The following is a 72,089-nucleotide window of genomic DNA, read 5'->3' on the forward strand; positions in this document are numbered from 1 at the left end:
GGCTTCTATTACCATATAGCTTCATAGTCATGATATGGCTGAAATACTACCGATGTGACGTGAATTATAACTCACTCACTCACTCAATTATCTTCTTCGAAAAAAGAATACTCACATTTGTTTTCTTTCAAACTGCTTCCTGCACTGTGCACATTCATGGTCGTTTGGACAAGCCGAAGTAAAGTTTAAATATGTCATCAGTTGCTGTACAGGTCTTGACAAAATGATACCCTTATCTGATGAATAGCCAACCTTGAAAAAACAAATATTATTGTAAACTCAGTCACTGTAGCAAGGTCAGACAAGAATGATACATTAATCTGCCTGGTGTTGCACACCTCAGCATTCCAACAAAATGAAACCAAAGCACAATAATTTCATAAGGAATGTAAGCATGTCCACTCAGTTTGCAAAACATCAACAATGTCATCTGCAGAAATATTACATACATACAACTGCAGTAGTTTTATCCTCGGGACCAGGATAACTTACTATTACTACGCTAAGACGTAACTAAATACTAATTTAGCACAAAGTGATACCCGTGAAGGTAAAGGTTCGAATTGGTCTTCAGCAACCCATGCTTGTCGTCAGAGGCGATTTACGGAATAGGGTGGTCCTGCTAGCTGACTTGAGTACAGCGTTAGAACAACAAACAAACCAACCAAATCACTAAGTGATCGAGAAGGCAGAATTTGTAGGAATGACGATGCTTTGACAGTTTCTCGGTTAAATCATGGCAGGCAAACTTGGTGGCGCTAAGGAAGTGAGCAAAATCAAAGCAGGAAGTAAAACCGGTAGTAGACTTACATCTTTACTTAGAAAAATTATACAAGTTGTATTTGAAAATCTTCGGTGGCAAAGTGAACTGGAGAAACCCCACAGGTGTAAAAGGGACCGAATTCTAACCAGCAAATTTTGGCTGCTAAGACGACAGAGGAACACATGCCCATGTCTCTTGCTCTGAGGATTGACTGACTGAGTTTGTTTTACGCCGCTTTTAGCAATATTCCAGCAACATCACGGCGGGGGACACCAGAAATGGGCTTTACACATTGTACCCATATGGGGATTCGAACCCGGGTCTTCGGCGTGACGAGCCAACGCTTTAACCATTAGGCTACCCCACCGCCCCTTGCTCTGAGGAGACCACGGGATAAGAAGACGATTGTCTGAATAGCTTTGGATACAAACCGATTTTTAAAACAACGTTCACATGACATACCTACCTCTTTATACAAAAGACTTTTGTTCCGGACAATCTGGGAAATAGTGTACCCCACGTTTCCGTCACCATTGCTGTCAAAGACGTTGATGCTGTTACCATCCTGGTAAATATCCAGTTTTACTTCTTTCAGTTTAGCGATCATGGCTGGAGTGGAAATGTCTGTGCAGATTACAAGATCTTTACAGATTGATGTCACAGCATCGTGGAACCCATGGACAAGACTGTACACTGTGTAGATTGCAAATGTTACCCACAAATCAGGCTTGATACTGTCACCAAGCCTTGATGAGGGACATTTTTGTCCATTCTTCTTTTGAAAACTTTTTAGGTACATAGCACTGTTTAATTTCTTCAAAGTACTCTTGCAGCCATGGGTTTTCGTAAGTTTGAATGTGTCTATATTTTTAAAGTATTCAGCAAAAGCGGTAATTTCAGGAAGCTTCTGAGCTATTGTTATAGAACCACGTAAGTTTGTTGTTAAAAGGTCTTCCATTTGAGCCCAGCTTTCTCCACCAATAAAGGCAAATTCTCTACTTTCCATATCTTTATCAAGGTTCTGCATGATCAAACGTGTAAGAAACGGCAATGCAAACACGACGACAACTTTGGCATATCTGTATTGTCTTAGCTTAGACATGTAGCCTGTATGTTTACTTGGATCATCAGTGTTCTCAGCTTCAACGGTCTGTGCCACGCATATCTCCTCTTTCTGTGCAGCATCCAGAAGAGCTTCTTTTCCAGCTATCCCATATTCCACCTTCGAGAAGATAATCTGTATGTATTTCGAGGAAGTCCTTTTAGCTAACTGCATGATAACTTCAGCTTGCTTGGGGTCAGGTGAACTCGCTCTCATAAAATATGGATGATATCCTCTGTTGCTCAAGGTGGAAGCTGTGGCTGAGTAGGAGATCTGCAACGTCTTGGTTTGTGTCAATAATGTTGAAACAGGTACAGTTACGAAGCTGAAAGCAGGGCCAATATAACCAATTATCTTGTCCAAAATCTTTGAACTGTTAGAACTATGGTCAAGACGTAGGCTTCCATCATTCAAACTAATGATCTGCTCTTGTATCTGATATGGATTGGAACATGTATCCAGTACAACCAAGCCAATTGTCTTGTTGCCAAGAGTCCCACCAAATATGCCAGACTTGTTGTTTTAGGTGGATACAGCGAACTGCAATGCTATTGTAAGGTCAACACTTAGAGATATGGCTCGCACGCTTCCACACTTCAGAAAGGTACCACCCTTGTTGTGTATGGGTGCCATACCAATGATATAGAAATCACCTGGTATGTATAAGACCTTTGCATCTTCGTTTGACTTCAAGCACTTTATACAGTCATACGATTTCTGACATTGTGCATGAACGGCGTCTGTTTCTTCTTCGTCCTTATTAAATGCCACGATTGTGTCTGTTATATTTAACCGGTCATCTCTAAACTCCCCCACCTGCAAGGATAAGAACAAACATAGCATTGGTAATCGTTGTGGTGATGTCTATTCTTGTGCATAGAGCTCAAGTTACTATTCAGTTGAAGTTGAGCAACGGTGAGCGGGGAAGACCACTGGATGGGTGAGCGTCTTATGCAGCCACTGGATGGGTGAGCGTCTAATGCAGCTTGATTCCTCGGAGTGCCTAGGACTTCAGTCCTGGTAATACTTGATAACGTTTTGAGCAAGATATTCATCCTGGAATGACGCTTTAAAAGTGGACTATTACTATCATTGTATTTTTTCTCATTCTGTTAACAGTCGGTGGTTTGTTTGACCAATGTATAATCAGTATAATATTCCTGTCAATTATTTATGATATAATACTTTCGTATAGAAGAACAAATGGAGATTTGTAAAAGTGTATTTATTGAAATGTTTCATGTTTGTAACTGCCCAGTTTGCAGTCTCAAAGTTGGCAGTCATATACTTTATGTGAATTGTGCATATATAGTTAGCTGCCTGTTAATAATAGCTTAAAGTAGTTTTTTTTATAAGAATTGATACTCAAATAGATAATGCTCAAAAGGACAACCCGTGTTTGTTTTCCTTGCATGATGCTTTCCAGACAACCTGCCACTGTGAGATCTATTTGAAACCTTCAGGTGGATAACTAATACATATCTTGTTCTTCTATTGATCGAAACAAGTAACGAAAAATAAACACATAAAGTATGGAAGTGATAGACATAAATGGTATACCTTGTAAAATCCAAATGAGCTGCCATTGGATTTGAAGTTGAAGACAGAATAATCAGGTTCTTCTTTCTTTGCATAGCGAATCTCTCCTTTTTCGAAGCTGAAGGTAATGTTTACGTTAGGAAACTCTTGCTTAAAATCCCCTCTCGTACTGACAACGATCTGTTCCATCTTTGATATTGCTTGACTCCTCATCCGAAAACAAACATCAGTATTTGAACCACATTCTGTATATAGTTGCTTAACTGTTTTCGCAAGCGCTGCAGCACCACGAGAGCACAATGGGTATACAAGTTCAGTTTCGTATGCCCACGAATATATTCGCTTGCCCTATTGAGACAGGCGGTAGCATTGACCATGCTGTCCTTAAACTGTAAGTCCATGCATCCAGTAATTTTCTGCAGGTAACCATGAAACCAATCATTATTCCTGATGTGTTTCTTTATCAGTGTCATATTCTTGTGTAGATCAGCCCAGAACTGACTGAACAATTCCACATCGTAATAATCTGGACTCTGAGTCAAGAGACCTTTAGTTCTGGGGATGATTTGCCCATCCTTTGCGTCTTGTACATACATTTTGTCAACGGCTAATGATTCTGAAACAATCATTTGAAAATTTGTGAGTTCCAAGAGTTTATCAAGGTACACAAATATGTCCTTTGCTGTTTCAGCTCGACCAAAGAAGACCAGTCCTAACACAGGACTTTCTTCGTCTTTCCGAAGACGTTGGGTTAGGTTACTGAATATCAACATAAATCAACTACAGACACGAATGTTAAGTCTCTCCTATCATTGTTCGAGGTATATGCATGTATGGTAATGTAGAGTGACAGGAATTAAGATAATCATAATGGGAGATCTAGAGAATCGTTAGCCTAACTGTATACAGCAGATTAACATTCGATCTGCGTTTATTCGGTGGTCAAAGACCATCTGCAAAATAGTGAGTACGTTTAGTTTTACGCCGCACTCAGCAGTATTTAAGCTATATGGCGGCGGTCTGTACATAATCATGTCTTGACCAGACAATCCAGTGACCAACAGCATGAGCACCGATCTACGCAATTGTAATACAATGACATGTGTCAACCAAGTCAGCGAGCCTGACCACCCGATCCCCTTAGTCGTCTCTTACGACAAGCATGGGTTGCTGAAGATCAAATCTAATCCGGATCTTCACGGGTCTCCATCGGTAAAATATGAGTTATTGTTCCAGGTAAACGAGGTCTTCATATCATTATCGCCGATGTTATGAGACTTGCACCAAGATATCAGGATGAATCCCAGTAGTGTCGTGTAACCACCAGTTGTACATCATTACCGGTGTACCATCAGTCCCAAGACACTGATCACGTTCATTATCAAATATGTTTGCTTGCTTTTTCTTTCTTCCAACACATGAAACCTGAGGTACTTTAACTGATATGAACGAAAAACACAGACTAACTACAGTGGGGAAAGATTGTACATATCTCTCAATGTGTCTGTTAACTTAACAGTAAGGTCTTAGAGTAAATTAGATGACTTCACAGGTCCAGACACTTATCTTTTATATGTTCTGAGATGCTGCTGAAGATCATTAATTTGGCATCAGACCGTGGAATATATCGCCTCGTTGAACATAGGTTGAAAGGGCATCGTCAATGAGCCAAGGTAAGTCGTGAATCTGTACTTACTGCTTCGTCAGGCGCCCTTCTGATAGCATTGGTGAAAAGCACGTTACACATATAAACCCCAATTGAAATCCTTTGTTTTCCGCCCCATACCCATGTCTGTGTGATTCTGCTAAGTGGAGAAAGTTTACAACCTCCAAGGTGCCTGTACTACCTGTCAGTTGTCGACGCTAAACCCAACTCACTCGTCAGTATTCTTTCCTAAGGAGCACCTAATATCATTGACAAACGGAAGGGAATGTTTGTGTCACTTTTTTCATTCCAGGTGTGAATCAAAGAGTGTTTTGTCTCTTTTTTAACTCCTCGCCGGATATTTCCAATGAGTTCTTCCTCAGACATCTTGTGATGAAGCCATGCCACCTACACGGAACACATGCCAACGTTTGATGCCTCTATGTTTCTAAACATAGGATCATTAACGGTACTCACTTCGTACATAGACACTGGACATGTGGGAACCTTTAACGAGAGATTGGTATCCTGCTGTGTGTTTACGATTAGGCATCCAAATCTATCTCCTAAAACGACCCCTTGTGAAAGATGTAAACCTGACACCTCACTATATTCCTTGATTGGATTCTCTATCAACGCCTCAATCAATTATTTTATAACTCTGGGACCAATGGAACCGTCGTCCTGCTTCAAGACAGTAAACATAAAACATAACTTCATATCAGGAATTACCTTACATTCCCTGGTCCGTCTCAAATAGTATTCAATGCAGTTTTCAAGATAGGTTTCTCATTCAGATAACGTCCATGGCAGCTCTAACAGGAATATTTAGGATCCCTTAATACCATGTATGGTAAATATATTTAGAAACATACTGTGATGAGCTTTGGAATAACAGATCCGCGTTTGATAGTGCAATACTAAATACAACTTATTTTCCGGAACGTCCAGTTCGGTTCCTTTAGCACACACAGGGAAACACGGCAGGCTGGATGAACGTACAATTCACGTAACTTCAGAGTGGCGTCAACACACTCTTTCCCACTCAAGTATAGAACATTCAATACTGAGGCTGTCCAATCCGCCTCCGTGCTTTTCGTGTATGGAGTGGTTAATGCATGTGTGGGTCAATTACCTCATCAAAAATGATCATGTCTGTGTAATATTATCACGGAGTTGTTCCTGGCCATAGACTCAATCTGAAACCCACCTCCTAGGTGTTATATTTCATTAACCTCACTAGTGTTTCGAGAGTCTTACAAATCCATGACCACAGACAACGAAAACACAACAACTCTCAATGAACACTAATAGCATTACCCATACTTCAGTGTTAAACATTGTATTACAGTACTGAGTAAAGTACTGGTCTGAACTATATAAAAAAAGTAGTTCTGTGGTGCACATTTGCTGAACAGGTAAAAGAAACTGACACTTTGATTACCAAGGTGACTGCAAAGTGTCCAGTCCTACCGACATTGCGCTCACTCACGTCGTGGGGGTACCGATGGGTCCCTGGAGTGTGTCGGGGTTTAAGCATCTTGAAATACATATATGATTTTTCTGGCTTGACGTCTTCATGTGGGGTGTAGACAATGTACTGACATGCATATCACAACTAGGCACATTATTGGATTCTAAATCACATTAATGGATCTTGATGCGTACAAGGTAGCAAATCTGACGGCGAATAAAATTGTCCACCCAGGTGTAGTTTCTTGATGATGCATCTGTGACATACTCTCCTGAAGAACACCTACTACCACGCGTATTCTAGATTATACTAGTCAGGACAGAACATGCTCACATCGAGATCACCTGGCATCACCAGTATACTAGACGACACGGGTGGGGCAAAGCATGCTTACACCCAGATCACCTGGTATCACCGGTATTCCAGTATTCTAGACGATACGGGTAAGAGAGAACATGCTCATATCTAGATCACCTGGTATCACCAGTATTCTAGACGACACGGGTTGGAGAGAACATGCTCATATCTAGATCACCTCGTATCACCAGTATGTTAGACGACACGGGTGGGACAGTGCATTCTAACATCCAGATCACCTGGTATCACCAGTATTTTAGACGACACGGATGGGACAGAACATGCTCACATCTAGATCACCTGCTATCACCAGTATTCTAGACGACACGGGTGGGACAGTGCATTCTCACATCTAGATCACCTGGTATCACCAGTATGTTAGACGACACGGGTGGGACAGAATATGCTCACATCTAGATCACCTGCTATCACCAGTATTCTAGACGACACGGGTGGGACAGAACATGCTCACATCTAGATCACCTGTTATCACCAGTATTCTAGACGACACGGGTGGGACAGTGCATTCTCACATCTAGATCACCTGCTATCACCAGTATGTTAGACGACACGTGTGGGACAGAACATGCTCACATCTAGATCACCTGCTATCACCAGTATTCTAGACGATACGGGTGGGACTGTGCATTCTAACATCTAGATCACCTGGTATCACCAGTATGTTAGACGACACGGGTGGGACAGAACATGCTCTCATCTAGATCACCTGGTATCACCAGTATTCTAGACGATACGGGTTGGAGAGAACATGCTTATATCTAGATCACCTGGTATCACCAGTATTCTAGACGACACGGGTTGGAGAGAACATGCTCATATCTAGATCACCTGGTATCACCAGTATTCTAGACGACACGGGTTGGAGAGAACATGCTCATATCTAGATCACCTCGTATCACCAGTATGTTAGACGACACGGGTGGGACAGTGCATTCTAACATCCAGATCACCTGGTATCACCAGTATTTTAGACGACACGGATGGGACAGAACATGCTCACATCTAGATCACCTGCTATCACCAGTATTCTAGACGACACGGGTGGGACAGTGCATTCTCACATCTAGATCACCTGGTATCACCAGTATTTTAGACCACACGGATGGGACAGAACATGCTCACATCTAGATCACCTACTATCACCAGTATTCTAGACGACACGGGTGGGACAGTGCATTCTCACATCTAGATCACCTGCTATCACCAGTATTTTAGACCACACGGATGGGACAGAACATGCTCATATCTAGATCACCTGCTATCACCAGTATTCTAGACGACACGGGTTGGACAGTGCATTCTCACATCTAGATCACCTGGTATCACCAGTATGTTAGACGACACGGGTGGGACAGAACATGCTCACATCTAGATCACCTGCTATCACCAGTATTCTAGACGACACGGGTGGGACAGAACATGCTCACATCTAGATCACCTGCTATCACCAGTATTCTAGACGACACGGGTGGGACAGTGCATTCTCACATCTAGATCACCTGGTATCACCAGTATGTTAGACGACACGGGTGGGACAGAACATGCTCACATCTAGATCACCTGCTATCACCAGTATTCTAGACGACACGGGTGGGACAGAACATGCTCACATCTAGATCACCTGGTATCACCAGTATTCTAGACGACACGGGTGGGACAGTGCATTCTCACATCTAGATCACCTGGTATCACCAGTATGTTAGACGACACGGGTGGGACAGAATATGCTCACATCTAGATCACCTGCTATCACCAGTATTCTAGACGACACGGGTGGGACAGAACATGCTCACATCTAGATCACCTACTATCACCAGTATTCTAGACGACACGGGTTGGACAGTGCATTCTCACATCCAGATCACCTGGTATCACCAGTATGTTAGACGACACGGGTGGGACAGAACATGCTCACATCTAGATTACCTGCTATCACCAGTATTCTAGACGACACGGGTGGGAGAGAACATGCTCACATCTAGATCACTTACGTACCTGCTATCACCAGTATTCCCAGACGACACGGGTGGGACAGTGCATTCTCACATCTAGATCACCTGGTATCACCAGTATGTTAGACGACACGGGTGGGACAGAACATGCTCACATCTAGATCACCTGGCAGTATCACCTGCTCGCATCTAGATCTGCATGTTCACCAGTATTTTCTAGACCACACGGGTGGGACAGAACATTCTCACATCTAGATCACCTGCTATCACCAGTATGTTAGACGACACGGGTGGGACAGAACATGTTTTCATCTAGATCACCTGATAGCACCAGTATACTAGACCACACGGATGGGACTGAACATGTTCACATCTAGATCACCTGGTATCACCAGTATTCTAGACGACACCGGTGGGACAGAACATGCTCACATCTAGATCACCTGGCATCAAAGGTATTCCAAAAACACATGTGTGACAGAAAACCATCACATCTAGCTCTGACTGGCAAATTTATTCACATTAGAATTTGTTCAGTGGCTCCGTTCATGCCGATGAACCGGGTTCGATTCCTGACAAGGATACAAAGCGTGTGGCGCCCATTTCCGAGGTTCCCCGTCGTAAGTAGCGTGGAACCATAATATGATTACTTAGTGACCCGATACCGTCCAAATCAAAGACTGGCAAAAAGAAACATTAGTGACCAAGTTTCAGATCTACTACCACCCGTTCATCAATAATGCTTGAACGGAGTCGTCAAGGACTCCCAACTATGCAGGACGGAAGAAGGGAAGTAACTCCTGTCGGTTTATCTCAGCCGAAATGTGATTTTACCTTTGTTCGGTGATTTTATTAACTCTTTGACATGATGCTTTTCAGTGACAATACTTTTCACTTGAGAAACTCTTCTCGTTTAAGATTACATTTTCTTTACCTCATGTATTGCGGTGATATGATAGTTCCTTAAATTTTTGGCAAATATGCCCAAGTTCGATATCCATATTACTTCCTTACCAACTTCTGAGGAGAAGGCATACGAAATGAAGTTGTACTTATCACGCAGTAATATAAGCCGAATTACACATGTAATGATGTCACATGTAAGATACACCACGCAGATAACTGTCAGACGAATAACACTGAACATCTCTGTGACATGGACATGTGCACATATCTGTCTCTCAGATAATAATGATAATAAAAAATAAATAATAATAGTAATAATGCCTAATGATATTGGCATTTTTTATGATATTGGCATGACAATTGGGCTCGACAAACGTAATAATATTGATTTGAAACGTGGCAAGGTAGTTAATGATGGCTCAGTCAGGTTACAAGGGGGAGGAGTTATTGAGCATCTTGTGGAAGATCAGACCTACACTTATCTTGGAATGCAAGTTCGAGACAAGCTCCAGAATGCCTAAATTTAAGAAAAACTTCGGGCCGAGTACAAATCTCGATTAAAGAAAATCTGGAGCTCAGAGCTAAGTGTTCGAACCAAGCCAAGGCCACCAATACATTTGCTGTGCCAGTCCTCTCCTATTCCTTTGGAGTAGTTGATTGGACGAAACAAGATATCCAGAGTCTTGACCGTCTGACCAGAAGGATCATGTCTGATAACAGACCCACCACCGTCGTTCCTCTCTCAACCGTGTATATATGCCAATCAACCCTGGAGGACGGGGTTTGATTAATGTGGAGGCTCTTCATGATAGAATTTTATTGTGTACTTTTGCACATATTTATTTATCAGATGATCCTCTGGTGATGCATGTCAAGACTCATGATGAAAGCAAGGAATACCACAGCTATTTTAAGCGTGCCAAGGTTGTTGGACAGAATCGGAAATTTGAGGTTGATTTTGCTGATGGCGATGTACCGTTGGACGGTATAGCGATGGGAGTAAACCAAGTGAAGTCCTTCACCAAATCTGCCCAGAGTCGGTCTTTTGTGGAGAAGCTTTCTGAGAAGCCATTGCATCGTGTGTACATGCAGTGTGTGGAACAGAATAGCAGTCCCACCGACTCCTTCGCCTGGATGAAGTCGGCTGGTCTCAAATGTGAAAATGAGGGCTTCCTTTTTGCTGCTCAGGACCAGTCACTTCCCAATCGTAGTCGCCAAAATGTGATTCTTAAGGAAAATATCAATATGAAATGCCGACTGTGTAATGAATTTACAGTCACTGTCCAACACCTTGTGTGTGGATGCCCTTCCTTGGCACAAACAGCATACCTCAAGAGACATGATGGCATGGCTCGCTGCTTTTACTACCGTCTCCGCCATGCCTGTGGCTTTGACTCCGAGATCCATCCATGGTACGACCCTGAACATGTCCAGGGCGTCATGGAAAATTATGCTTTCAAACTTCTGTGGAATAGGTCCATATACAGCCTCAGAAGAATTCCTGCCAACAAACCTGGTCTTGTGCTTGTTGATAAATCATTGAATTTTCTGTTCCTTTTGACAGCAATGTGATTGGCAAGATTCAGGAAAAGCATGATAAATATGCGGACCTCGCCTTTGAAATGTCTCGCTTGCATCCCAAGTACACTGTCGTCAGGCTCTCCATTGTTCTCGGTGCCCTTGGTTTGGTTCCTCCTGATCTCTTGGCGCAGATCAGGAGAGTGCCCGGGTTCTCCACCGGGAGCACATCCCTTCTGACAATCTGGGTAATGCAGAAGGCTGCAGTTTTGGGGAGCCTTCATATTCTCCGGAAAGTTCTTGGTGGGTTCGTCTAGGCAGTGTTTTCTGGGAGAAGTCCCTTTCGCTGTCTGAGCTGCGTGTAAAGGGGGTGAGGACCCTGAGCTGATGATGAGCCTTACCAGCCTGACTGTGCCAGAATCCCCCGAACCCTCTCTGCTGCATTTTCATCTGTAATCTGTTAAACGTAATAATGGCTATTTATAAGGGACCAGTTTCCCCGCTCTTGTGTATGCTCAAATAACGCATTATTACCAAATAACTCAAGCTGCCTGTGAGGCGCTAGAAGGTAAACAGTCATATGACATACCATCGGGTACCCATTCACTGCTTGGTGAAGAGAGGCAATTCATGAACAAACTCACGTGCCTAAGGTGAGACCACATGTGCCACGTGTGCTTCGTTGTGGGACAGGACTAGAAATTCAAGCTGCCGAACACGGTCAACCATCAAGGACAGTCCTCGACCAACAGTGCTTAACTTCAACTGATGTGTGACCTGTGCTCTATGCACAGGACCACACATCACCACATGGTAGACATGTACACATATCTGCCAGTTACCCAATGCTGGAATGAAAGGTCAAATAACAAACGTTCTATCCTGAAAATACAGAAGATATAATGTAAATCTTTCTTGCAATTTGAGTGGACATTTAAAAACACATTATTGTAATGGCAGTGAGTATTGACAGGCTCAAAATGTTAGTTTCAGAAAAACGTATGCAACACCTATGACCAATACTCGGTCAGTTAGTAGCGTTTGTTGGCGGGCTAATTAGTCGTACACATAAAAGAATGAATTGTCTCCCTTATGCCACCCCACCTTCTTCACGGGCGCTGTATTACAAGTGAGGTGAGGTGAAATTGGGTTTAACATCGTGCTTGAGAATATTTCGCTCATATGACGACATGCATGCGTGTGTATGTGTATGTGCGGCTGCTTGTACTAGCCCAAACTTAAGCTGGTTTTATAGTGCTAGCCCACTGAGATACCACGCTGCAGTGAAGCATGAATACCCCACTCAGTCACATTATACTGACTCCGAGCCGACCAGTCCTTGTTGTACCCATTAATGCCGAACGCCAGGCAGGGACCAAGAAGTACCATATTTTAATGTCTTTTGGTATGATGCGGTCGGGGATCGAACCCGCGACCTTCCTCTCTCCTGGTGGACGCTCTAACCACTACACCACGGAGGCGGTCGTATTACAAGTAAAGGTAAACAACTACCTGTCATGTGGAATGTTGTCAACAAGCATTGTTCCTTTCCGGATATGAACATTGCATCACATCTCATACCTAGTTTTCGGAAACGCTGGAACAGTACATGTCGTAATGCCCTCCTATAAATGGTTATAACATTTACCTTTAAGTGGTCTGTAGTGAAATCGGGGCGGTGGGGTAGTCTAGTGGTTAAAGCGTTCGCTCGTCACGCTGAAGACCCGGGTTCGATTCCCCACTTGGGCACTAAGTGTGAAGCCCATTTCTGGTGTCCCCCGCCGAGATATTGCTGGAATATTGCCAAAAGGGGCGTAAAACCAAACTCACTCACTCACTGAACTGAAATACCGACAGCTAGAGTCTGGACCTCATTCTTTAGAGATTACTTTTTGGAACGTCGATACACATTTATTTCGACATCACCGTTAACACTGACATGCGATTGTACTGGAAGAAGCACCATTAAGATTTGCGTTCACACAGCAAAACGTTACATCATTAGCGATCGTGTATGTGTACATTCCAAATATCTTCAAAAACAACTGTCATTGGCTATAAAGGATGATATATATACATAGTTGTACGGCTATTAGTGTCTACAAAGGATCAGAGAGACATGCAACTATCAGTGGTTATAATGGATCATATGGACACACCTGCTATCAAGGGATGGAAAAGATCATACACACATTCACCTGGCAGTGGTTCTAACGGGTCATGTGTATACACAACTATCAGTGAATATACAAGTTCATAAACACAATACCACATTATCAACTATTTTATCAGTGGTTTTAACGGGTCATGTGTATACACAACTATCGGTGAATATAGAGGTCATAAACACAATACTACATTATCAACTATCAGTGGTTTTAACGGGTCATGTGTATACACAACTATCAGTGAATATAAAGGTCATAAACACAATACTACATTATCAACTATCAGTGGTTTTAACGGGACACATGTGCACACAACTATCAGTGAATATAAAGGTCATAAACACTATACTACATTATCAACTATCAGTGGTTTTAACGAGACATATGTGCACACAACTATCAGTGAATATACAAGTTCATAAACACAATACTACATTATCAACTATCAGTGGTTTTAACGGGTCATGTGTGTACACAACTATCAGTGAATATAAAGGTCATAAACACAATACTACATTATCAACTATCAGTGGTTCTAACGGGGCATGTGTGTACACAACTATCAGTGAATATAAAGTTCATAAACACAACACTACATTATCAACTATCAGTGGTTTTAACGGGTCATGTGTGTACACAACTATCAGTGAGTATAAAGGTCATAAACACAATACTACATTATCAACTATCAGTGGTTCTAACGGGGCATGTGTATACACAACTATCAGTGAATATAAAGGTCATAAACACAATACTACATTATCAACTATCAGTGGTTTTAACGGGTCATGTGTGTACACAACTATCAGTGAATATAAAGGTCATAAACACAATACCACATTATCAACTATCAGTGGTTCTATCGGGGCATGTGTATACACAACTATCAGTGAATATATAGATCATAAACACAATACTACATTATCAACTATCAGTGGTTTTAACGGGTCATGTGTATACACAACTATCAGTGAATATAGAGGTCATAAACACAATACTACATTATCAACTATCAGTGGTTTTAACGGGTCATGTGTATACACAACTATCGGTGAATATAATGGTCATAAACACAATACTACATTATCAACTATCAGTGGTTTTAACGGGTCATGTGTATACACAACTATCAGTGAATATAATGGTCATAAACACAATACTACATTATCAACTATCAGTGGTTCTAACGGGGCATGTGTGTACACAACTATCAGTGAATATAAAGTTCATAAACACAATACTACATTATCAACTATCAGTGGTTTTAACGGGTCATGTGTGTACACAACTATCTGTGAATATAACGGTCATAAACACAATACTACATTATCAACTATCAGTGGTTCTAACGGGGCATGTGTATACACAACTATCAGTGAATATATAGGTCATAAACACAATACTACATTATCAACTATCAGTGGTTTTAACGGGTCATGTGTATACACAACTATCAGTGAATATAGAGGTCATAAACACAATACTACATTATCAACTATCAGTGGTTTTAACGGGTCATGTGTATACACAACTATCAGTGAATATAAAGGTCATAAACACAATACTACATTATCAACGATCAGTGGTTCCCATTTGTGAAGCCCATTTCTGGTGTCACAATACTCCGATCTAAGAATTAGTAAGGATTGGGAAACGTCCTCTTAAGTTTTACAGTCGTCACATCCTGGTGATTCACTTGAGCGAAGTTTAAACAACCATTTCTTACAAGGCACAATATTGTGTATAGTCTTGAATTGTTATTCTTTTAACTTGTTGGATAACGGAAGGGTTGTTAAAAGACCGTACATTTTGCTAGTATGTGATGAATCATTAAATGTATATGGTCAAGTGACTTTGTTATCCACAATCATTGAATAAAAGTGCCTAGACTTAATATTATCATTCATAATATTTCCCTGTAACTTAGGTGGTGTGTTTCACAAAAACTGAATTTTCGGACTATATTTATTGCCTTTTGAACAGCTCTTTGATGTTGTAAAAATATCTACTGTGCATATTCAAATTATATATCTCTTGTAACTCTAGTCTAGTTCTTAACTGTCCATTTTCATCAAGCAAATCTCTAACACATACAATGCCAGCTTTTACCCATTCATCATTATACACAGACTTCTTATTTAAAATGACTAATTTATTATTCCAAATTATTTGATTAAATATATCTTCATCAATGTTAACAGTTTCTATAATTGTAAAAATGTGACTTCAATGATTAATGATTATGTGAAGTTTCTTTCTAAGTATTCACAGCAACAATTTTCTGTAAAATTCCTCTTGTACGGTTCAACAGATCACTTTGACCCAATATTTGAGTTTTTAAATATGCATTTAAAATACTTCATATATAAGTCTCACTATACTGATACCAAAGTTTCTATGAAGCATTTCATCATAGATTTGAAATATGCACTAGAAATATATAAATATTCAAAGGTAAAGTTTATATATTTAGAAGCACTCATGTTAGATTTACAATAAAATTATAATTGGTAAATATTTGAGTTTTTAAATTTGGATTTAAAATACTCTATATAAAAGTCTCACTATACCAATATCAAAGTTTCTATGAAGCTTTTCGTTATAGATTTGCAATATGCTCTGGTATTATATATAGGTAAAGTTTGTGGTAAAAGTTTCAGGCTATAAACCAGTAGTCCCTGACCACGTGGACTTGTATGGTTTATGTCAAACCGTGGTTACCGAGGCTGAATAAAAAAAAAAATATGAAAAAAGAATAGTAAGGAATATTGAGTAATACCTCACACTATGCACATCCCAAAGCACTGCATAGATGTGTATACAATCGTTCTACCAATACCATAAATCACGGGTACATTGTAAAATCTATATCCGTTATAAAAATAATGTATATATAAAAATATGTAAAATGGTCCACATTTTCTAAACGTTTTTAGCACCAAAAACATCTGCATAATCATGTTATGGTCATACTATAAGACATATCATAGGACAATATGGTGGCATTTGTGGGGCCATACTGTAACGGGAGCCAGTTAACACAGTAAATATTCTTTGAGTTCGAATGAAAATATATAGATTGAGAGTAGCATCACTGAGTCTCGCTCCCAGATATCCGTATGGACACACGGTAACACAGTACTTTTGTCCACAGCGATCTCTATGTTGTTGTGCCCGCTTCGTCGATCACCATGCTCTCATTCACTGCACCGGGAGAGTTTTCACCGGCTTCTCCAGCTGGTCTACGAACGGACCGACCTCGAAGCTCAGGCGTTCCTGGGATGGCTGTCAGGTACACATTTGAAACTGCGTGTTCTCCTTGCACTGAAATATAACGTTCGATGTAACCTTATACAACAAGAAAGAGGGCGCAAGAACGCAGAGCAGTTACATGTTACTTGAAACGGTATGCTCAATAGCCGATTTGAATTGTATCATTGAGTTTCTGTTACTCGACCTCATTTCAGAGCTATGACTGTCTTTTGTTGACCATGACTTTGATTACGTTAGTTGTTTGTATTGTTCGCTTGTTTGTTAAGGTTTGGTTTGTTGTTTAACACCGCAGTCAGCAATATTCCAGCTGTATGACGGCAGTCTGTAAATAATCGAGTCCGGACAGGACAATCCAGTGATCAACAGCATTCATGAGCATTAACCTACGCAATTGTAAACGATGACGTGTGTCAACCAAGGTAGTGAGCCTGACCACCCGATCCCGTTAGTCGCCTCTTACGACAAGCATGGATTAGTGAAGACCAATTCTAATCCGGATCTTCGCGGGTTGATTACATTAGTGATAGCACTGGAGTACGTTTGAGGAACAGTACCCAAACTGGCAAAGGAAAATTCCAAATGAGAAAAGCCAGAAATGGATGGCTTTACTTTCGGTTTTGGTTGTCAACTCCAAGCATGCACTGATAGTAGACTACACAGTGTGCTCATATATCTCTCGTATGAAGCCACTGTTAATGATCGGAGCGACGACACGGAATTGGAATGCTCCAGCAATAATTGTTTTGAGGCACAGTGCGGAGAAACGCATTGTACGAGCGCTTTAATATTGTTGGTTATCGCGGACCGCACTTCAAAGTTTACTTTTAATTTCAATTAACGTATTGGAACAGTAATACTTATTCATCTAAATTAAAGAGTGCACAATACATGTGGCTGGATCTCAAACATGTTACACACACTCAATCTGCTTTAAGATAAGACAAGGTGGGTGAAGACATGTTTGATAAGCGTAGTAATGTTAGAAGTCATCGGGATGTGAGATCGTGAAAGTATTTTGGAATCGCCGGCATGTCATGACTCAAGCATGGTTTGGTTTGGTTTGTTGTTTTGCGCCCCACTCAGCTGTATGGCGGCAGTCTGTAAATAAAAGAGTCTGGACCAGGCAATACAGTGATCAACAGCATGAGCATCGATCTACAAAACTGGGATACGGTGGTACGTGTCAACCAAGTCAGTGAGCCTTACCACCTGATCCCACTAGTCGCCTCTTACGACAAGCATGGGTAACTGAAGATCAATTCTAATCCGGGTCTTCCCGGGTCGACTCCAGTATAACGAGTGTCATTACACAAAGGCGCATTTAGAGGAGTAGGGAAAATGTGGGGAAAATGGAACCTGGTATTTCACCGTGCCTATAGTTGGGCTTTGGAGGTCCCTTACACTGGGCTGGTGATCGACTGTGAGCCACAAGATCAAGTTCATGGTAATCATCGCCTTGGCCAGATCCCAATGCTGCAACGTATGATATGAGAAACAAATATAAACCGATGAGGCAAAAACGTTCGACATACTCATAAAACATCATTCAATTCTCATAAGCTTATTTCAAAAAAATGTGCATTTCTACCCGTGGAAGATAGTTACAGTACCTGGGTGATGGCCTTTTAGATAATTCTTGCATATGATAAAAGCTGTTATAGCTGAGTCCATTGCACGACTATGACTATATTTTGATTGATTGATTGATTGGCTGATTGATTGATTGATTTGATGAAGTTTTCGCTTCTAATTAGCAATATTCGAGCAAAGTCACGAAGGGCACACCAGAAATGGGCCATGTGGGGATTGACTATAACTATAAGCACGTGTTCAAGTTTACAACAATGCAATGGTGGCATCAGATGTTCTGTGAAAAGAACAGTGTACCTTATCCCATCACCAACAAATACAGAAGCAAGTTTCACCTTAAAAACATAGAACGTCATGTTTTGTCACTGATGGACATAACCTCTATATTTCTAACTTAACAACTGGCATGGCCACAAACAATCATTCCTATTTTTGAAAAAAATATTTCCGATTCAATGAGTTATTAATATCATCTTTTGGCACAGCCTTCTTGTGATTGTGGAAAGGTTTGCAACATGTTTATATTATTCTGAATGCACCCGTGATACAAAAATAAAAGGAGATGACTGTATGACTTCTAAACACAAATAGAGAGTATTCTTATAAAACAAAAATGTTATATTTGGATTTAAAGATACTTAGATGCTCTACGGAAACTGAAATTAACTTACATTACATCGGCATTATCGACTTTTTATACTTTGCAAACTAAAATGTGTTTATCTACAAACCTATATGGGAAAGTGAAAACCATAAACAAATATCTCACCGTCCGTGGAAGCTGCTCTACGACGCGTCTTGACCAACACAACCACCAGTGCTATGACCACGATCACCAACACAGCCACGAACCCGCCAAGAATGATAGCTGGCACATTGTCACTGTTCACGGGGTCGCTGAACAATATCCCAGGAAAACATGACAGTTGTTTCAAGGTGGATTGCCCTAACATTGACAGCTGTGTGAGGCAGAATGCTCTAACAATGACAGCTGTGTGTGGCCGATTTCTCTAACATTGACAGCTGTGTGACGCAGAATGCTCTAACAATGACAGCTGTGTGAGGCAGAATGCTCTAACAATGACAGCTGTGTGAGGCAGATTGCTCTAACATTGACAGCTGTTTGTGGCAGAATGCTCTAACATTGACAGCTGTGTGAGGCAGAATGCTTTAACAATGACAGCTGTGTGAGGCAGAATGCTCTAACATTGTCAGCTGTGTGAGGCAGAATGCTCTAACATTGACAGCTGTGTGAGGCAGAATGCTCTAACATTGACAGCTGTGTGAGGCAGAATGCTCTAACAATGACAGCTGTGTGAGGCAGAATGCTCTATCAATGACAGCTGTGTGAGGCAGAATTCTCTATCAGTAACAGCTGTGAGAGGCAGAATGCTACAACAATGACACCTGTGTGAGGCAGAATGCTCTAACAATGACAGCTGTGTGAGGCAGAATGCTCTAACAATGACAGCTGTGTGAGGCAGAATGTTTTAACAATGACAGCTGTGTGAGGCAGAATGCTCTAACAATGACAGCTGTGTGAGGCAGAATGCTCTAACAATGACAGCTGTGTGAGGCAGAATGCTCTATCAGTAAGAGCTGTGTGAGGCAGAATGCTCTATCAATGACAGCTGTGTGAGGCAGAAAGTTCTATCAGTGACAGCTGTGTGGGCAGAATGCTATAACAATGACAGTTGTGTGAAGTAGAATGCTCTAACAACGAAAGCTGTATTACGGAGTTTGCCCTTAAAATGTTCGACCGTGTACCTCAAGGACGCCAGCTAAATCTGTTATGATGTGATAACACAGTAAATAAGTCACACAATCTCTGTAATGGCAGCTATGTCAGGCCAGAAGGAAGCAACGTGATACAAATTCATCTTACCTTAAACCAGATTTGTTGAATTGTCTGGAGCATATGCCACAGTCAACATCGTTCTGACAACTAGATGACAGGTCCACTTCAAACGACGTATCCAAGTTTGAAACCACAAACTGCACCCCATTTTCAGACGTTCCAATCTGGAATGTTAACATTATACAAATTGATATATCATAACAGCCATTGAAAACACACACACACACACACGCACACACACACACACACACACACATATATATATATATCATCTATATACCAAGTATCTATTATATATATATAGACTATATATAACGCAACAGTTTATGTGTAATGATTGCCTCTCTCGCTCTCGCTCACTCTCTCATGTTTATGTTATCTCATTTCAATCAGAAATTTGCTTTTGTATCTGACCTCGAAGGGTTTTGTAAAAGAAAAAAAGGTTTTGTAAAAGAAGACTGCGTAGATCGATGCGCATGTTGTTGTTCACTGGTTTGTCTGGTCCAGACTCGATTACTTTCAGACCGCCGCCATATAGTTGCAATACACATCAATGTAAACGAAATTAAACGATTAAATAAATAAAACTCACCCTTTTGTAACTAAGGGCACTCCCTTCTCTGATAATCTGATAAATTGTGTAAGCTACATTCCCTTCACCATTGTCGTCGAACACACGAACATTTCTGCCATCGTAATACATGTCAAGGCGAACAGCTTTAACCTTTTCTATTAGCTTAGCAGTGGAATATTCGGGGCAATTTGGGAAAGACCCAAAGCAAGTGTCTTCCAGAATTTGATTAAATCCAATTATAAGAGCATGCGCAGCATTTATGGCAAACGGCACCCATGTGTCTGTCGGACGGTATGCTTCTAAGACGGTAGGGCTACATTGGTGTATGTTTTTCTTCTTAAAACTCAAAGGGTAATAGCATTCGTTACGTTCTTCTAAGTATTCTTGCAGCCATGGGTTTTCTGTTTGCTCGAGATCAATTTCACGGTAATGGTCTTCAAATGCCGTGTTCCGCGGTAGATCTTGCCCTATGGTCAAGCTGCCGCGAAATTTAAAGTTATTCGTCAGGACCTGTGGACGTTTTCCCCAACTTTCTCCGCCAATGAAGACGAACTCCCCATTGTCTACCTCCTTATTGAGTGCAGTCATTAGAATAGGTGTCACGTGTGACCGCACAAACACGATAACCATCCTGGCATGGCGAAACTTCCTCAACTCAGAAACGTAGCCCACGGAGTTCGAAGAAGCAGTTGAATCCAGTATCTTAAGAGATTGAGCGATGCAGACTTTGTGGATCTTTGCGGACTTTTCTAACGCTTCCTTCCCCGTGATGCCATACACTTCATCTGTATACAGTATCTGAACATACTTGGCACCAAGAATCTTAGCAAGATGCATTATAACATCAGCTTGCTTGTTGTCAGGAGAAACTGGTCTCATGAATGTCGGATGCAAGGTTCTGTCACTGAGGACAACAGAGCTTGCAGCAAATGCAATTACTAGCTCATCTATCTCAGCCAAGAGAGTCGACACTGGCACTGACACAGAGCTACCGTATGGCCCAACGTATCCAATTATTCTATTAACAAGCATGGAACTGTTAAGTTTAGATGACAATTTCAATTCACCTCGATGCAACTGTATGATTTGTTCTCTAGCCTGAAAGGGATTATTGCAAGTGTCAATCAGAACCAAACCAACTGTTTTTTCCCCGAAGGCCGATATGTATGTAGTTTTCTGCGAGTTGGCTCTCTTAATCGCAAATGAAATACTTTCTGCAATGTCCACACTGTCGGCGGTCCGTAGTTCACCACACTGCAGAGGGTCATCTTGTTTCTTGTTGTGGATAGGGACAAGTCCTACTATGTAGTAGTCTCCAGGAATGTATAACACATCTGTAGGGGTGATGGTTCGACTGCACTTATCACAGGTATACGGCTGTTGACACTGGGCAGCTACAGGCCCGATAACTTCATCACCATTTCTTCTATAGGACCTGATGCGGTCCGTCGATACAGTCAGGTTTGCACCATCGTAATCCGCAGCCTACAATAGAATGGTTGTGAATGATACCTCACAAATAGGAATTGTTTCATCAATTATGGGGAGAATATTAAATTGACGTTTCAGTAACAAAGAAATAAATCCGAAAATAATTAAATAATTTTTGCTTTCTATATGTATGGATAGCTCATGTGATGCCGGGACGGTGGGGTAGCCTACTGCTTAAAGCGTTCGCTCGTCACGCCGAAGATCCGGGTTTGATTCCCCTCATGGGTACAAAGTGTAACATACTCACTCACTCACTCATGTTATCCCAGTTAATCATATTGCTGTCTTAACAATTTTGACTATATATTATTGAAATTCCATTTATCCATTGGTACAAAAATCCTATTGTAACATTTCTAAAAGTTGGTATATCCAGCCTCAAGAATACTAAAACATGCATCCATACACAAGTCGCACACAAAACAACGTATACACATTTTCTCTCACCTGCACATGACAAAACTTAGTATCGCATTGCTGGTAATTGTTAACAATGTACGTGGAATAGTTTCCCATTTCCGTGTACATAAGCTCTCCATTCCTGAATCCAAACTTCAACCGAAAGGGTGACAGCTCGGTAAATTCAACGACAGGGTTGACTTCTACTGCAGCCATTTCCTCAATAAACTTGGCCTTGTTGGAGATATAATCCTCCACATCCTTGCATACACCTGTTTGTTGAGGACATTTCAACTCATATAATGTCTTGTATGTCTTTGCAAAGGCGGCTGCAGCCATCAGTGCGTAGTTGGTGTAGATGGAGAGTTTGGCATTTTGTACTGAATCTGTGGACCGTTGAAGACAGGATGGTGGAATATTTGTTTCATTTGCCAGGGAACACTTGGTTACTTGTTCCATGTATTTCAACAGCCAATCATCATCTTGTATGTATTCTCGCATAACATTGCCTTGGGTATGAAGCGACTGCCAGTGTAGTTGGAACAGCTCGACATCATAGTATGGAGGACTTGGGGTGAGAAGTCCCTTAGCTAATGGGTACACGCTTCCGTCAGACTTCATCAAATATGACTCACTTTCACCAATGGACTCAGAAACTATCATCTGGAAGTTGCTGAGCTCGATCTCAAGGTAATCGAACATCGCTTTGGCAGTTTCAGCTTGGCCGAAAAAAGCCAAACCAACCACTGGCGATTGTGAATCCTTTTGAAGCTCATCTTTAATTGTCTCAAAGCGTTGTCGTAGTTCGTCGCTCACGGATCCCGGAGATATTGGTACGAACACGGGTATGCATATGCCGTGACTCTCTGCCATGGATTTCAGGGTTTTGGCTCCTTCCCTGCCGTAGGTGTCATCACCATACACAATAGCGATGTAGTTCCACTGAAGGGACTTCATCAGCTGAACCATAATCTGGGTAGAAGAATAACAATTATACTGTGAATACACAATGTAATTTTGAAAGTGGTCAGACGTAACAGATTCTTGTACTTTTGCATTCGTTACTACTCGCCTCTTTCCGTGACCCACAAGAAAACTCGTACCTGTACAGTACGCCATTATTGCCAAGAATCGTTACAAACCAATCAATTCGCGTGTAGTAAGAGGTGAAATGAGTCAAATAGTTTCTTTGCGATTATCGATTTTCCTTATAATTTCCGTGATTATAAAAGTTTCTTGTTACTGATACATGCTAAGGACATAGGTAACTTACTTAAAGCGACTTTCGTGTTGTACTATTAATTTGTAGGAGTAGCCGTGTTTGGAAATTCAGAGTTATCTTTCCTTGTAAATAGTCCGGCTTGCCGGAATGACACGAGTAGTTACGAATGGTACTTTTGTTGAGTTAAGTCCCATTCGGTATTCGAACCCACACTCCTGCACCTACATGTAATCTCCAGCACACAAAGACCCGGGTTCGAATCCCCACATGGGTACAATGTGTGAAGCCCATTTCTGGTGTCCCCCGCCGTGATGTTGCTGGAATATTGGTAAAAGGGGCGTAAAACCAAACTCAGTCAGTCAGTCAGTAATCCCATACATAACATGCGTTACACAATCATACTGGTTTATTAATTTCCATATAAATGCTGACTTGTAATTCTGTACACAATGAATCCTATTTAAATCATTTGATGTAAACATTTTTTATTCACATGTGAAAGGGATTGGAAACAAGTTCTTCAACTTCGAACACATATCTCTGGTATTTCCAAAATTCAAAATTTACAGTATAGACATCATGATTAAGAAAGTGATAGAACTTGACAGATAAGAAATCGACAAAGACAAGGGAAGAGAGAAGACGCAGTGGTATCGTATATGGTTATTTTGATTAGTATCCATTTCTAATAAATGTGTATCTGTCTTTTCAAACTGTCATCAAAGCTGTAAAGAAAATATGTAATGTATGATATATGATATTAAGTAATCTGTTTACTCAGCGTATTTGCTGTGTTCCGGTGAATAAGTATCGCACTTATATCAACTGTTTATTATATACATGAGTGTGAAAGACTCAGCGTTCTGAAGTTGCGAAACATAACAACACATTGACAAGACTATGCGTTTTACAAGAGTTTCCTCCTAGCAAGTTATCTCCCCTTAAACGTGTCTCCTGGTGAAAATAGGGCCTCTTTCTTTATGTTTACATTTATCTCACTTTGACACGGCGAGATAAAGACAGATGGTCATCTGTGGGGTTCAATTTAGTTCGTGCCGTTGGTTAATTTCATGAAAACATAAACCGTGTAAAACCACTCGAGACTATTGTTTCACAAATTGACATTTTGTTGATCAGCATATTCTTATTCGATTCCAACAACGGTCTTGTAGGTTTCAAGAATATATTGATTTTCATTTTGTATCATAATATAATCGTATATATATGTATGATAAATATCTCCCATTCCACGTCAGGCGATGACACCTACTTTTTATTATTGCATCCTTCATTGGACAGTCATTAACTAATTAACCACAATATCAAAAAGCAAAATGGAAATCATAATTACTATAAAAATAACCTTTTGTTGTAACTGTTTTCTGCAAACTTACAAGATTAAGTGCAAAGTGCTGAAAAATATAATACACTGCATGACAGATTTCAGTTGATTATTCTAATACAAGTATTACCGAAATTTCATTTCATATGTTTTGAATTATTAACTATTTCTGTTTTCTGTTTAAGTTATTCATCTAACTTCCAAGCGCATTATGACATCAAATATTAACTAAAAAACATGTCAGCGAACGAGACTTGGGATGACTCATCTCTCACCTGTGTGAATGCATTTGACGTATAGCAATAGAAAAGGAAGGGATTCAAACAAGAGAAGAACTGCTACCTACCTAATCATTCACTAGATGGGTATATTTTAACTGTCAACACTGAAAAGTAAGTGTTCCTAGTCGATCTACTGCACATGGCACAGACAGACGGGCATTGCACTAAGCTATTGATGGTCGTACCAGGTTAGCTATTCTCGAAACGTTCGTAGCCCAACGAACTTCTTAAGCCCATTCTTAACACATTGGCTACGATCAAAGTTAAGAATTCTTAGGGCTACGAACGTTTCGAGAATAAGGGCCCAGGCTACGAAGCTAAATCATTGTTATGATTGGCTCTATAATGATTGTGTAAATTCTTTAAGTTAGTTTAACTACTATTTGTAGATGAACATATCATATGTTTCGATGTCGTAAGTTCTTACGCATTGTTCTCACAAGCTAGTACCTGGTTCCATTCAAAGAGTCACCACGATTGTCAGCATAAGACCTTAAAATGTTTTATAGGCTAAACATTACGGACATTCTTGCAAACAAACCTTAATTCAGCCAGTGATTCATGCGATCTCTGATTCTCTGATCCAGTTTCTGCAGACTCTTTTGCCATCTTTACCCTGTTTGAATACCACGGTCACATAAGCCCAATGTATAGTTCTTAACTCTTTCCATTCGAAGGACGAGATATTACGTCTGATGGGTCACAACCCTTAAATACGAGCAACATGGCACTTACATACGAGGGACGTGATATGACCAACCCATGGTTGCAACGGTTGACATGGACCATTCATGACTAGCATAACATCAAAATCCATATGAACTGATTTTTTTTGAAAACATCTTTATTAACTTTGATTAAAATATTTCAGACCAAAAGAGAAAAAATAGGTCGTCTTTAGCACAGAAACATTGGAAAAACATTTTATTCTAAGAGGAGAAACATAATGGAACTTACACAGCAGTGTGGTAATTGTGACAATTTCTTTAATCCAGTGACTACACTATGGTGGAAGAACAACCACAGTTTAGTAGATTTATATCATCACTTAGAATTATTGGGCCATGACATCCAAATCGAAACAACGATGAAACGAATGTTACCTGTGGTAACAACTATAAGAACAGTCAACAGTCAAAGAACATTGCTAACAATCAAACGTCAAACGTCGTAACAGCTACTCTCGTCATCGCAAATGGCAGATAGAACTTGGCATACAGTCAGATACGATTTTCGACAACCAGCCATTTAACGCTCTGTGGTCACCGAATATCAAGGCCATATAGACCAGGGGAGATAATCAAGTAAATCCTAAATAATGCACTGTCACAAAGTACACGAACTGCATTCGAAGGACGAGGATACACGGCTAGAAAACTGTGAAATATGTTTAGTATGAGTAGACGAATTATCACGTCCCTCGTATGGAAACATTGTAAAAAACCCGACGTCATATCTCGTCCATCGAATTCAGAGGCTACAGCTGGAAAAATCTGGTCGTATGCAAGGGTTGTAGGTGACTGGACGTGATATCAAGTCCTTAGGATATATGTGCAGCTCTGAAGACTTTTCGTCGTATGGAAAGATTAATAACAAGTCGGATGTCTTACCTCCACTTGTACATCATCTGTTTCTATGACCCGGTACAGGTTTTTGTAGACACTCTTGTCAGAGAGGATGGCGGCCGTGGCGGAGTAGCTGATCTGCAGCAGACGATCCTCCTCTGGAAGCGAACTCAGCAAACGAGATACGTCCTGAGTTTCTGCACTGAAGCCGGGTCCAACAATTCCTAATAAAATCAGATTTCACAATGCATTATCAGTATACAATACTTCTTATGAAATATTTGCTATGAGAAATAATGAACCAGATATTGTATATCTACGAAAGCCTAAAACTGCCACTTTTGTGGGATGAAATATATTTTCAGCGAAAAGTTTCTTTGCTTCGATTATTTTGTCGTTGCTCCGAGTATTTCCTCGTTATTTCGATTATTGTCTCGTTGCTTCGAGTATTTTCTCGATATTCAAGTTCCTTTGCATTTGAAGACTTGAAATTTCGAGTATTTTCTCGATCCGTCAATTAATTTCTCGATTCTTCCAGTATTTTCAGGTTGCTTCAAGTTTCTTTCAAAAACTCGAAATTACAAGTTTTGTGAAAATACTCGAAGCAACGAGAAATTACTGGAAGCATCTAGAAATTAATTACTAGCAATGTATATTAATCTAGACGGGTTACCATACATGCATCTATACACCTAAAAGGGTTGATTTATTGATAGGATTTAAACACTATTCCCACGCCCTAAATCTGTTGCATAGACACCTGAATACACTAAACGCCAAAGGACACGCTACCCTCCTTCCTTAATGACGGCGGTACCTATCTTCAACTGACGTTGTGATGCGTGGACGTCCACTTCTTGGTCTGTGTACGGTGACTCCAGTCTGTCTGAAGCCCTGAATAAGTTTTATAACCGTGATACCGTGGCATCCGAGGGCGTTGGCAACAGCATTGTATGTCGACCCCCATCTGCACCATCCCAGTGGCTTTTCCTTTCTCTTCAGCTGTTAACCGTGGCATATTTCTCGTACTTGTGTATCATATCATCTTTTCTAGGCTCTATTCATACCCTATAGAATCATTCTACATGTGAAATGGATGCAAATACTGCTTGAATATAGCTGCGTTTTGGCGACTGATATTGCTATGTGTAAGCAACAATTTTAACAAAAATCATTGTAGAAGTTCCTAAACATTTTTTCACAATATCAAAGACACGTTTTACTTGTTTTTCACTGATGCAAATCAGCAGAAAATGTTTTAAAAGACTGAAATCATAGGAATGATAATTTTACAATTTAACACACTCTACAACAGTTGTTTCTTGTTTGAATAGTTGAAAAATGGTGATTTTAAATGATTTATCTTTGTCCCAAAGCAGAATTTTATTTCAAACTTTCTTTTGGACATCTAAATTACTGTTATTGGTTTACTTCGGCATGGACGAAAAATAATAGTCTGATGCATTTCATCTAATTATGAATGCATTTGAGAATTTATGTTCGTGATTTGCATAAAACTGTGTTGTTAAGCTTTCTTTTAAAGCTAATACCTTGTACCATATCTTTGATACTTTTTATGTAATTCATAAAGGTAGGAGGGTAACGTTTCTTTTGGCGTCTGGTGTATGTTCCTGACAGTCTTCTTCTTTGTTGATAAAAAGGTCCCTCATAACATCCACGAAAGATGTATGTATGATGTAGGTGGGCATTAATTATTGAAGTGTGTATCATTGAAACAAATGGTGACAGAGAGCCCGAGGCAGCTGTGACCGTCGACCTTTCTCAAGACTAATTTCCAAGACTAAACTTAATGCTGATTCACGCTTATGCTCAACATTTGCTATATAGATTTATTACCACCTATTTCATATCACATCCAGTTTCATCCAAAAGATGTCTGGAGGTGTAAAGTTTAGAATAAGTTTACTTGAACAATGACTTAAGAATAAACAATGACTTAAGAATAAACAATGGTATGGTACAATCCTGAAACAGAACTCGGCAACATTAACGAAAACCACTTTGATATACAATGCAATCAGATGCTGCAATCGACGACCAAAGATGCTAAGTGAAAAATGTCATGACATCTACATGCTTTACCTTGGAATTTCGATATACCGTCCCATGTGTTCTTCATGGCAATGGTCGCCTTTACCGCCAAAGGGGGCTGACCGCAGGTTTTGTATGCATGTAAACCTTTAACATGAAAAATCAGGTCAAATATGTCATTTATTCATCAGTTATTTGTTGTAAAAACTGATAATGAGTATTTAGAAATATTACCAGTCAAACGCAATATGTATATTTAAGGATATGAAGATTATATATAATTATTTTCGTAAAATTACAGAAAAACCTCAACAACGCAGTTTCATAATATACATAAATGTTGTTGTTTTTCATATAAACAAAGCAATATCTCACCAACACAGTTGTATTTTGAGTTTGATTTTGTTATTTAACGACGCACTCATTAATAGTCCAGTTGTATGGAGGAACCGAGTTTGAAAAAGAAGTACCTACCCAGGGAGACATTTGAAATGTAGTTCCGTTCATTAAGCTTCTTAAAGAACCATCTTATCGCTTCGTGAGTCATTATGGAGCTTGGAAGTATACTCTCACAGCGTCCTTCTGTATAGTCTTGAACACTAAACAGTCCCCCGAGGACCACATCGCCATCCATCAAAACATCGTTGTTGACGGTGACGACCCCCGGCAGGTACACCAGCGACAACAGTAGCAGCAACATCACGTCGGATATCCTGGTGAGAAAACTGAAATATGCAATTTCAATCTGATTTTTTGTGCAACGTCTGTTTTCACATTAAACAACATATGTTTATTATGTGCATGTCTCTCTGAATGAAAACTGTTTTCCACGTAAAATGGTGTGTCTGAATTTAAGTAACGCAAGTAACAAAATTGCCTAAGAATTCGACATGTGATGATTCTGGGAATAAGACACGTTTCCTCTTTAATCACCATGTTAATTTCAGAACGTTCTTTTCCCGTTTTGTGGCTTATGTGTATCAGTCGGGGTTTGGTTTTATATCTTGTTTGACGTGAATTACGTGCAAGAGTTTTATAATAGCCGAAGTACTATGATGCACTCCATTAAAACCCAGGAAGGAAAACTCAGTGTTTACTATTGATTTTGTTGCCGATTGTAATAAAAATCTCTTTATTCAAAATTTCCTTATAACCTGCAACTAAATAACAGGTTAACGTATTCATATTTACCTCCGCGTGACTAACCCGTTAGTCCACAGTTAGTTATCCTAGGGGACCATTCATAATTATTGGCTGGGGTGGGTGGAGGGGTGGTGATGATTTTAAGGGGTCACCCATTTTGTTCGGTCTAGGGTCATTGGGGTGGGGGTGGGGTGTTATTGATTTTGTACATGACAAGCAGTGGGTGGTCAATTATTTTGTTCATAAATGTTGGGGGTGGGGGCATACACATTGTACATGTTTCTCCATAAAAATCATCATCACTTGAATTTATCATAAATATTACATTACATATTTTTCAGCTTTAAAGTTGAAGATTCCCTGGTCAGATGTTTCCTGGTATTGTTGGTTCAAGTTGCTTCAAACATGTCCTACAAGCTTGCTTGAATTCAGGACGTAATATTCTGCTAGTCTGTGTGTTTCATATTCACAACACAACCGTAATTGTCTGGAAATTATTATAATAACCCGTGAAGATCCGGGTTAGAATTGATCTTCAGTAACCCATGCTTGTCGTAAGAGGCGACTAGCGGTATCGGATGGTCAGGCTTGCTGATTTGGTTGACACATGTCATCATATCCTAATTGCGTAAATGGATGCTCATGATATTGATCACTGGATTGTCTGATCCAGACTAGATTATATACAGGCTGCCGCCATATAGCTGGAATATTGGTGAGTGCGGCGTAAAACTAAACTCACTCACTCCTTTGAAATTAATATAATCCATTGTTATAAGGCGAAAATGCATCCGTTATTCAAGAAACGTATCACAAATCCATTATTGAGAATTACGATTATTTAGTCATAGAATCAATGCTGTTACTGATTGGTAATAAATCAAGGAATAGAGAACAGGATAACTGTCAGTGACAGAACAGAAAAGACGCTTAAAAGTAGCAATTAACGGTGAATCACCGATTAGTTTACAGTAATCCTCTGATCACGAGGTACGACATGAGACCATGGAATGATGTAACTTTAAACGAATCAGAGGGATTGTATCTGGTCATGTGACAAGGGTGGAGCAGGCTCGAACACTTTAAAAAGAAACCGTCAGCACTAGAAAGTGGCGCGGGTTACAAAGTCAGCAGAACGTTTGCATCGCGATCGATCAGTTCCATATCTGGTGAAGAGCTTGCCCTATCCTGTCCTCACCACGTCACCTTGTAATGAAGAGAGAGATCAAGTAAACCTATGTGAGTATAGAACCTATTGTTGAGTTATTCCTTGTAATGCCAGAGTGCCAGTACATGAATGTAATGTTGTAGTTAGGAGTCTCGGTCGTCAGACCTCTCACTCCTAAACGTAGAAGCCCCGGACGGACCAAGCGAGTATGTAACCTGAGCTTACATCACCCCTGACAATGCGGAACGGCCATCTTAATAGGTAACTGGTAGTAGGGTTTACTAACGCCCAAAACCCGGTTACGACATGGTGGAGATTGCGGGTTTTCTTGAACAAAATGTTTAAGACGTTCCCCTTCATTTATTTCTGATGGTCGTTCCAACCTTTTCTTTCACTCGCATTGACGTTTGACGACGGTAGGTTCCCTTTACGCAGCGGGGATATGTTATTTATAATTTTCCCTCAAGCTTTTTTTACTTGTAATGTCTTATGCAAACAATTCTGATTCATCGACGTCATATGACAGTCCAGTCTTTCGTCCCATCACTTCCAACATATTTACTAATTCGGCCCGCTTGGGCTTAACACTAGCACCGTTACGGTTTTCCACCCCCCAGGACCCCCAGAATCCTCCTTCATCGGCTTTTAATATCCCACATTTATAAATTGACGATAAAGTCTTTGATAAAATCCGTAGAAAAAACAGGGAATTTCAAGTTGATCTACACCTTATTCTGAGCGTATGAAAAAGTCACAGGTTATTTCCAATAATTTAATTGATGGTAATTGGATGGATTCTCTCCCACCGTACGCTTTGGATGGAGACTATACAAACCCTTATCACTTTACGGCTAGCATTGCCGCAGGGTTATCCTTCTTTCTCTTGATTGTCGTTCTATACTTATGGTTTAAAATTCGACGATTATTTTTCGCTTTAATGTTACTTTCCACAGGTTCCCCGACCAATAGTTTGACAGTATGGGGACCTCCAAAAACTTCCCCACCTCCAAATTATCCAACACCATCCTTTATGTCCCTGATTAAATCAACTATTTCAATTGATGTGTTTTTGATTGTATCTACAGTACTTTTGGTATTTATCTTGCTTTTTCGCAAAACAAGAAAGCTTAATCGTCCAGTTACATCACTGGTTCTCCATTTAACTAATTCTTTTTCTTGTCATGAAATTGTGCTTTCGCAGTTTCAACTTTGCCCCCGAGACTTGACGGTATCCACTAGACATCCTCTCACTAATCTTCGCATTAAACGGGAATTCCTTTCTTACTACTTATTGTTTGACTCTCGTAATTTGTGTGTTCATACACCGACACAATCTATACATATTTCGGGCAAAATTAATATCAGTTGGTTAAAAGCTTTTCAATTAAAGCCGTTTATTCCCATTACGACGGGTGTATTCCTCGTCCTGCAACATATGGGCGTCGCTTTTCCCCTGCCCTTGACATAACGTATGTCCATACGGCTATGAAGCGTGTGGCTAGAGGTTAATGGGGCACGTACATTAAAAGATAAAGTGTTTCTCTTTAATCCTCTTATAATTGTACTTAATCACTTTATGATATTTTTGGGTAAATATATAAAAAGCCTCCACATCTCCTCATTCGGCCCCACGCTTCCAGGCTTCTTGGTTACTCGGTGAGATTCATTTCTGTTATCCATTTTTGAGATTCATTTTGAGATATATCCAAGAATTCATTTTTGAGATCCATTTTTGAAATTCATTTTTCCTTCTGCCTCATCTTCTAAAAAATCTAAACAAAATTTGCAATATTTGTATGATTGTGTGTTTGAGTCCAGTTCCCACTTTTCTTATCTTTTACTGATCCTCCTCTTTTTCTACTTCTTCTTTTTGCTCATCTTTACTTAACCGGTCGCTAATATGGAGGCACTTCAAAATCCAGCATACTTTTGATGTATCACTGATATGGACCTATTGGTCCTGAATGGGGAAATTAGAGCTGCACTGCGACAGCAGTCAGAGCTCTTTGCGTCGTTGCGCGCACCTCTAATCCACTGTCCGTCCAATTTTCGGGCGCTACCGTTTTGGTGTGTGGAATTGTTTTTGGCGGGAATGTTGCCAGTAATGTCTCAGCTGGATCAAATGGACGCTGTCACGTTAGAACAGGTGACAATCCTCGCGGAGTATTTCCGTGCGCCCTACCTGTTTGTGGCATGCGCTCGAACGGCATTTTCAAAACAGAATCCGTTTTTAATTATGCATTCATGGGTTATACGGGCCGCGATAGCCTTGAATACAAATCGCCCGTCATTACTGGCCATTTCGGATTTCTTGGAGCGGGAATTTGCTTTCCCGTCATGCCATTTAATCCGCCATCTCGATACTACTTATCTGCCGGATACCATTTTCATCCGCCATCAGGTTGATCAGACGTGCCGTCGGTATCATTCATGGTTCCGTCAACCCTTTTGCGTATTTTGTAAAAGGACTGTCTATTTTGAGACAGGATCGACCCCTATGGTACTACCCATACCATGCTGTCATGCGACCATTCATAGGGTATGTGCAGAATGCTTTAGATCGTTCCCTTCGGTGCCTGGGGTTATCCCAGAGATTTATTGTCCGGACTGCGGCACCCCTTATCTTCATGGCCGCATGGTCCTTACATACGGGTTGACGCCTTTGCGGGTTTATTCTTTCAGCAACCACCAGATTAATCCTCGTCCCGCTAGTGCACCCCCAATGATTACCCTCCCTTCACGTCCAGCTCCCCCTCTGCCTCCCACCCCCGATCTGCCAATCCATCATGGTCCCCACATTATGCCGAGGTTGCATCGGATGATGGGTGGATATCTTCGGATTCGGACATGCCCGCCCTAGAGCCAATTACCCGATCCTCGCCGGACTCATCGTCTTCAGAATCGTTAGACAACCCACTAGTTTCCAGGGCAGCCTAATTAATATTATGGCGTGGTATATATTTTTTTTATCCATTAAAAATTATGTTCACATCAGGTGTTTGTTTGCCAATGCCTTCGTGTCAATCATATAACACAGGCCTATACTTATTCTATTTGTTCTTTTAATATTTAGATATCTTGTGATACTATAATCTGCCTATTTAACTATGCGGAAATGGGTCAATATTATCTTCTTATTCCGTATTAAATCATACATATACTCCTTATTACATCAAACTTGTATTATGGTCGTGTAGTTATCATAATTTGATTATCTTCAAAACTTGTAACCCGTATACTCTGGAGAGATGGTAATTATATAACTTTCTTGCGTTTATCTTTAATATTACTTGTACGAAGAAAGCTAATGTCAGCACTGATAAAACTCGATTCTCATCCATGTTTCAATGTTTTCTATACTCCCTCACATATGTATCTATGTTGCTCGTTGTCTTCTCGTACACCACAAAGCATTTATTGAATGTTGTACCTTAATTGTTCATAGTCATATCGACGATTATAGATTACGTCCATGCGTTCTATGACTTCGATCTTTATGTCTTTCCATATTATGAATATGACCAGAAGAAACTGGATAACTGGAATTCAATTTGTATAAGTCCGTCAGTATCGTACTTTGTCTTCATAAGCTTATAGTTGTTTGATCTTTTACCTCCATGGCCTTCTGTCCAGAAAAGATCGTTGTATTTCATGCTGATATATATATCCATATTTTACTATACTAGTTTCCATTCGCTTCCTGTCACAAACATGTTGCTTGTGGCTTGACACTTTTTCTCAAGTGTTGCAGTTCCAGAACCGGTCCACGTTCTCCTGGGTCAGACATCAAGCACTTCCTCCACTGTCGTCGGATCCCCGCCAACATCACTCATCTGACTCCACACGTTCTTTAGTGACAACCACTATAAGCCGGCCACAGTCACCTCACACACCATCAGACAGTATGGTTTCCTGTACATCGCTGGTCAAGTTGCTCCGCCTCCTCCTACGGATAACATCGTCCGACACGGTCTGTTGATCTTCAGACACCCGATGCGTTGGCCATGCCAAGCTACTTGTGTGCGGACATTCTTCAACTTGCCACGAGCCTCCACCAAGATCATCGTGTGGGATCTTGCCACACTGTGTGATACATCACTAACTCGTGACTGTGTGTTCCATCTGACATTTCTTTGTGGAGTTCTGTACCAATGCCGAACAGCTCATGCTGTGACTTTTCCTGACCACGACAGTGCCAGTGAATTTGTTTGGGGACCGATGACAAGTGAACTTTTGTGAATGATCAGACCATATGTGGTCGTACGAAGTGACATTTAATCATCTTTATTACTTTTATGAACTTTAACAGACCAGGATTTTGTTGTGTTGTGTACATGCTTTGTGGTATTACGAAGTAACATAGGAACCATTTTCTTCCCCTTTTTCGAACGTAAGTTAGTGTACCTTGGGCATGTTTGCCAATATCACGTTTTACACAAGACTTCTTTCAAAATGATCCACATATCCCATTCGAGTTCTGTGCTCCTGTTTTGCTTCTTGGGTAGATTTTGTTGTATTTCTATACATCGCCTCCATGTTCTCGTGTTTACTTGTTCCCTTGTCCACAGGCGGAGGATGTATAAGGCGAAAATGCATCCGTTATTCAAGAAACGTATCACAAATCCATTATTGAGAATTACGATTATTTAGACATAGAATCAATGCTGTTACTGATTGGTAATAAATCAAGGAATAGAGAACAGGATAACTGTCAGTGACAGAACAGAAAAGACGCTTAAAAGTAGCAATTAACGGTGAATCACCGATTAGTTTACAGTAATCCTCTGATCACGAGGTATGACATGAGACCATGGAATGATGTAACTTTAAACGAATCAGAGGGATTGTATCTGGTCATGTGACAAGGGTGGAGCAGGCTCGAACACTTTAAAAAGAAAGTGGCGCGGGTTACAAAGTCAGCAGAACGTTCGCATCGCGATCGATCAGTTCCATATCTGGTGAAGAGCTTGCCCTATCCTGTCCTCACCACGTCACTTTGTAATGAAGAGAGAGATCAAGTAAACCTATGTGAGTATAGAACCTATTGTTGAGTTATTCCTTGTAATGCCAGAGTGCCAGTACATGAATGTAATGTTGTAGTTAGGAGTCTCGGTCGTCAGACCTCTCACTCCTAAACGTAGAAGCCCCGGACGGACCAAGCGAGTATGTAACCTGAGCTTACATCACCCCTGACAATGCGGAACGGCCATCTTAATAGGTAACTGGTAGTAGGGTTTACTAACGCCCAAAACCCGGTTACGACAGCATTGTCTACGTGGTATGTGCAGCGTTAAGTTATTATTCAATATGAGCACAAGATCCTTTGGGTTGACAGATGTGCGTTCGTTTCTAAGGTATATCAAAATGGATATTATATGATCAATGAAAAGCCAACAGCACTGAAATATCAATAGAGGAATGATGGTTTTATGGCATGTCCAGTAAATACTGGTTCCGTTAATATGAAACAAAAGTCACGTACAAAATTCTGTACAACTGAAACTAAATTTTTTATCGTTATAGTTTTATCATACAGTTTGAGAATAGTGTGTTGTTGGTTGCCGATTAAAGGGTTTGGCTTCTCATAACGTTACGCTAACGTACGTTCATGCTGTTAACATTGAGTGACAACTGTCATTTTATCCAAAGAGGCCTTACGAAGGCAGTCCTTCTTCATTTGAGCTATTTGACAGCGTAAAGATATGTAATGCTATCTACCTTGTGTCCAAACTGGGTGACAACTGTCATTTTATCCAAAGAGGCCTTACGAAGGCAGTCCTTCTTCATTTGAGCTATTTGACAGCGTAAAGATATGTAATGCTATCTACCTTGTGTCCACACTGGGTGACAACTGTCATTTTATCCAAAGAGGCCTTACGAAGGCAGTCCTTCTTCATTTGAGCTATTTGACAGCGTAAAGATATGTAATGCTATCTACCTTGTGTCCACACTGGGTGACAACTGTCATTTTATCCAAAGAGGACTATGAAGGCAGCCCTTCTTCATTTGAGCTATTTGACAGCGTAAAGATATGTAATGCTATCTACCTTGTGTCCAAACTGGGTGACAACTGTCATTTTATCCAAAGAGGACTATGAAGGCAGCCCTTCTTCATTTGAGCTATTTGACAGCGTAAAGATATGTAATGCTATCTACCTTGTGTCCACACTGGGTGACAACTGTCATTTTATCCAAAGAGGACTATGAAGGCAGCCCTTCTTCATTTAAGCTATTTGACAGCGTAAAGATATGTAATGCTATCTACCTTGTGTCCACATTGGGTGACAACTGTCATTATATCCAAAGAGGACTATGAAGGCAGCCCTTCTTCATTTGAGCTATTTGACAGCGTAAAGATATGTAATGCTATCTACCTTGTGTCCAAACTGGGTGACAACTGTCATTTTATCCAAAGAGGCCTTACGAAGGCAGTCCTTCTTCATTTGAGCTATTTGACAGCGTAAAGATATGTAAAGCTATCTACCTTGTGTCCAAACTGGGTGACAACTGTCATTTTATCCAAAGAGGACTATGAAGGCAGCCCTTCTTCATTTGAGCTATTTGACAGCGTAAAGATATGTAATGCTATCTACCTTGTGTCCAAACTGGGTGACAACTGTCATTTTATCCAAAGAGGACTATGAAGGCAGTCCTTCTTCATTTGAGCTATTTGACAGCGTAAAGATATGTAATGCTATCTACCTTGTGTCCACACTGGGTGACAACTGTCATTTTATCCAAAGAGGACTATGAAGGCAGCCCTTCTTCATTTGAGCTATTTGACAGCGTAAAGATATGTAATGCTAGATATGTAAAGCTATCTACCTTGTGTCCAAACTGGGTGACAACTGTCATTTTATCCAAAGAGGACTATGAAGGCAGCCCTTGTGACAGCGTAAAGATATGTAATGCTATCTACCTTGTGTCCAAACTGGGTGACAACTGTCATTTTATCCAAAGAGGACTATGAAGGCAGTCCTTCTTCATTTTGAGCTATTTGACAGCGTAAAGATATGTAATGCTATCTACCTTGTGTCCAAACTGGGTGACAACTGTCATTTTATCCAAAGAGGACTATGAAGGCAGCCCTTCTTCATTTAAGCTATTTGGCAGCGTAAAGATATGTAATGCTATCTACCTTGTGTCCACATTGGGTGACAACTGTCATTATATCCAAAGGGACTATGAAGGCAGCCCTTCTTCATTTGAGCTATTTGACAGCGTAAAGATATGTAATGCTATCTACCTTGTGTCCACATTGGGTGACAACTGTCATTTTATCCAAAGAGGCCTTACGAAGGCAGCCCTTCTTCATTTGAGCTATTTGACAGCGTAAAGATATGTAATGCTATCTACCTTGTGTCCAAACTGGGTGACAACTGTCATTTTATCCAAAGAGGACTATGAAGGCAGTCCTTCTTCATTTGAGCTATTTGACAGCGTAAAGATATGTAATGCTATCTACCTTGTGTCCACACTGGGTGACAACTGTCATTTTATCCAAAGAGGACTATGAAGGCAGCCCTTCTTCATTTAAGCTATTTGGCAGCGTAAAGATATGTAATGCTATCTACCTTGTGTCCACACTGGGTGACAACTGTCATTATATCCAAAGAGGACTATGAAGGCAGCCCTTCTTCATTTGAGCTATTTGACAGCGTAAAGATATGTAATGCTATCTACCTTGTGTCCAAACTGGGTGACAACTGTCATTTTATCCAAAGAGGCCTTACGAAGGCAGTCCTTCTTCATTTGAGCTATTTGACAGCGTAAAGATATGTAATGCTATCTACCTTGTGTCCAAACTGGGTGACAACTGTCATTTTATCCAAAGAGGACTATGAAGGCAGCCCTTCTTCATTTGAGCTATTTGACAGCGTAAAGATATGTAATGCTATCTACCTTGTGTCCAAACTGGGTGACAACTGTCATTTTATCCAAAGAGGACTATGAAGGCAGCCCTTCTTCATTTAAGCTATTTGGCAGCGTAAAGATATGTAATGCTATCTACCTTGTGTCCACATTGGGTGACAACTGTCATTATATCCAAAGAGGACTATGAAGGCAGCCCTTCTTCATTTGAGCTATTTGACAGCGTAAAGATATGTAATGCTATCTACCTTGTGTCCACATTGGGTGACAACTGTCATTATATCCAAAGAGGCCTTACGAAGGCAGTCCTTCTTCATTTGAGCTATTTGACAGCGTAAAGATATGTAATGCTATCTACCTTGTGTCCAAACTGGGTGACAACTGTCATTTTATCCAAAGAGGCCTTACGAAGGCAGTCCTTCTTCATTTGAGCTATTTGACAGCGTAAAGATATGTAATGCTATCTACCTTGTGTCCAAACTGGGTGACAACTGTCATTTTATCCAAAGAGGCCTTACGAAGGCAGTCCTTCTTCATTTGAGCTATTTGACAGCGTAAAGATATGTAATGCTATCTACCTTGTGTCCAAACTGGGTGACAACTGTCATTTTATCCAAAGAGGACTATGAAGGCAGCCCTTCTTCATTTGAGCTATTTGACAGCGTAAAGATATGTAATGCTATCTACCTTGTGTCCAAACTGGGTGACAACTGTCATTTTATCCAAAGAGGACTATGAAGGCAGCAGCCCTTCTTCATTTAAGCTATTTGGCAGCGTAAAGATATGTAATGCTATCTACCTTGTGTCCACATTGGGTGACAACTGTCATTATATCCAAAGAGGACTATGAAGGCAGCCCTTCTTCATTTGAGCTATTTGACAGCGTAAAGATATGTAATGCTATCAACCTTGTGTCCACATTGGGTGACAACTGTCATTATATCCAAAGAGGACTATGAAGGCAGCCCTTCTTCATTTGAGCTATTTGACAGCGTAAAGATATGTAATGCTATCTACCTTGTGTCCACACTGGATGACAACTGACCCTTTATCCAAAGAGGACTATGGAGGCAGCCCTTCTTCATTTAAGCTATTTGACAGCGTAAAGATATGTAATGCTATCTACCTTGTGTCCACACTGGGTGACAACTGACCTTTTATCCAAAGAGGACTATGAAGACAGCCCTTCTTCATTTGAGCTATTTGACAACGTAAAGATATGGAATGTTATCAACCTTGTGTCCACATTGGGTGACATCTGTTAACTTATCCAATGAGGCCGTATGAAGGCAGTGCTTCATTTGAGCTACTTGACAGCGTAAAGATGTATAATGACAGCTGCCTTGTGTCTTTTTTGGGTGTGAGTTCTTGCTAGATCCAAACGTGTCATGTGACAGTGGCCCTCCTTCATTTAAACTTCTTGAAAGTCTAAAAGATAGGGAATATTACTTACCTTGCGGTTGTTCGGGTGTCGCCTATCACTTTATCCTAGCAGGCCGTTTATCATTTGACTAGCATATTGATTAAAAGCTACTTTGATTTGCGTGTGTCCCTTTATCTACGCCGGCGAGGTAACATTAGTCGTGGAGTTGCACCACGTGAACTGGAAGTGTACCAAGTAAACCGAATCTTACTTCCTTATTGCCAGTGTTTGCTGTCTCTCCTGGGTGTTTATGTCTTATTTGTGTTGACTGGTGTTCTACAGGGACGAAATTGCTGTATTTACGGTTTAGAGATCCTGGTTGATCCTGCATGAAAACGAGCCATGATTCTCAAAGTTATCTATGATAATACATATACTCTGTCATTCAGACCCTGAAACAAATATATCCAAGAAAGACCATGCAAGTCTAGAATATTTGGCAAGTGTCTGTGGGCTCTTTTTCATTATATTTTATGATTTATTGTTTATTTACAGATTTTCTTCTGTAAAATGTGTTCATTTCAGAGACTACAGATGTTAGTCTATAATAAATATCAACCACACAGTAAACATTAAGGATCTAAAACCAACGAGTTGCCATAATGGTAAGGTTTTAATTTGTTATTATAGAATCTTAAGTAATTAGAGTAATTTAATATCTAAATATAGTATATTAATATTTAATGTGTAGAAAAACCAGAATTGATGTAGGGAATCCCGAAGTGATGTAGGGAAGCTCAAAGAAATGTAGGGAAACCCAAAGTGATGTAGGAAACTCCAAGTGATGTAGTGAAGCTCGAGGTTATGTGTTAACTTCAGCACATATTGACACAATACATGTCACTTATATTTCCTCAATAAAATGTCGGTTTATGTAAAGTGCAGAGAGGGTTTCAATAAGATCCAGACCTCTAAATAACATATGGGTCACATGGGTATACAACTAAGTTCCCGGGCCTCCAGATCAAGCTATCTCTATTATATATTCAAAATATGTTTGCAAGTAAACTGACGATACGACTATGCATTGTGAAGCAACAATGAAAGCTTTGCTACAGTAAGCAGGTCGAGTTTGTAGGGTGTTACCCGTAGAGCAAGATATGCAGGATATACGATTTTATCGAACATTGGTGACAACATTGTTTTTCAGTGATCAGTTCACCTAATTTCCGTCACTAAAATTCCCCTTACACCAAAATGGAATCATTTTAGTCAAAAAATCGAGACGCTGCCTGTCGTATCAAAGGGACTTGGCGTGCCGCAGACAATCTCAGCGCAACGACGTTCATAACCCTACTATAAAGTAAGAGATTTATTGAATTTCACATCGCAGATAGCTTTGTGCATGGGCCATTAAGCTGTAAGTAGAAGTATTTAAATAACTTCTTTTTAACATCAAAGAAAACCACGTTGCCTCGTGGCGTGTGTTCCGGTTACACGTTAAGAGCTCCACAGTATAAACTTGTATCATATGAGCTGAGAGGTGTTCAGCTATGAATGGAATGTACGGGTATCTACTCACATAGAAATTACACTTATTAGTGAAAATCAACGTTGGCATTCGTACCAAATCGTGAAAAAAGGTACAGTACAATTTACTAAAACAGATTTTCACTCACCTGACGTGGACATTAACAGCGGCCCACATATCCGACTGCACCGACATCCGGAACTAAGACTGCAATCTATCCACCTTGCTAGTAACGGTTGGGTGGACATGAGCTCACATTACAAGGATATTTCGGAAGGGAAATACCAGGCTGAAAAATCTTCTTTTTTAAAACAACAACAGAGAAAACAAACAGGTAAAATTGTATAAGGAGAAACAGATTACAGTCTTCTGTGTCGTGAATCGGGTATGTCTGGTCTGGGTTGGCTAAATGGATAAAGCGTTGAATGGTCCCACCGTAGTACTCGGTTCTATAAATGGGTGCGATGCGTGAAGTGGATGGAGGGGAGGTGTCGTAGTCTAGAGGTTAAATCACCACCACCACTACTACTACTACTACTACTACTACTACTACTACTACTACTACTACTACTACTACTAGTGGTTAAAGCGTCCGTTCGTCAAGCCGAAGACCCGGGTTCGATTCCCCACATGGGTACAATGTGTGAAGCCCATTTCTGGTTTCCCCCGCCTTGATATTGCTGGAATATTGCTAAAAGAGGCGTAAAACTAAACTCACTCACTCCCTTCTGGCTGGATTATTGCTCAAATGTAACAGGAAAGCATATCAGCCACTCTTTATATTCCACCTTGATTTAGTGGTAGAATCTAGGGTTACCGCTGGTGATATTCCGGATTTATAGACCTGGCTGTGGATTCCGTTAATACTTAGATAAACCATCTACACATACCTTGCATTCATCTCCATGTTGTAAACTGGCTAGGCGGATATCTGAGATTTCACGTATGAAAGATGTCTACACGTTCAAGGGGCGGTGGGGTAGCCTAGTGGTTAATGTGTTCGGCCGTCACGCCCAAGACCCGGGTTCGATTCCCCACATGGGTACAGTGTGTGAAACCCATTTCTGGTGTCCCCGACGTTATATTGCTGGAATATTGCTAAAAGAGGCGTAAAACTATACTCACTCACTTCACTTCATTTCCTTTTCTCTCGACAATGCGGAATGCGGAATATTATTGTTAATATTCCACTAAATTATATACAGTGAGTTATCATTAGTGAAATTCCCATAGACTTGCATGTTAGCTAACTCTTGCAAGAATAATTTTCATACATTTAGTTTCGGTCGAATTGCTTTAAATACTTATCTACCAGCTGGGAAATCATCTCAGCTACAAACACATAATTTCCATTCAATTTTCCGATGGTTATAAAGAAAACTGCAACTATTTAAACAACATAAACTGACGTACAAAAGAAAGTACACCCCTGGTGTTTTGGGGATTATTTGAAAAGTGTTGTGGTTTTGACTGGCAACTTCGCATATCTGTGGTGTTTTGGCAACATATTAGGAATGTCTGTGACATATATATCACTATAAAAACTCTTTTCAAAACATTTACGTCGCTTTTTGGAAAGTAATCCAAAGGCACCAGGTGTGTACTTTTTTGTACGTGAGTTTATGTTATTCTATTCTGCTAAGACAGAGTTCAAAATAAATGCAGCCTGAAGTATGCAATTTTAAGTGTCATCGTAACTGAGTACGTCTGATTTAAACCTGAGGTAATCCAGCGTGAGGCAACTGGGATCTCGAGCCCTTCTTTCATCCTATGTTCATACTAGTGGTGGTCCGATTAATTGAAATAATCGAAGATTGGTCGTAGTGACTAAACGACCAAGCAATCGATCATAATTTCTCATAATCGAACACAACCAATTTTGGAACACTTGTTTTCATTAACAATATTTTTCACATGGTTGGTTTTGTCTGTTACATTTTGTAAGCACTACAAGCTCGTTTCAAGTCATGATTGAATTTATCTTAAAGGCTCCAAGAAATTTATGTTCCTAACATACTAGTCATCCTTTAAAGGTGTTAAATTTTGCCAAAAAGCCCCAAAAGAACTACATGTGCATTAACAAATTTCATAAATGACGCTAACCAATTTTCGATGATTGATCGGTTGTAATGAACCAATCATCAATTATGAGATTTTAACCAATTCCCAACACTAGTTCATACTGTATCTTGATGTAATCATCGGAGGGTTCTTAAAGTTGGAAAACTTCTACACAGCCTAACTCTCCATTTTGAAGAAAACCAAACTAACCTATTTGTGTCAAACTATTGAAAATATAAAACGAATGTCATATGAGTCAAAGTTTATTTCGTCAATATTTAATGTTAGTTCAACGATGTAGGAATGTCCAAGGGAGCTCAGGTCGTACATGTTAACCACGTTGATGATCTCTCGCCATGTTGACAGACCAAGGGTCATGGTAACAGCGTATTGGGGATTCGAACCGACAACTGGAGAGTATTGTCATGACTTAGGCACGCAGCAGGAATTGTTCTGTCATCGACACATACTGTATACAACATCAGCACCAGCATCTGCATTAGCAGTTGTAGTTACAGTAGCAGTGGCAGCAAGTGGTGGTAGTGGCAGCAGTAGTAGTAGTTGTAGTGGTAGTAATAGATGTGTGGTATTGGTAGTGCTAGTAGCAGTAGGTCGTAGTTGCTGTATGAGTGGAAATGGTAGTAGTAGGAGGAGGAGGAGGAGTGGCAGTGGTAGTAATAATAGATAGCAGTTGTCGTCGTCGTCGTCGTCGTTGTCGTAGTAGTAGTAGTAGTAGTAACGTTAGTGGTAGCAGGTAGTAGTCTTAGTACGCAGTGGTCGTACTTGTGGTTGTAGTGTTGTGGGAGTGGTAGTAGTCTTACTAGCAGTAGCATCTGCAGCAGCAGTTGTAGTAATACCACTTACATCGTTTACTTGTACAAAGTTGCCTCCCTTTATCTTGCCAGGAATCTATGATGGTGACATCGAATCATTGACCCTGTGGAAGTTTCCAGGATTGTCAGGTGATCGTGTGTTAGCAGTGTGGAAAGCGTCAAATTCTGCATAAGCTTAGTCTCTCCTTCAAACAAGGTTGACATTCTGTGATAGAACAATATATTTTACTTTACAGGCCGAGATATTCAAAAGGCCTAGGCATATTTATAGCAATGTTATGTACACCCATGATCGTGTTAATACAATCTGTAATCAAGCATTGCACAAGTTTGAAGGACAATTATCAACCACCCCAGTCAGGCAAAATGCTCTCCACAACAGTGACACTCAAGGGTAATCTTCGGCATGTAGTATATATTTGTTATACTCACAAATAATATATATCAATCTGTCGGTGTCCTGGATATACCGCCTTCCATAGGCGTTAAACTTGTATGATATGTCCCCCGCTTGTACCTAGGTCCCCTGTTCGATCATGCGTTACGCTATTCGTCTACAAAGCAGCAGTGAGTATTTGTTTCTTGGGGTATCTATTAAAGGGGCCCACAATCTTTCTTTTGTACGCATTCTTTGTTCCAAATACGCTGTACTGCATGGTTGGTTGGTCGTTTGGCTGGTTGGTTGGTTGGCTGCTTGCTTGCTTGGTGTTTGTTTTGGCTTTGGTTCAGGTTTAGGTTCATATTTAGGTTCATGTTAAGTTTAGTTGGTTGTATGTCGGATGGTTGGTTCGTTGATCGGTTGGTAAAATCGTGGGAAGCAACTATGATATTCAACATAGCGGGTCGACGACTTATCTGTTACATACACTACTTTATAAAACATGGGTAATATGAGAAAAATTAAGGCAGTACTGCATCAAACATATGAGTAATATTCTTGTGTGCATAAGGAACATACCAGAAAAAATAAAATATGTTTGTTCCTTTATTGGTGTAAAGAAATAAATCAACAACATATTGTTTAGTGCGGCATAAAACAATAACAATAACTAGTTATTCAAATGTTCTGTCATGGGGGTGCTCACTAAAGCGCAAACACCAGGTATGAATTAGGCTCTACGTCTTATTCAATGACATGTTCATGTGTTTACTTTTTTACAGGAATCTTTCATCTTGGCATAGCTAGTGGGTTTGCCGTTTTACGCTGCACCCAGCAATATTCCAGCTATATGGCGGCGGTCTGTACATAATCGAGTCTGGACCAGACAATCCAGTGATTAACATATCATGAGCATCGATCTGCGCAATTGGGATACGATGACATGTGTCAACCAAGTTAGTGAGCATGATCACTCGATCCCGTTAATTGCCTCTTACGACAAGCATGGGTTACTGAAGATCAATTCTAACCCGGATCTTCAGTTGATTGTACAATAGTGACTACGAGTATATATTTGTTTCAGAAGTATTACAGCCGTACGAAGTTGTTTGTAACGTTTGCTGAAATCAAGAAGACACCTAATATACAATAGAAGTGCGTTAGACCTCTAGCACATACGTGACCTTGCAAGATACGTGAGAGATAGAGTTTAGTTTTACCCCGCTTGTAGCAATGTTCCAGCAATATCACAGCGGGGACACCAGAAATGGGCTTCACATATTGTACCCATGTGGGGAATCGAACCCGGGCCTTGGGCGTGACAAGCGAACGCTTTAACGACTAGACTACCCCACCGCCCTCCTTGCTACAGTACTAACATGAGAACAAGGCTGCACTGACAAGCCAAATATACCTCTCACTATCATTACGCTATGGTGCTGGATCATGCTCCGCTGGTAGGTGTCAATATATTTGCAGGTCCACAAGCTGACTCATTCTGATTATTACACACTGTCCTTCCACATGCCGCGTCAACGGGTCTAGTTCCTTCAAAGAAATGTCACCAATATGACATGTCATTGTCCAAGGTGGACACCTTATCAATGGAAGTTGGCACTGCGTGTCCACACACTCCCATCTGGCCATCTTCAACTGAAAACTGTTCACGCGTAGTGAGTGACTGTTGTTTTTCGCCGCTTTTAGATATATTCTAGCAATATCATGGCGGGGGACACCAGAAATGAGCTTCACACATGGTACCCATGTGGAGAATCGAACACGGATCTTCGGCGTGACGATCGAACAATTTAACCACTGGGCTACCCTACCGCCCCTGCTCAAGTGTAAATCGGCTAGCTCTCTGTGATACTGGGAGGGACTCTCTCCTCACTGAAACTCGTGTTATCTGAAGCAGATGTCGGGGATCTCGGAGCTGAATGCTTGAAATACTGTCGTAATGCGGTCCACCTACGGGGTGTAGGTAGACATCTGTGTAAGTACCTGGAGAGGAATATATTGAAAAGATGAACACTATAATTATTACGTACCCGTACAAAATGTATCCATGGTACCTATATATCGAAATTACTCTACTTCCCACTGCCTAGGCATATTAAAATACTTTATACTTTTCAAGTCAATATTTACAATGTAAAGTATAGTTTGGGATGAAATGCATGTGGACCCGGTTTTTGTAAATATCTCTTCATCCAAAGACCCAATCGATCTCAAACTGTGCAAGTGGATGTTTTGTCAGACAACCTAATCACATTGTAAATCACCGATTTTATGCATTTGTATTAAAGAATCTGTCTATGTAACTGTCAATAAAATAAACAGCAGACCGCAGACTGCTTGCAGAGGGAGGGAGCCAATGACCTGTAACAGCGGCAGTGTTGGGTCATAAAGGTAAATGCACGTGCAGTTCATGATAGTTACCTGTGCACTGCACAGTGATAGACCGTTTGGATCATTCACATTGACTACTTCTAGCTGTCATCATGAAAGCTTATTCAGATGATGCTAAACGTTTAATTAGAAATGTGTTGAATTGTTTTTAAAAAGAGAGCAAACGTAGCAAACCGATTTATAAGGTGTCGGATTACATGAAACGTACAACTTTTGCTCTTGGCATGAAAAAGAACATCGTGCTAAAACTTGTGAAAAATAAACCAACAGCCAATCAATAAAACCTTGTACAAAAGGTAGGCATCCAAAGTTAGATTCTTTTGACATCAGGGTCATCAGAGATGTCTTTCGCCGGCTATTTGCTAGAAATGAACACCTCTTCATACCTGTCACGTGCATAGCTGACCTACATTGACGAACGTTGACCTTTATGACCCAACACTGCCGCTGTTACAGGTCATTGGCTCCCTCCCCTGCAAGCAGTCTGCGGTCTGCTGTTTATTTTGTTGACAGTTACATAGACAGATTCTTTAATACAAATGCATAAAATCGGTGATTTACAATGTGATTAGGTTGTCTGACAAAACATCCACTTGCACAGTTTGAGATCGATTGGGTCATTGGATGAAGAGATATTTACAAAAAACCGGGTCCACATGCATTTCATGCCAAACTATAATTTGGAATGATAATTGCATTCATTTGCGAAATAATAGATTGTGAAAATCGTTCTCTGTTAAAGAAGCTGTTTTAGAAAGCAATTATATTCACCAAATGAGTGAGTGAGTATATAACAAAATCTCGATCAGACAATCAAATGCTTGTTAATATGAGCATGAACATGAGGCTACACAGAGCGGTTCTATCTTGGAATCACTATGGATACATGTGAGAGAACAGGCGGTTTCGAAAGAAAAACAAAGAAAAACTAAATACCAACCTTCCTTAACGTCAGGTTTTCTTTTCTTCCTCCAGCAAATTACCCCTACCACAAGCAGACCGATGATGACGACCAGTAACAGTGCCACGAACACACCGAGACCAATCACAGCAGACCGGTCACCACTTTCACTACTGCAAAAACAAGGGTACTTGTCAACCAGCAACAGATCAACTTCAAGTGGACCTATCAATTTAATACTATAGGATTCCAGGCTTGGAAACATTTCACGGAATGACTACGAAATATAAATACTTTTTGGGGTCATTATTTCTATTTTATTGGTGTTTATGTGTTTCTGTAACCATACCTTATATTCGTTGTGTCCGAGAACTGTGCGTTGCACCTTCCACATTCAACATCATTCTGACAGTTGGAGGCAAAATTAGCATCAGAACTGAGGCGTGTCTTGAAGAACTGAATCCCATCTTCTGATGTTAAGCCGACCTAAGAGGTAAATGGTTACACGTTCAGTCAAGAGTCCAATCATTGTACAAACGTCACAAAAAATTGTGACACAACTGTTCCACTCATCTTTGCTAATAGTGAGTGAGTTCTGATTGACGCCGCACTCAGCAATAGCCCAGCTATATGGCGGCGGTCTGTAAATAATCGAATCTGGACCAGTTAATCCAGCGATCAACAGCATGAGCATCGATCTACGCAATTGGGAACCGATGACATGTGTCAACCAAGTCAGTGAGCCTGACCACCCGATCCCGTTAGTCGCCTCTTACGACAAGCATGGGTTACTGAAGGATCAATTCTACCCCGGATCTTCACGGTTTCTTTGCTAATAAGATCTATATAATGAATACAGACCATTTAAGATGGGTCCATCTTGAAGACTCATATTCATTTTACAAATAACACTGTAAAATATAACGGTGAATGTTTTGCGTCGAACACTCTCTATGACTGGATGTCAAGCAGTTTCACAGTTTGGTCAGTTTGTCGCATAATATGGACGGTTTGTAACAGAATATGGTGTAATTATTCAGCCTTCCATTCTGAACAAAAATGCCCATGATGTTGATCACTGGTTTGTCTGGTCCAGACTCGATTATTTACAGACCGCTGCCATATAGCTGGAATACTGCTAAGTTCGGTGTTAAACAACAACAAACAAATATCTGAAGAAAAGATGATTTTTTGGGGGGGACTAATAGATGTCACCGGTAAGTTCACTCTTCCCTTGAGTATCTCCCCGAATAAATCACAGAGTAGACTGAATTTGAAAAAACAAATCCTAAACATGACTACTATTTGCAAGTGACTTCTAAACGATTTCACAAACCCACCTCCTTATACACCAGTTCAGCGTCCCGCACAATCTGTGAGATTTTGTAACCAACGCTCCCTTCGCCATTGTCATCGAAGACTCGAATATTCCCGCCATCGTTATAGATGTCGAGGCGAACGTTTTTGACGTTGGCGATCAACTCTGCTGTAGAATACTCGGGACACATGGTGTAAGTACGGTAGCACTTTTCTTCTAAAGCTGTACTGAATCCAAGAATCAGGGAATACACACCATTGATAGCAAAAGGTACCCAAGTGTCGGTCTTGCGGTTTTGGGCCAACAATTCAGAGGTACATGGTCTTCTATACAATTTGTTGTAGCTCATTGGAAAATAACAGTTTGAGGTTAATTCTAAATATGACTCAAGCCATGGGTTCTTTGAAGTCGACACGTTAACACCACTGAAGTATTCTTCAAATGCTTGGTTCTTGGGCAGCTCCTGAGCAAGAGACAAACTTCCAAGCAACTTATTGTTACCTTCTATCACTTTTCCTCTTTTGCCCCAACTCTCACCTCCAATGAACACAAACTCACCAGTGTTCATCTCCTCGCTCAGAGCCGTCATCAGCTGTGGTGCTATGTTGGAGCTGACAAATATCACAACAAGCTTTGCATGCGGGAACCTTCTTAACTCGGACACATAACCGCGGAAGAAAGCTTGACTTGTTCCTTGCTTGACAGCAATCGTGTTAGCAACGCAGATTTTGTATTTTTTCCCAGAAGCCATTAACGATGCCAGTCCTGCTGTACCATATTCCCCATCCGTATGTATAATTTGCACATAGGTAGATCCAATCTCCTTGGCCAGGTACATTATTACATCAGCCTGTTCATGGTCAGGAGAACACGTTCTCATAAAATTAGGATGCAAACTTCTTGAGCTCAGAGTTGAACTTGTGGAAGCATACGAAATGAACAGTTTGTTTAATTCAGTCATTAAGATGGACATAGTAACACTTACGGAACTTCCATGTGGGCCAATGTATCCGATGATTTTATCAACAATACTTGAACTGTTTAAGCTGTCAGTGAGTCTTAATACACCTCTATGAAGACGTGTCACTCTTTCCCTTGCAATCGTGGGAGTGTTACAGGTATCCAGCAATAACAATCCAATAGTTTTGCTCCCAAGAAGTGAAGTAAACCTATCTCGTTTTGCATTGGCACGATTGACAGCAAAGACAATACCTTCAGCCAAGTCCACACTGACTGCTGTTCTAAGTTCACCACAATGCAATGGGTCTGCTCCCTGATCATGTATTGGTACAAGACCCACGACGTAAAAGTCTCCTGGTAAGAATATCACTTCTCCATAACTGCCTGGATTTTGACATTTTGAACAGTGGCGGGTTTCTTGACACTGGGCCTGAACCGGGTTCGAGCTTTCTTCTCCTTTGTCGTTGTAGGACTTGATGACACCTGGCAACAAGGTCAGGTCTTGTGCCACGTAATCACCCACCTGGTGAAGAAAGAAAGAAAAAGTGATCACATACTATGCCCTATTATCATAGGAACATACAGTAAACTAACGAACACCTTTATGACGAACTGGCGAATATAAAGAACTGTTTTTCGCGACCACTTACTAACTGTGTATTTTAGTCGAAATGAATATATTGAACTAAAATTGATGGTTCCTTTGGCTTTGTAGTAGGCACGGCTTACTGTATATATAAATACATTTTTATTTGTATACCCTACAATCATAGGAACACTCTTTTTATAACGAAGTGTATACATGTATGACACCGGATTCGTTTATGAATTAAAAGATGTTCGTTGTAAAATGTGTTGCGGTAGCTTGGTGGTTAAAGCGTTCGCTTGTCACGCCGAAGACCCCGGTTCGATTCCACACGAGGGTACAATTTGTGAAGCCCATTTCTCGTGTCCCCCGCCGTGATATTGCTAGAATAATGCATAAAGTGGCGTAAAACTAAACTCACTTACACACTTGTTGTAAAATGCGACCTGGTTGATTCAGGTCATCCTATCCTAATTTTTTTCGTGGTTCGATACTCATTTTTCATTCACTGGATTATCTAGTCCAGACTCGATTATTTAGTCTGCCTCTATATAGCTGGAATACTGTTAAGCGTGGGGTTAATAACAAATACACATGCACGATTTTCTGATTTGTCGCTAATTTTTCTCACCTTCACATTGCAAAATCCAGTGCTGCATTTTTGGTAGTTGTACACGATATAGGTCAAGTGGTCTCCGCTTTCCGTGTACGTAAGCTCTCCATTCCTGAATCGAAACTTCAACTGAAAGGGTGACAGCTCCCAAAATTCAACTGCAGGGTTGACTTCTACTGCAGCCATTTCCTCAATAAACTTGGCCTTGTTGGAGATATAATCGTCCAGCTCCTTACATACACCTGTTTGTCGAGGGCATTTCTTCTCATATAATGTCTTGTATGTCTTTGCAAAGGCGGCTGCGGCCATCAGTGCGTAGTTGGTGTATATGGAGAGTTTGGCATTTTGTACTGAATCTGTGGACCGTTGAATACAGGATTGTGGAATATTTGTTTCATTTGCCAGGGAACACTTGGTTACTTGTTCCATGTATTTTAACAGCCAATCATCATCTTGTATGTATTCTCGCATAACATTACCTTGGGTATGAAGCGACTGCCAGTGTAATTTGAACAGCTCGACATCATAGTATGGAGGACTTGGGGTGAGAAGTCCCTTGGCTAATGGATACACGCTTCCGTCGGACTTCATCAAATATGACTCACTTTCACGAATGGACTCGGAAACTATCATCTGGAAGTTGCTGAGTTTGATGTTGAGAAACTCAAACATAATTTTAGCAGTCTCAGCTTGACCAAAAGACCAGACCGAGAACTGGTGATTCGGACTCTACTTCCAGTTTTCGTTTAATTGACTCAAATATTATCCTGTATTCGTCACTGCTGGCGTCTGTTGCAATAGAAACGTATTGCGGTACACATATGCCATTTTCTTCTGCCTTGGCTTTGAGTGCATTGGCCCCTTCTTCGCCGTAAGTGTCAGCTTCATACACGATTGCTATATAGTTCCACTTCAGTTGTTGCAAGAGTTTTAACATAACCTGGAATACAAAAAAATCATTATAATTGCATCAATATTACGAACGTTTAGTCGTTTTATCTTCAAGTGTTACCATCTTCGACACAAACATCGCAGTATACGTCATTTGACAGATCAATATAATAACTGTCATGTACGCAATGAAATCAAATCTCAATCGATTTGGATAATATTTTTTCCAACGTATCTGATGTAAATGGCAACTAAATGGGTTGGGTGGACAGGCCAAACGATGGGTTGAATGATGGGTCTCCGCGTCTGGTCACACTATCGATCACAGGATTGCCTGGTCTAGATTCGATTATTTACAAGCTCGCCATCATATAAGTGGAATACTACGGTAACACGCACGCACGCACGCCCCCCACACACTGTAAACCCTTTCAAAAATGAACTGTTTATATTACATTAACTTGTACGTCGTCCGTTTCTATGACCCGGTACAGGTTTTTGTAGATACTCTTGTCAGCGAGGATGGCTGCGGTGGCGGAGAAGCTGATCTGCAGCAGACGATCACGCTCTGGGAGCGAACTCAGCAGACGAGACACTTCTTGGGTTTCTGAACTAAATTCAGGCCCAATTACGCCTAATAAAAACAAGTTCACAGTTACAATGTATTTCAGACATCTTAGCTTTTATCAATTATCAGGTATAAGTGCCTTGGTTTGATAATTAATCGTGGTGTCACGCTCGTAACTACACATAAAGTAGCTTGTCTCACAGTCCCTGAACCACATTTTAGTCCCTTCTACATTAAGTGGGTAATGTCGATATACCTTTGAAGCCCGGACACGTCTGTATCGCTGGGTATAGGATCTAATACACGCTTGAACACATTTCGATAACCCTTCTGTCACGCAAGCCATTGCATAAGCTTTACAATGTACTTCAAATGTAATATGTATAAATGTGTTAAGCATATTTGATATTCCTTTGAAGCCTGTGATATTCCCCCTTTTACAGGTGTCAAATCGCATCTTCAAGTTCGACAATGCCATTGGAGATATGTTTATGAATCAAATTCTTAATGATCAGTGTATTTAAGTCTAATGTAGTCCTCTTTGAAGACTGCATAATTCGTTTGAGCTATATACATGTTTGATGAAATATAAAAAAACGTGACAAAATATGTTTTCACGGTGTTTTTAGCCAATATATTCCAAAACAAATATTCTTCCTTCCAGTTTGTCCAAACTGTTTCATGATATGTGCACAGTGGTCTACATGTATATTGACAAGACTGTTATTCTCTGCAGTGTAAACAGATAATATCACACACAGATGATTGGGTAAAGGTACATACCATATATCTGTTTCTGTTTGTAAGTCTGCAGAATATCTAGAGTAGTTGCAACAGCCATAGATGGAATTCCGCATGTCTTGAAAGCGTGGAGACCTTTAGATAGTAAGAACATTCATATAAATGACGGATGTAATGATTCTTTCAGAACGCATTTAATATTCGAAATCAAATGGATTTACAAACGAATGGTCTTCCGTAAATTGACAAAGGTAATCTACGTGTTTAAGTTACACACTAACTGTAGGTGATAGGTACCTAAGAAATGCAACTGTAACAGTTAAAACATCAAAAAAGGGCATCAGCGATTATCTCCAGTGGCGATTAGCTCCAGAATTAAATTTCTTTGGGGCGTAAAAGGCAAACAAGTAATGGAAACTAAATGATATGAATGAATGGCGGGAAATCACTAATAAATCTGCATAGAAAATAATATGAAATACTTAAACAATATTACAATATAGAAAAATATATTCAAAAATATTAAACAATATCGATAGCACACCCTGGAACAACCCATTGCATGAAACAATTATGTAGACTATTTATCATTAATTTTATTTGTTTTACATATGAGAAATGTCATTCCTGGCACATATCGTCCTTCCCTAAGAAAGATTTTTGGTCAGCTGAAAAATGGAATATCACATGGCTCATGTGGCTCTCACAGACAAAGCACTCACATAAAAGGATTAAGGGTACATTACCAAATTTGACACCGTTGGTATAATTTCTGTCGTTCAATTGTCCGATGAACCATCGGACCGCTTCATATGCCTGTATAGACTCTGGAACCACGGCACCACACGTTTCATCAGTATGGGATTGTATAGAAAATAGCCCCGCTAGTATCACATCCCCCGGAAGGTACTCGTTGGTTGAGAAAGAGGCAACAGATCCTGTAGTCCAGATACAGAGCAGGGCCCCGAGGGCGTTCATTGTCACACTGGATTCACTGGAAAACTGGAAACATTCAGGAATGCATATTTTCAAGAAATCTTGCAACTTGGCATTGTATGTAAATACTTTTGGAGCTGATCAGTATGCGGATCCTGTTGGTGATATGCTATTGTTCGTTGTTTGTATATGATAGCATCTGTTTGTGTTGTAGATGACATGTTCCAGATGTTTTAACCCAACGAGACCCGTGAAGGTCAGGGTTAGAATTGATCTTCAGTAACCCATGCTTGTCGTAAGAGGCGACTAACGGGATCGTGTGGTCAGGCTCGCTGACTTGGTTGACATATGTCATCGGTACCCAATTGCACAGATCGATGCTCATGCTGTTGATCACCGGATTGTCTGGTCCAGACTTGATTATTTACAGACCGCCGCCATATAGCTGAAATATTGCTGAGTGCGGCGTCAAACTAAACTCACTCACTTACTCCAACCTCACGAGAGACATAAAGGCTTGACATGCCGGGCCCAGGGTGGAACCTACTGGGTGGTTTCAGGCCATAAGTCCCTTCTCAGCAAAGTCACTGAAAACGATGTATTCAGGCCTATTGGAGTTTAAGTGTTCAAAATGTGCATGCTAAAGTTTGGCGTGCGATTTATCAGTTTTGTTGTGGGAGCGTGACATGAATCATAAAAGCATACATCTCAAGCCAAAGGCGTAAGAGTTGGCAGATTGCCTGTTCTGCGATTTCACAATCTCATATTTTTATGTCATACGAACGCGCAGCCACAACAGAACTGCATGTGAGCACAAAGACATCTGATGGATGTAACATGGATATTTAGATACGTCAATTACTGTAAAAGGGGGCTAAATGCCAGTATGGCGTTATGGCTTGTTTACTTTAGCAGCATTCAATATGATGTGTATTTGTACTGTCGCCTGAACACCTGAACTGCCGTCGGCTGATCACTGTGGGAGTATCAGGTTATAATACTCGGACAAAACCCAACGTTTGTGTTCTTATCTGCTCACCACGAGAGACGCGGAAACAACTGACCTTCTGTCCGGGTCACTGAATATGGGGAATGCCATATATACATCGGCCACAGTTACCCGTGGGTATCAAAAGGTCACCAGCAAGCTTCACGTGTCGCAAGAGACCGAATTGCTCGGGTGAAGGAGTCGACTCAAAGTAACGCAATGGTGTGGATGATTAGAAAGTGTAGTCCATACTTGAATACTTAACAAACAAACAAACAAATGCATCGTACATATTCACTGCTACACATTTAAACATGTCACTTAATACATTGTACCTATGATTAAGATAGGCGAACCTGTTTTAAGCTGGGAAAAAAGTTGAAGTATGCTTTCCCGGTAGAATGTCTAGGCAAATAGTGGATCAAATTAGAACCCATCGGCTCCAGATGAGTTGCTGATTGTCAACATTAAGGAAGTATTTACAACGTAATAGGTGACTAGTATAAGTAATTACAGTTTCAAATGAAATTTCGTCTCACCTGTCAGCTTCGACTTGACTGTCCTTGTCAGTCCCAAGTGCGTTGTTCGAGCCATATGTGTTGTGAAATACACAGTCAGCCATGCGTGGAAACAGGGCCGCTGTGTACCGTCCCCCGAAGACTAACTGTCTATATCTACTGTATGCTTGTTATCGAATTACACCGCAGTGGTTTGGTAATAGTGACGCGACCCAGAATAATTCATAGCATTCGATAATTGCCTTTCAGGGTTGAAGGACTGCTTTCAATAACAAGAGGTTTGTGATTAAGAAGTGTAAATATTTCATGTGGTATTGATCATATTGTTGACATCTAGTCCACTTGTACACATGGTTTATATTGAAACCATTATTAAAACAACAATACAACAAAATATTAGAGTTTAAATTATACATATACTGGACACAAAAGTGGCTGCTCATGAAATAATTGTGCTCACTCTTTACTACAGACAATATATCACCAAGAACATTCATGATCTTGTACCTTGTTGATAAAAGTGTGTTGCCATAGAGGTAAAGGGGGGATAACTCTGAAGTCTTATCGAAGGTGCATACCTGAATGTACTGGATACACAAGACTGGTGGGTTTTACATGTGGTACGTATACAAGTCCGAATGGAATATATTGCTCTCCAAAGCCAATATAAGTTGTGTAATCAGTATTTTCATTGAACCTGGAGTTTCGAGGTTGGAATCATAAAGATATATGACAACGGTATGTTGATAATGGAATCACACATATAGTGATGCCAGGAGAACAAAGCATCCTCAACCCCTTTCTGATATGTTACAAATTGCGCGCGTCTGTGTGAGTGCGAGTGCGCGTTTGCATGTGTGTACTAATGTGAGGGCCTTTTCAGAATCACAACCCACGTCAATTTGTTCCTTTTATTTTATACATGTTTTTTTTTGTGCCGCGATGTAAAAATAGTAAGCATTGTTTTCAAGATACAAATTAGACCGCCTCCGTGGTGTAGTGGTTAGAGCGTCCGCCCGGAGAGCGGAAGGTCGCGGGTTCGATCCCCGACCGCGTCATACCAAAATACGTTAAAATATGGTACTTGTTGGTCCCTGTCTGGCGCTCGGCATTAATGGGTACAACAAGGACTGGTCGGCTTGGAGTCAGTATAACGTGTCTGAGTGGGGTATTCGTGCTTCACTGCGGCATGGTATCTCAGTGGGCTAGCACTATAAAACCAGCTTCAGTCTGGGCTAGTACAAGCAGCCGCACATACACATACGCATGCACGTCGTCAAATGAGCGAAATATTCTCAAGCACGACGTTAAACCCAATTCCACCACCACCACATCAAGAGACAAATTCATATGGTAGCAAGTCTAATGTCTTAGTGTCTGAATAAACAGTATTTTTAAAACAAATTAAACCCTTCTTAAAGAGATTTTTTTATGTTTTGTTCATTTGTCTATTCAATTTACAGAGTATCCAGCAATAATCTAGCTAAATGACAACCGCGTATAAATGTTCTATCCTGGGTAGGACAAACAAGAGACAACATCCCATGATCTCAGGGTACTAGAACTAAACTAATTCACCCAGGCTCACCACCACATCCATTTGATCGTTTCTTATGACTGGTATAATTTGACGGAAACTGATCCATGAAGATCCGGGTTAGAATTGGTATTCAGTAACCCATGCTTGTTGTAAGAGGCGACTAACGTGAAAGGGTGGTCAGGCTCGCTGAATTGGTTGACACGTGTCATCGTATCCCATTTGCGTGGATCGATGCTCATGCTGTCGATCACTGGATTGTTTTGTCCAGACTCGATTATTTACAGACCGCCGCCATATAGCTGGAATATGGCTGAATGCAGCGTTAAACAACAAACAAACTAAATGCTAAAAACGTTTTCCCAATAAAGATTCCCTAAACGGTACATTATGTGCATATAAACAATACAATTTGTTGCTGAAGATGCACCTATTGTAATCGTTGTCTTTCATTGTTCAATGCACCTTTCATGCACAAATTGACTGAGGTGGAGTGTAAAATCAACTACTTGAGAACGTGTACCTTATATTTGCTTCAACCAGTTTTCATGCCACGAAAAAACAACTTAGCTTAGAGGAGACAGTCAGATGCCCATTTGGTGTCGACATTGTTATTAGCGAGATGCCCATTTATGAAACTATTGACGACTGAGATGCTAATGCACCGTTAGATTGGCACATCCTATGTTGGACAGACAGACAGACATATTTATTCAGTAATGTGGGCCTAACGGCCTATAATACAATTTAAAGATACAATATTTTACAATGCCACGTGATATTTTCATGTATAATGTTTAAACAGATGTTTCAACAACAGAGCAACTGATTTAACAATATTAGAATCTTTAGAGTGTAATACATTTATCATGCTCTGTTCACATTGAGGCATGGCATTCAGCTGTGGCAAGTACTTTTGCCGAATTTCATTGTTGGAGTTTGCATATAACCGTTGTGGCGTTTGCGTAGCTTTAAACTTAGCAGCTGGGCCCCTTTTCACAAAGCTCTCGTAGCGCTACGACTATCGTAAGTCAAAGCTACAATATAGGAAGTAGGAACGCTACGAGGAAGGTTACGAGATCTTAGGCTTACGGGAGCTTTGTGAAACGGAGCCGAGGACTGATAGTTTGCTTTGAGTCCCTTTAAAATGTACACCACATTATGTTGTTGAGCAATTTTCAATAACTGCATCCTTTTTAACGGCTTTGACTTTTGTGTACCGTATACACAAGTAATAGAGCGCGTTCGCATTGACAACTTTGATCTATCCGTCATGGTACATCCAGTCAGTCTTCTTTCCCACGAGGAGAGGCTCGTCACATTTCACCGCAACTTCTTGTTTTTCATTAATATATCTAACGACCAGCCAACCATGTGTGACAAAATGTTATCTTCTCACTTATACAAATCTTAAATGTGTCCTTGATGTTGTCCGAGAGCATAATTGATCTTGTTTGAGTTTTTTCGGACAGTGGAAGGCAAAACTTTACGGTGAATGGTAAGTCGAAAGCAGGTTCATGGTAGAGTTTCATGATAACCTTGCAGAGTCCACGAGACAGTTGGTCGAGTTACTCGTTTGTGACACGATGGGCGTTGCCAACGTCCTCGGCGAGCCGTGCAGTGTGTTCACATTAAAGGTCATGATGAAAAAATAAGATGTTATGGATTAATGAAATTTAAATGAAAGCTATGTATAGAGTAAACTATGTATGTATGTATGTATGCATGTATGTGTGTATGTATGTATGTATGTATGTATGTATGTATGTATGTATGTATGTATGTATGTATGTATGTATGTATGTATGTATGTATGTATGTATGTATGTATGTATGTATGCATGCATGCATGTATGTAGCGCAGACATTCACAATCATGAATCAGAAATATTTTTTTCATATCCCCCAGTCCGTTATGTACGTACTTACTGTAGTTTCAAATTGTAAAGGTTTTAAAGCAGGCCTGTATTAACACAGGGGTCGCTGAATGCGTTTTTCATCAAGTTGTTTTCGAACAACAAATTTTAACATAAAGAAATTTGATGCGACACCAAAGTTAGAATCGATTTACAGTGGAAGCCCTCCAATCCGGCATGCTCTCAATATCGGCACTAGAATTTGGTCCCGGCAGAAGCTAGTTAATTTATGATCATTTACACGCCCTCTAAACCGGCGTCAGTCTATTCCGTATTTCGGCACAATGAAGACCGTCCAATTGACTGTTTGTACGGTAATTAACGCTCACAAAACCGGCATCCGCTATCTAAATAAAACAATGGTGAAATCTTTACTGACAAACACATTTTGCCTCGAGATATGTGCCGGTTAAAGCCTTCATGATATAACTCTGTACATTTTGGTACAAGTCAAATGCCACCCCAAGCAAAGAAACAAAACTACAAGTGTATATGTATTTATCAAATCAAATCAAATCAAATCAAATTAGACATTTGTATAGCGCTACATATCCAGAGTCCTGCTCATGTGCGCTTAGTCGAATGCTCGTTTGAAGAGGATGGTTTTGAGACAAGATCGGAAACTGTTGATATTTTCCGATTTTCTGACATTTTCAGGTAATCCATTCCAGAGTACAGCACCCGCTCTGCTAAATGATCTGTCTCCGTATGTTGTGGTTCGGACAGATGTACTTACCCCTTGAGGAAATATTTTAGGGGACCGGGTGCGATTTGTGCCCTGCGTATCTCTTATTACGTAATTATTCGCGGTTGTGTCGAACTCGGATAACTCATGTTTACGTTTGATAGTGTCAAAAGTTTGCTTGATGTTTAATGAATACTAGATTCCTTTCATTTATTGTTATTGACTACATAAAAAGCATCGCGATACATCCGTACATCAACACATGATTCAAATGTTATTCGGGATAAAAGAATCACTACTACGAAAGTACCATATGAAACATGCATTCCAGCGGTTACATAAAAAATGTTACTACGCTTGAAGCATATGAGTTCGGCATTATCGCGGGGTACATTGAAAAAAATGATAGAAGAGCGCTCAGCCAATCCGAAAACGACATTTATGTGTGAGGCAGGATAAATATGCAAATCCATATTTGAACTAATCATTATACATCTGGGTACCGTTTCACAAAATATTCTTATGTTTCATAGTATAGACGTCGCAAAGATCGCTAAAATCTTGTCTGTTCTTGTTTGTGACAACTACTCATTCTTGAGATACTCACATAACACTAAAGGTCAAATGCACACGACACAGACTTAATGTTTCCCTCGAAAGCTAGAAGATCTGCCTTATGTTCATAAACCAAGTGTACGATCTATTTTGTAGACTAAAGAAGTAGTCTCTTTCAGTGGGATTGTCATTGACACATTTTCCTGGAACTCGCAGAAAAAGTCAGGCGTTCAGTCGATCAGATTGCACAAGCACACAAAAAACTAAATTATGATAAAAGTACATGTTTATACAATTATAGGCAGACTTATATTGACATTACAAGTGATGAAAAAAGTACAGAATATAAGGTTATCGAAGAAAAATTAACCCAGTTACAGTTGAGTCTAGAGCATCAATAACAAACAAACAAGAGAGGCTTTGGGGTTTTCTATAATAATGTTTCAGTTTTACAAACAAGCATATTGATTGTTGTTATAAAGTTTCCCCCTATAAATTTAGAATTCTCCATCTTAGGAAAAACTAATTTTGCAACCGAAAATGTTTTACAAATCGATCTTTAATTCATGAGGTACATTTTACTTTAAATTACTCTTTCGCATACATTTTCATTATGTTCCTGTATCTGTAAAGTATCTGTTTTATCCTTTTGTCAACAGGAAAGCATAATTCGCACAGGCATTATCTAGCTTATCTAGGTTCAATTTCACTTAGCCTGTGTGTTAGTTTATGACGTACGTGTTAAGAAGGACATCATTGCATATTTACCGAATCGTACACAATAGAATCGAATAAACAAACATCACTGAAGATGTACGTAAACATAACTATACGAAGTACACCAACTTCGTACGATAACATTATTTAATTGTTTGTCTGTTGAACGAAATCCTGTTGTTGATTATATATCTTCAGTTGACACAAGATTTGATCATGGTGATATCAGATAGCTACTAATGTGATTAGTTATACAGTTCTACAAAGGTGCAGGGGGCGGTCGGGTAGCTTAGTGGTTAAAGCGTTGGCTCGTCACGCCGAAGACCCGGGTTCGAATCCCCACATGGGTACAATGTGTGAAGCCCATTTCTGGTGTCCCCGCCGTAATGTTGCTGGAATATTGCTAAAAGCGGCGTAAAACCAAACTCAGTCAGTCAGTCAGTCAGTACAAAGGTGCACTTGGGCATGTTGATTTGTTTCACTGAATGAAACTATCCCTCGGACATATGGTCGAATAGGGATCTGAAATAGATGTGAGAAATATGAAAACACAAAGCTATATATATTCTAAGATTATTCATGAATATTGATCGAGCATTAACAGACCGCCGCCATATAGCTGGAATATTGCTGAGTGCGGCGTAAAACTAAACTCACTCGCTCACTATCGAGCATTACCGACGCTATTTGCTGTGAATATTAGTCAGCGGTATCGTGACAATGGTTAGTGTAAAGGATTTTTTTTCATTTCATGTAAAATTAGGATGAGGGGACGGAAACGAAAAAAGACAAGGCTTCAAACATGCATTTGCAAAGAAGGGCTCTTGAAAATAGGGCCAGATTATAGACTGACTGACTGACTGACTGAGTTTGCAATATTCCAGCAATATCACGGCGGGGGACACCAGAAATGGGCTTCACTCATTGTACCCATGTGGGGATTCGAACCCGGGTCTTCGGCGTGCCGAGCCAACGCTTTAACCACTAGACTACCCCACCGCCCCGCCAGATTATAGAGGCCCATGCTCCAAGTTGTAAAGCGAGAGTGGGGTTGGCAAGTTTTCTCTTTCTTTCTGTTCTCCACACAAGTACACAGGTTAATAATGTAAAATGAATTCCATATTTGTTTTGAATTGCAGTCAAAGTGAAATGACATCATCGTCTCCACAACAAATTAAGACATCAACCAATGATGGGAGCAATTAATACCTAAAAAAAGATTAAAGCATGTCACTTTCAATAGTACAGAGTCTGGTTTACTGCCTTTATCCACCACATTCGTCTGCCTATATGTTGATGGATATATCAATGATGTTTCTGTTTTCACTAAATGATCTTGCAAAACCTGTACATTATAAACTCTGTGTGTGTGTGTGTGCGTGTGTGCGTGCGTGCGTGCGTGTGTGTGTGTGTTTAAACATGTTCCTATCCCCTAACCTTCGTGGGGAGGTGGGGTACATAGCCAAGTGGTTAAAGCGTTCGCTCGTCACGCCAAAGATCCAAGTTCGAAACCCTACATGGATACAATGTGTGAAGCACATTTCAGGTGTCCACCGCCATGATATTGCTGGAATATTTGCAAACGTGGGGTAAAACTTATGTAACTCACTCACTCATTACTTACCTTCTTTCTTCTGGGTCTTCCTCCTCCGCACTTGGCGGCAGAGATAACCTGACATCACCAAGACAACCAACCCGAGCACACTTGCACCAGAAACAAGCGAATAGAAAATGGTTGTTCTGTCGGAATTCGGTTGAGCACTGCAACATCGATATAACACAGTTTGCCGCATATATGTGATGTGTGTTGGGGTCTTACCACTGTAGTCAGTTGCCACGTATGTGAGTGAATACAGTTTTACAACGCACTCAGCACTATTCAATCTATGCAGTTGGGATACGATGACATGTGGCAACCAAGTCAGCGAGTCTGACCACCCGATCTCGTTAGTCGCCTCTTACAAGCATGAGTTACTGAAGATCAATTCTATCCCGGATCTTCACGGGTAGTGGCCACGTAAGCCGATAACTTACTAATTCATATTCAGTGTCATATAAAGAATTTTCCCATTGAACAATTTGTCAGTTGTATATGCATCGTATCTGTAGATCAATGTAGAAGATCGGTTAGCCTCACAAAAACCTTCTTGAAAAGGTGAAATTGGTGACTGGAAAACTGTTTCAATGAAGAAAAGGATACCAAGATTCATGGTGTTGGAATCTTGTTACGTATTTTTTCTTTATTCATCTAAACATGGAGATATAATTTTCCTGATCACATATAATTCCCCGAATGTCAACTGCACAAACACAGCAGTTTTTTTTTTATAATTTAATAAGGGTCAATATTATAACTATTCTAAGCCCATGAAGATGCGAGCTAGAATTGGTCTTCCTTAACCCATGCTTGACGTAATTGGCGGTTCACGGGATCGTGTGGTCATGCTCGCTGACTGTTGGCACATGTCATCGTGTCCCAATTGCGTCGATCAATGCTCATGCTGTTGATCACGGGATTGTCTGGTCAAGACTCGATTATTTACAGACCGCCGTCATGTAGATGGAATATTGCTATGTATATTTGTGCACGCCTTACATAGAATATTCATTATTTTAATTTATGGCTGAATTCGTCAATTCGTAACGGAGTGGATGATGCAAAAGCAACTAGCGTCCAAACATGTTGTACAATAAGACCTCATTGACTCTAGTATGGTGATTTACTTTCAGTTGCTGGCGATATGTAGCTCGTATTTCTATTGTATTTGTATGCATAGTAATATCTTCTCCAGATGCACACTAGTTCGAAGAGTAAATCTGTTATAGTCTACTGATTCATATATTGACCTTTGTTGTTATTTATTTATTGCATTTATATCCATCTAAGATGGCTTCTATTACCATATAGCTTCATAGTCATGATATGGCTGAAATACTACCGATGTGACGTGAATTATAACTCACTCACTCACTCAATTATCTTCTTCGAAAAAAGAATACTCACATTTTTTTGCTTTCAAACTGCTTCCTGCACTGTGCACATTCATATTCGTTTGGACAAGCCGAAGTAAAGTTTAAATATGTCATCAGTTGCTGTACAGGTCTTGACAAAATGATACCCTTATCTGATGAATGGCCAACCTTGAAAAAACAAATATTATTGTAAACTCAGTCACTGTAGCAAGGTCAGACAAGAATGATACATTAATCTGCCTGGTGTTGCACACCTCAGCATTCCAACAAAATGAAACCAAAGCACAATAATTTCATAAGGAATGTAAGCATGTCCACTCAGTTTGCAAAACATCAACAATGTCATCTGCAGAAATATTACATACATACAACTGCAGTAGTTTTATCCTCGGGACCAGGATAACTTACTATTACTACGCTAAGACGTAACTAAATACTAATTTAGCACAAAGTGATACCCGTGAAGGTAAAGGTTCGAATTGGTCTTCAGCAACCCATGCTTGTCGTAAGAGGCGATTTACGGAATAGGGTGGTCCTGCTAGCTGACTTGAGTACAGCGTTAGAACAACAAACAAACCAACCAAATCACTAAGTGATCGAGAAGGCAGAATTTGTAGGAATGACGATGCTTTGACAGTTTCTCGGTTAAATCATGGCAGGCAAACTTGGTGGCGCTAAGGAAGTGAGCAAAATCAAAGCAGGAAGTAAAACCGGTAGTAGACTTACATCTTTACTTAGAAAAATTATACAAGTTGTATTTGAAAATCTTCGGTGGCAAAGTGAACTGGAGAAACCCCGCAGGTGTAAAAGGGACCGAATTCTAACCAGCAAATTTTGGCTGCTAAGTCTCTTGCTCTGAGGACTGACTGACTGAGTTTGGTTTTACGCCGCTTTTAGCAATATTCCAGCAACATCACGGCGGGGGACACCAGAAATGGGCTTTACACATTGTACCCATATGGGGATTCGAACCCGGGTCTTCGGCGTGACGAGCCAACGCTTTAACCATTAGGCTACCCCACCGCCCCTTGCTCTGAGGAGACCACGGGATAAGAAGACGATTGTCTGAATAGCTTTGGATACAAACCGATTTTTAAAACAACGTTCACATGACATACCTACCTCTTTATACAAAAGACTTTTGTTCCGGACAATCTGGGAAATAGTGTACCCCACGTTTCCGTCACCATTGCTGTCAAAGACGTTGATGCTGTTACCATCCTGGTAAATATCCAGTTTTACTTCTTTCAGTTTAGCGATCATGGCTGGAGTGGAAATGTCTGTGCAGATTACAAGATCTTTACAGATTGATGTCACAGCATCGTGGAACCCATGGACAAGACTGTACACTGTGTAGATTGCAAATGTTACCCACAAATCAGGCTTGATACTGTCACCAAGCCTTGATGAGGGACATTTTTGTCCATTCTTCTTTTGAAAACTTTATTTCTGGTGTCCCCCGCCGTGATATTGCTGGAATATTGCTAAAAGCGGCGTAAAACTAAACTCAGTCAGTCAGTCAGTTTGAAAACTTTTAGGTACATAGCACTGTTTAATTTCTTCAAAGTACTCTTGCAGCCATGGGTTTTCGTAAGTTTGAATGTCTATATTTTTAAAGTATTCAGCAAAAGCGGTAATTTCAGGAAGCTTCTGAGCTATTGTTATAGAACCACGTAAGTTTGTTGTTAAAAGGTCTTCCATTTGAGCCCAGCTTTCTCCACCAATAAAGGAAAATTCTCTACTTTCCATATCTTTATCAAGGTTCTGCATGATCAAACGTGTAAGAAACGGCAATGCAAACACGACGACAACTTTGGCATATCTGTATTGTCTTAGCTTAGACATGTAGCCTGTATGTTTACTTGGATCATCAGTGTTCTCAGCTTCAACGGTCTGTGCCACGCATATCTCCTCTTTCTGTGCAGCATCCAGAAGAGCTTCTTTTCCAGCTATCCCATATTCCTCCTTCGAGAAGATAATCTGTATGTATTTCGAGGAAGTCCTTTTAGCTAACTGCATGATAACTTTAGCTTGCTTGGGGTCAGGTGAACTCGCTCTCATAAAATATGGATGATATCCTCTGTTGCTCAAGGTGGAAGCTGTGGCTGAGTAGGAGATCTGCAACGTCTTGGTTTGTGTCAATAATGTTGAAACAGGTACAGTTACGAAGCTGAAAGCAGGGCCAATATAACCAATTATCTTGCCCAAAATCTTTGAACTGTTAGAACTATGGTCAAGACGTAGGCTTCCATCATTCAAACTAATGATCTGCTCTTGTATCTGATATGGATTGGAACATGTATCCAGTACAACCAAGCCAATTGTCTTGTTGCCAAGAGTCCCACCAAATATGCCAGACTTGTTGTTTAAGGTGGATACAGCGAACTGCAATGCTATTGTAAGGTCAACACTTAGAGATATGGCTCGCACGCTTCCACACTTCAGAAAGGTACCACCCTTGTTGTGTATGGGTGCCATACCAATGATATAGAAATCACCTGGTATGTATAAGACCTTTGCATCTTCGTTTGACTTCAAGCACTTTATACAGTCATACGATTTCTGACATTGTGCATGAACGGCGTCTGTTTCTTCTTCGTCCTTATTAAATGCCACGATTGTGTCTGTTATATTTAACCGGTCATCTCTAAACTCCCCCACCTGCAAGGATAAGAACAAACATAGCATTGGTAATCGTTGTGGTGATGTCTATTCTTGTGCATAGAGCTCAAGTTACTATTCAGTTGAAGTTGAGCAACGATGAGCGGGGAAGACCACTGGATGGGTGAGCGTCTTATGCAGCCACTGGATGGGTGAGCGTCTTATGCAGCTTGATTCCTCGGAGTGCCTAGGACTTCAGTCCTGGTAATACTGATAACGTTTTGAGCAAGATATTCATCCTGGAATGACGCTTTAAAAGTGGACTATTACTATCATTGTATTTTTCTCATTCTGTTAACAGTCGGTGGTTTGCTTGACCAATGTATAATCAGTATAATATTCCTGTCAATTATTTATGATATAATAGTTTCGTATAGAAGAACAAATGGAGATTTGTAAAAAGTGTATTTATTGAAATGTTTCCATGTTTGTAACTGCCCAGTTTGCAGTCTCAAAGTTGGCAGTCATATACTTTATGTGAATTGTGCATATATAGTTAGCTGCCTGTTAATAATAGCTTAAAGTAGTTTTTTTTATAAGAATTGATACTCAAATAGATAATGCTCAAAAGGACAACTCGTGTTTGTTTTCCTTGCATGATGCTTTCCAGACAACCTGCCACTGTGAGATCTATTTGAAACCTTCAGGTGGATAACTAATACATATCTTGTTCTTCTATTGATCGAAACAAGTAACGAAAAATAAACACATAAAGTATGGAAGTGATAGACATAGATGGTATACCTTGTAAAATCCAAATGAGCTGCCATTGGATTTGAAGTTGAAGACAGAATAATCAGGTTCTTCTTTCTTTGCATAGCGAATCTCTCCTTTTTCGAAGCTGAAGGTAATGTTTACGTTAGGAAACTCTTGCTTAAAATCCCCTCTCGTACTGACAACGATCTGTTCCATCTTTGATATTGCTTGACTCCTCATCCGAAAACAAACATCAGTATTTGAACCACATTCTGTATATAGTTGCTTAACTGTTTTCGCAAACGCTGCAGCACCACGAAGAGCATAATGGGTATACAAGTTCAGTTTCGTATGCCCACGAATATATTCGCTTGCCCTATTGAGACAGGCGGTAGCATTCACCATGCTGTCCTTAAACTGTAAGTCCATGCATCCAGTAATTTTCTGCAGGTAACCATGAAACCAATCATTATTCCTGATGTGTTTCTTTATCAGTGTCATATTCTTGTGTAGATCAGCCCAGAACTGACTGAACAATTCCACATCGTAATAATCTGGACTCTGAGTCAAGAGACCTTTAGTTCTGGGGATGATTTGCCCATCCTTTGCGTCTTGTACATACATTTTGTCAACGGCTAATGATTCTGAAACAATCATTTGAAAATTTGTGAGTTCCAAGAGTTTATCAAGGTACACAAACATGTCCTTTGCTGTTTCAGCTCGACCAAAGAAGACCAGTCCTAACACAGGACTTTCTTCGTCTTTCCGAAGACGTTGGGTTAGGTTACTGAATATCAACATAAATCAACTACAGACACGAATGTTAAGTCTCTCCTATCATTGTTCGAGGTATATGCATGTATGGTAATGTAGAGTGACAGGAATTAAGATAATCATAATGGGAGATCTAGAGAATCGTTAGCCTAACTGTATACAGCAGATTAACATTCGATCTGCGTTTATTCGGTGGTCAAAGACCATCTGCAAAATAGTGAGTACGTTTAGTTTTACGCCGCACTCAGCAGTATTTAAGCTATATGGCGGCGGTCTGTACATAATCATGTCTTGACCAGACAATCCAGTGATCAACAGCATGAGCACCGATCTACGCAATTGTAATACAATGACATGTGTCAACCAAGTCAGCGAGCCTGACCACCCGATCCCCTTAGTCGTCTCTTACGACAAGCATGGGTTGCTGAAGATCAAATCTAATCCGGATCTTCACGGGTCTCCATCGGTAAAATATGAGTTATTGTTCCAGGTAAACGAGGTCTTCATATCATTATCGCCGATGTTATGAGACTTGCACCAAGATATCAGGATGAATCCCAGTAGTGTCGTGTAACCACCAGTTGTACATCATTACCGGTGTACCATCAGTCCCAAGACACTGATCACGTTCGTATCAAATATGTTTGCTTGCTTTTTCTTTCTTCCAACACATGAAACCTGAGGTACTTTAACTGATATGAACGAAAAACACAGACTAACTACAGTGGGGAAAGATTGTACATATCTCTCAATGTGTCTGTTAACTTAACAGTAAGGTCTTAGAGTAAATAAGATGACTTCACAGGTCCAGACACTTATCTTTTATATGTTCTGAGATGCTGCTGAAGATCATTAATTTGGCATCAGACCGTGGAATATATCGCCTCGTTGAACATAGGTTGAAAGGGCATCGTCAATGAGCCAAGGTAAGTCGTGAATCTGTACTTACTGCTTCGTCAGGCGCCCTTCTGATAGCATTGGTGAAAAGCACGTTACACATATAAACCCCAATTGAAATCCTTTGTTTTCCGCCCAATACCCATGTCTGTGTGATTCTGCTAAGTGGAGAAAGTTTACAACCTCCAAGGTGCCTGTACTACCTGTCAGTTGTCGACGCTAAACCCAACTCACTCGTCAGTATTCTTTCCTAAGGAGCACCTAATATCATTGACAAACGGAAGGGAATGTTTGTGTCACTTTTTTCATTCCAGGTGTGAATCAAAGAGTGTTTTGTCTCTTTTTTAACTCCTCGCCGGATATTTCCAATGAGTTCTTCCTCAGACATCTTATGATGAAGCCATGCCACCTACACGGAACACATGCCAACGTTTGATGCCTCTATGTTTCTAAACATAGGATCATTAACGGTACTCACTTCGTACATAGACACTGGACATGTGGGAACCTTTAACGAGAGATTGGTATCCTGCTGTGTGTTTACGATTAGGCATCCAAATCTATCTCCTAAAACGACCCCTTGTGAAAGATGTAAACCTGACACCTCACTATATTCCTTGATTGGATTCTCTATCAACGCCTCAATCAATTATTTTATAACTCTGGGACCAATGGAACCGTCGTCCTGCTTCAAGACAGTAAACATAAAACATAACTTCATATCAGGAATTACCTTACATTCCCTGGTCCGTCTCAAATAGTATTCAATGCAGTTTTCAAGATAGGTTTCTCATTCAGATAACGTCCATGGCAGCTCTAACAGGAATATTTAGGATCCCTTAATACCATGTATGGTAAATATATTTAGAAACATACTGTGATGAGCTGTGGGATAACAGATCCGCGTTTGATAGTGCAATACTAAATACAACTTATTTTCCGGAACGTCCAGTTCGGTTCCTTTAGCACACACAGGGAAACACGGCAGGCTGGATGAACGTACAATTCACGTAACTTCAGAGTGGCGTCAACACACTCTTTCCCACTCAAGTATAGAACATTCAATACTCCGTGCTTTTCGTGTATGGAGTGGTTAATGCATGTGTGGGTCAATTACCTCATCAAAAATGATCATGTCTGTGTAATATTATCACGGAGTTGTTCCTGGCCATAGACTCAATCTGAAACCCACCTCCTAGGTGTTATATTTCATTAACCTCACTAGTGTTTCGAGAGTCTTACAAATCCATGACCACAGACAACGAAAACACAACAACTCACAATGAACACCAATAGTATTACCCATACTTCAGTGTTAAACATTGTATTACAGTACTGAGTAAAGTACTGGTCTGAACTATATAAAAAAGTAGTTCTGTGGTGCACATTTGCTGAACAGGTAAAAGAAACTGACACTTTGATTACCAAGGTGACTGCAAAGTGTCCAGTCCTACCGACATTGCGCTCACTCACGTCGTGGGGGTACCGATGGGTACCTGGAGTGTGTCGGGGTTTAAGCATCTTGAAATACATATATGATTTTTCTGGCTTGACGTCTTCATGTGGGGTGTAGACAATGTACTGACATGCATATCACAACTAGGCACATTATTGGATTCTAAATCACATTAATGGATCTTGATGCGTACAAGGTAGCAAATCTGACGGCGAATAAAATTGTCCACCCAGGTGTAGTTTCTTGATGATGCATCTGTGACATACTCTCCTGAAGAACACCTACTACCACGCGTATTCTAGATTATACTAGTCAGGACAGAATATGCTCACATCGAGATCACCTGGCATC

The 72,089-nt window shown here is 40.4% G+C and overlaps 5 protein-coding genes across 10 annotated transcripts; all 5 read right to left on the minus strand.

The window, feature by feature from the left end:
- Positions 1-2,387: 2,387 nt before the first annotated feature.
- On the minus strand, positions 2,388-3,671 carry LOC124274713. The gene is made up of 2 exons (XM_046710078.1): positions 3,426-3,671; positions 2,388-2,681 (listed from the first exon to the last, which is right to left on the minus strand). Exons 1-2 carry the CDS (start codon positions 3,615-3,617, stop codon positions 2,388-2,390), a joined length of 486 nt encoding a protein of 161 aa, XP_046566034.1. The 5' UTR covers positions 3,618-3,671.
- Positions 3,672-15,618: 11,947 nt separating this feature from the next.
- On the minus strand, positions 15,619-46,361 carry LOC124274715. Of its 5 annotated transcripts, XM_046710085.1 has the most exons (12): positions 45,496-46,361; positions 42,318-42,470; positions 40,910-41,023; positions 29,567-29,805; positions 29,144-29,239; positions 27,086-27,264; positions 22,679-23,602; positions 20,759-22,225; positions 20,194-20,330; positions 19,078-19,205; positions 18,075-18,191; positions 15,619-16,769 (listed from the first exon to the last, which is right to left on the minus strand). In XM_046710085.1, the coding sequence occupies exons 4-12, from the start codon at positions 29,790-29,792 to the stop codon at positions 16,606-16,608; spliced, it is 3,438 nt and encodes a 1,145-aa protein (XP_046566041.1). In that variant the 5' UTR covers positions 29,793-29,805; positions 40,910-41,023; positions 42,318-42,470; positions 45,496-46,361; the 3' UTR covers positions 15,619-16,605. The 5 variants fall into 5 exon arrangements, with proteins under 5 accessions (XP_046566041.1, XP_046566038.1, XP_046566040.1 ...); XM_046710082.1 differs by lacking the exon at positions 40,910-41,023 and having other exon boundaries at positions 42,318-42,467; XM_046710084.1 differs by lacking the exon at positions 40,910-41,023 and having other exon boundaries at positions 18,120-18,191.
- A 67-nt stretch (positions 46,362-46,428) lies between these two features.
- Positions 46,429-57,007, minus strand: LOC124274716. The gene is given in 10 exon segments (XM_046710086.1): positions 46,429-47,443; positions 48,792-48,925; positions 49,102-49,238; positions 50,093-51,553; positions 52,248-52,922; positions 52,924-53,169; positions 53,576-53,754; positions 54,472-54,564; positions 55,176-55,431; positions 56,893-57,007. Coding segments are annotated over 9 exon segments (3,333 nt in total). The 5' UTR covers positions 55,408-55,431; positions 56,893-57,007; the 3' UTR covers positions 46,429-47,267.
- Positions 57,008-62,296: 5,289 nt separating this feature from the next.
- On the minus strand, positions 62,297-67,450 carry LOC124274712 (metabotropic glutamate receptor 4-like). Of its 2 annotated transcripts, none has more exons than XM_046710076.1 (5): positions 66,786-67,450; positions 66,377-66,695; positions 65,286-65,422; positions 63,906-64,042; positions 62,297-62,803 (listed from the first exon to the last, which is right to left on the minus strand). In XM_046710076.1, exons 1-5 carry the CDS (start codon positions 67,313-67,315, stop codon positions 62,760-62,762), a joined length of 1,167 nt encoding a protein of 388 aa, XP_046566032.1. In that variant the 5' UTR covers positions 67,316-67,450; the 3' UTR covers positions 62,297-62,759. The 2 variants fall into 2 exon arrangements, with proteins under 2 accessions (XP_046566032.1, XP_046566033.1); XM_046710077.1 differs by having other exon boundaries at positions 66,377-66,687; positions 66,778-67,450.
- Positions 67,417-69,235, minus strand: LOC124274714. The gene is made up of 3 exons (XM_046710080.1): positions 68,660-69,235; positions 67,516-67,915; positions 67,417-67,424 (listed from the first exon to the last, which is right to left on the minus strand). The coding sequence occupies exons 1-3, from the start codon at positions 69,233-69,235 to the stop codon at positions 67,417-67,419; spliced, it is 984 nt and encodes a 327-aa protein (XP_046566036.1).
- Positions 69,236-72,089: the final 2,854 nt, after the last annotated feature.

This window comes from Haliotis rubra, unplaced genomic scaffold (assembly GCF_003918875.1).
Source record: "Haliotis rubra isolate DU_JTF1 unplaced genomic scaffold, ASM391887v1 Scf1936, whole genome shotgun sequence".
Classification (NCBI taxonomy): Eukaryota; Metazoa; Mollusca; class Gastropoda; order Lepetellida; family Haliotidae; genus Haliotis; species Haliotis rubra.

Bases quoted from the DNA above. Each gene is read 5' to 3' on its own strand.
- LOC124274714 (XM_046710080.1), bottom strand. From the start codon at position 69,235: ATGTATGTACAAGACGCAAAGGATGGGCAAATCATCCCCAGAACTAAA. The intron at 67,916-68,659 runs GTATACCATCTA...TTATCCTTGCAG, and splicing joins GCTCATTTGGATTTTACAAG to GTGGGGGAGTTTAGAGATGA.
- LOC124274713 (XM_046710078.1), bottom strand. From the start codon at position 3,617: ATGAGGAGTCAAGCAATATCAAAGATGGAACAGATCGTTGTCAGTACG. The intron at 2,682-3,425 runs GTATACCATTTA...TTATCCTTGCAG, and splicing joins GCTCATTTGGATTTTACAAG to GTGGGGGAGTTTAGAGATGA.
- LOC124274712 (XM_046710076.1), bottom strand. From the start codon at position 67,315: ATGAGAGCGAGTTCACCTGACCCCAAGCAAGCTAAAGTTATCATGCAG. The intron at 66,696-66,785 runs TTTTCAAACTGA...CCAGAAATAAAG, and splicing joins CAGTGCTATGTACCTAAAAG to TTTTCAAAAGAAGAATGGAC. The intron at 65,423-66,376 runs GTAGGTATGTCA...TGTTTTTTCAAG, and splicing joins AAAGTCTTTTGTATAAAGAG to GTTGGCCATTCATCAGATAA.
- LOC124274715 (XM_046710082.1), bottom strand. From the start codon at position 42,364: ATGTCGGTGCAGTCGGATATGTGGGCCGCTGTTAATGTCCACGTCAG. The intron at 29,240-29,566 runs GTAGGTACTTCT...TTCATGTTAAAG, and splicing joins CATTTCAAATGTCTCCCTGG to GTTTACATGCATACAAAACC. The intron at 16,770-18,074 runs GTTCCATTTTCC...GTTATATTTCAG, and splicing joins TAGGCACGGTGAAATACCAG to TGCAAGGAGAACACGCAGTT.